General features: G+C 51.9%; 2 protein-coding genes and 2 long non-coding RNA genes across 4 annotated transcripts in view; all 4 read right to left on the bottom strand.

The window, feature by feature from the left end:
* LOC120404494 (interferon-induced very large GTPase 1-like) overlaps positions 1–12,677 on the bottom strand; it is a 14,442-nt gene extending 1,765 nt beyond the window's left edge. The window contains exons 1-7 of the mRNA XM_039537184.1: positions 12,551–12,677; positions 11,405–11,694; positions 9,391–9,597; positions 9,109–9,348; positions 8,500–8,565; positions 4,666–4,836; positions 1–3,683 (exon numbers count right to left, since the gene is read on the bottom strand). The exon at positions 1–3,683 is cut by the window's left edge and continues 1,765 nt beyond it. Of these exons, the coding sequence (XP_039393118.1) occupies positions 1–3,683; positions 4,666–4,836; positions 8,500–8,565; positions 9,109–9,348; positions 9,391–9,597; positions 11,405–11,675 (4,638 nt within the window). The 5' untranslated portion in view covers positions 11,676–11,694; positions 12,551–12,677. The remainder of the gene's footprint in view (positions 3,684–4,665; positions 4,837–8,499; positions 8,566–9,108; positions 9,349–9,390; positions 9,598–11,404; positions 11,695–12,550) is intronic.
* Positions 12,678–21,775: 9,098 nt separating this feature from the next.
* On the bottom strand, positions 21,776–32,407 carry LOC120404493 (up-regulator of cell proliferation-like). Its single transcript, XM_039537183.1, has 6 exons — positions 32,282–32,407; positions 31,266–31,555; positions 30,370–30,756; positions 29,773–29,838; positions 27,972–28,139; positions 21,776–26,659 (listed from the first exon to the last, which is right to left on the bottom strand). Exons 3-6 carry the CDS (start codon positions 30,542–30,544, stop codon positions 21,939–21,941), a joined length of 5,130 nt encoding a protein of 1,709 aa, XP_039393117.1. The 5' UTR covers positions 30,545–30,756; positions 31,266–31,555; positions 32,282–32,407; the 3' UTR covers positions 21,776–21,938.
* A 10,927-nt stretch (positions 32,408–43,334) lies between these two features.
* Positions 43,335–44,017, bottom strand: LOC120404899. The gene is made up of 3 exons (XR_005598240.1): positions 43,944–44,017; positions 43,777–43,849; positions 43,335–43,387 (listed from the first exon to the last, which is right to left on the bottom strand). It is a non-coding gene; the product is annotated as an uncharacterized LOC120404899 (long non-coding RNA).
* Positions 44,018–69,723: 25,706 nt separating this feature from the next.
* LOC120402863 overlaps positions 69,724–69,769 on the bottom strand; it is a 4,991-nt gene continuing 4,945 nt past the window's right edge. The window contains exon 3 of the long non-coding RNA XR_005597332.1: positions 69,724–69,769. This exon is cut by the window's right edge and continues 150 nt beyond it. This is a non-coding gene — a long non-coding RNA (uncharacterized LOC120402863).

Below are 69,769 nucleotides of genomic sequence, written 5' to 3'. Positions count from 1 at the left end.
ATCCTTCTCATAGTAAAGGTCTCTGAAGGTGGAGAAATACTGAGGTCTCAGCTCCTCCAGGCGACGCTGAGGGTCGTTCTTCTGGAGAAAGGCTTCGTGCATCTTCTGGAAAGCGCTGGCTGCTTCTCCCAGGATGTGAAGCTTTAAATCAACTTCAAAAGAAACACTGGTGCAGATCTTCCCAGTGACTTTCTCCTGGAGCCTCTGGTTGATCATCCACAGCAATTCCCTGCAGTAGGTTTGGTCATAATCCCCTTGGGAGTGGACCTTCTGCCCAACATACCTCCTACACTCCTTCATCAGGGACTTTGTGAACTCTTCCAATTCACGTGAACATTGCTGCGTTATAAACTCCACAGCTGCTTTGTACCAACCCAAGTCCAGATACTCCTTCTTCATGCAGAACGGTTTGGTTTGATAGGTCAACAAGTTCTGGGCTTTATGGAGCATCTGCTTGACCAAACTCCCTCTGTTCTCCAGGTCCTTGCACAGCTGGTAGTGGATGTCTTTATGAATTTGGCGTAGGGGTAAGCTCTCCAATGGCAGCTCCGCTAAGGTTTCCTTCCACATCTTGGCAAACTCCCTTTTCAGTTCATTGGGCTTTAGCTCCACCTCCCACTCCCTACAGTCCTGCAAGAGCCCATCCACCTTCCCTTCAATGACTTTCATGTACCCAGCCTGCAGATGGTCTATCTTGCTCCGACCTTTCTGGATACGAATGGCCTCTTCAGACTTGCAGAGCAGATGGCTCTCCAGTTCGTGTCGGAGAAATGTCACGCTTCGGTGAAAGTCTTCTCTGTATTTCTCTACCAGGTGTAGATTTCCAGCTCCACTCTCAAAGTAGCTCTGTAGACTCTGCAGTATCTTCTGCTCCCCACTGTGCAGCATTTGGTGAACTTCCAGCCTTAGTTTCTCAAAGGTGCCTGGACCCAGATCATCTGGGTATTGGTTCTGGATGGTGGTTTCTGTTTTGGACATCCAGAGATGTATTTTCTTGCGGAAATCCCACTCCCACTCTGTGTACATCACAGACAGCTGGGTATAGGCCTCAGCCACCAGGCTGTTTCTGAAACTGAAGATGAAGTTCTCATGTTTCACGGCATTCCAGAGGCTCCTCACCCATTTGATGAATTGGGGAATGTCCTTGGGGGCTCTGCGAGGGGATCGGTGTCTCATAAATTCCAACAGGTATTTCTTCAGTTCACACACGCTCTCGCTGTATCCCATATTCACTGGCGCCATGGGAGGGACTCCATGCCACAGCCCAGGGATGTACCAACTGTGCTTCTCCGGATCATAGTCCATGATGTCGGAAAATTTCATCTCCCTGCTTTGTTTTTCCAACCTCGCTGCAGCTTTGGTCATTTCATCCAGCTGCTCCAGGAGGTGTTTCCTGTCCCTCATGTTTTGTTCATGCGCAGACACATCACTGACATTCTGATGCACAAACTGGCAGTTGGGTTTGTGCCCGATTTCCTCCATTCTGAGAAATGCATGGACCACAATTTGCAGAACATCCTTCATTTCGGTGGCGTTCTCCATGGCCATGTTAACGATGGTTATGTCACTCAGTCCAATCACCAGTGTGGCCAGCTCATTGTCGTGTTCATAACTGTCCTCCAGCTTGGCCAGTTCAGGGGCTTTCAGTCCTTCTGTGTCTATCACCAGGATGAAGTCACAGCCCAGCTCCTGCTGAAAGTTCTCTGCCACTTTAATGAGGGACATGAAGGCTCCTCGCGTACATCGGCCACTGCTCACTGCAAACTGCAGGCCAAACATGGTGTTGAGAAGGGTGGATTTCCCAGTGCTCTGCACTCCCAGCACTGTTATAACCAGCATTCTGGACCTTCCCCCCAGCTTGGCATGGAGCTCAGTCAGAACATCTGTCACCCACTGCAGTGGGATGTTGGAGGCATCCCCATCGATCAGCTCCATGGGAAACCCTTCCAGCATCAGGTCAGCTGCTATGCCTGGGAGACAAACAAATTGTCTTTGGATCTTCCCCAAGTTCCCTTCTTTCACCATCGAGCATTCAGCCTCGTAAAATTGCCCCAACTCGCGCATGAAATGCTCCACCCCTAAGGAGCTGGCAGAGATTAGTTCATCTAGTTCTGCCAGCTGTTGTGCGTCATCCCCTAGAGTGCGACATTTCTCTTTATATTCAGCCCGGAGCCTAGAGAGGTTCCCTCTGGCAATGTGATCCAGGTGGATCTTCATCCATTTCAGGAAGTGATGCTTCTCAGCTGGACACAGTTGTCCTATCCCACTAATAAATTTAACCATCCCACTGGTGAGGTCACACTGGTTCTGCTGCCTGCGTAGCTCCAACCACCTTTCTCTCAGCTGGGATCTATAGTCTTCCGGAGAGACGTCCCGTTGGCCTTTCATCCGGCACATCTCTTTCTCCACTTTAGCCAAGTTCTTCCACAGATCCCCTTGGAGCCTCAGCATTTCCCTCTTGTACTTTGCCACGTCTTGTATTTCAGAGGTGATTTCTTGAACGTGCTCCAATGCGGTCCGACATTCTCCACCGTCCTCCTCCACCTGGATCCCTAGCTCCCGCGCCGTCACAGCCATGTGTTGGATGCTTGTGCTCTTGGGAGAGGAGCTCATGATGCCCTGTAGGGTGGATCGCAGCTTTTTCACCAGCTCTGCACTGTTGTTGCTCTGCTCTTTCACCAGAAGTTGTGATTTTTTCATATCCAGCAGTGGGGCTAATATATTGAGGAATCCCAGCGTTTTCTTGGCTTTCCCAGCCTGACTGTTCAGGATGAAGTAGTATTTAGTGGCTGATCCTTGCAGAGATGATAAAAGAGCATATTCTCTCTCACTGATGCTCTCAGTAACTATGAACACTGCTGAGGAGATCTCTGTTAAAAAGCTGAACTGTGGCCAGTGTGACTCAATGTCTCCGCGCAGGTTTGTAACTGTGATGGGCTCTGGGAAAAGATCCAAATTCTCCCTCCCAGCAGGGAAATACCAGGAAATCTCGACCAGCCCATCTGCGATTTCCCGAGGGACATTCCCAGACTCCATGTCCTGATGGATAAAGAAATTGTGGTGCTGCTGGGAGGGGCTGAGAACCTCATTGAGGAGTTTGGACTTGGAGAAGCTGCAGCTCCCCAGCCGCACAAAGGAAACGGTTGGCATTGCTGTGAGCACCAGGCTCTCCTCTCTGAACCCTCTGCTCTCTGCCAGGGAGTGCGGCCTCCACTTCCTCACAATGTCCCTCATGGCCCACAGCAGTAGGGTGCACTTGGGGGTGTCGAGGGCAGGTAGCAGCAGAGGGAGGGCAAACTGGCATGTGGACATTTTGAACAGGATCTCCTGCTGCAGGAAACTGTCTGAGCAAAGCAGCACGGCACAGAGAACATCGAGTGGGTGCAGATAAGCCCTAGACTTGTCTTCCCTTAGAGAAAACACATCCCCACTCACCCCACCCTCCTCATCCTCACTTGTGTCCTCATCAGATGCCCCTTGGCAAAGGCTTGTGCTTCTGGCTGTCCCGTTCAGAGCCATGAGCTTTCTCAGGAAGTGCCAAGGCAAATCTCCCAAGACGTAAGGAGTCCAGTCCTTCAGGCTCTCCGGGCTGATTTCCAGGAGATCCCTCAGCCTCAGTTTCCCATTTCTGAACTTCTTGAGTCTCAGCTTGGACAAGACGGTCTTCACAGCTCCTCTTCTCCCTGCAGATGTAATAGAAGGTGTCACCACCCGGGATGGCGTCACAGCTCAGGGCCAGCTGCACCTTGGCCTCCTCTCAGTCTCACTTTTCCCAAGATTTAGGCCTCAGGCCTTCACCTCCCTGGGGTGGAATCTCCCCACGCTCCCACTCACAGACCAAGGAAATATCTACAGACCCCAGCTGTGATTTCTCTGTGCCTGAGCCTTGCGAGACGCAGCTCTAGGTGCTGAGACCAGTGTGTGAATACAGAGACGAACACCAGCCTTTTCCCAACGCCGGATCATTTAATATCAAGGGAGGGGACCAAAGTCTAAGGTTTGGACAGGAAATAGGAAGCAGGACTGACTCAGCTGTGGGCGTGGAATACACTGAGCAGCCACTGTAGTGCTTTTGCTACCGGGCTTAAACAGGGACCTGTGAGTCCTTTGTCCAATCAGCGAGCACAAGTCATTAGGGTGGGTTTATTGGCCCCAGCCGAGCTCACTGGGTTGCTAGGTGACCGTGCCCAGAGCCAGCTGGGTTCCTGACACTGGAGAGCTGCCTGTGTTTCCATTGGCCCAGAAACAATTAATTTCCTCCCGGAATTTTCTTTCATGGAGGATTTTGCAATTTGGGGGATTTGTTCCAAATCGGGGGAGAAAATCCCAAATTTAGAAATCTCAGAATCCTCCACAAAATGTACTTTCCATTCCCCGCCCAGCTCTATATATAGTATTTGTAACACAGTCCTGGCATCTTCCACATGCTTCACAGATGGACAATACACCGAGGGTGGGCTGTAGCTTGGGTGCAGGTGTACAGAGATGGAGACATTGGATGGAACAGTCACAGGAATGTGGAGAGCCCTAACTGACTCCCTCATTGGTCAACTCAGCAAGTGGCCAAGGTTGGAGTGGGTCATGGAGACCCAGCTCCTGTTTCACCACCAGGGCAGGGGGACCTGGGTTGAGAGAGGGGCAATGGGGATGTTGTTTGGACTCTACCTGCATGAACTTTGTTGGGAGAGGTCTCTGGAACCTCAGTTCCACTCCTGTCCACAGACACAGAATCTCCTGGTGTCTCGGCTCTGCTCCTCTCCACCGACGCAACTCCTGGTGTCTCAGCTCCATTCCTCTCCACTGATGAGGCAATTCCTGGTGACTCAGCTCTGCTCTCTGGCATGGAGACATCCAAGTCTGAGATCACTCCATCCAAAGATCCAGAAGAGAAGCCTGCTCAGATACCTTAGACCTTCCCACTAGCCCGTATCCCACAGTCCCATGTTAGGTGGGGTGAGGGTACAGGACTGACAGAGCATGAAGCAAGGCAGAGCCATGGAATGAGGGTTGTGTCTGCAGCCCAGACACCATGGTGATGGGAGCCCTGAACTGAAGCATTGGCATGAGAGCCAGCAAACAGCTGAAAACATGGGAGTCTGTGTGGAAATTTGTAAGGTGAATTTGGAGGAGAGGGTGAGGTGTTCTGTCATTGTTTTGGTCTTTGATTAGTTGGGTTTTTTGGGGTTTTTTTTCCTTGACAGCAGCTTAGGCAGGAAGGCTATGACAGATACAGAGGCAGCAGTGGTAGTGACCCAAGAAGTGGAAGAAATGGTGAAGATGATGGGATGTGGAAGTTGTGAGAGGTATGTTATCCTGGAGCGGGTACCCGAAGAGAGCTTCATTTGGATGAAGTGCTGCCTAACAGAGCTGATGGAAGAGAAGATCTGAGGTTTGGAGACATAGATGGATGCTATGGTGGAGTTTCAAAGGGGATTCGAGCAGATGATGGAGGGAAGGCAAGAGGAGGCTGAAAGGAAAAGTCAAGACTGGCAGGTGGAAGCTCAACTGGAGGGTAGGCTGCTGGATGAGGAAAGTGGCCACTGGAAGCTTGTGACTACAAGAGCTAGGCGGAGGAAAAGACCAGCTAGTAAAGGAGAAATAGAGCTCAGGACCAGGTTTCCTGAGTTGGAATATGAGAAGGGGCACAGCAGGCAGTAACAGAAGGTGGTAGAACAAGGATGAAGAGAAGAACTTGCTAGTCCTACATGAAGAGGGAAAGAGTCAATGGAGATAGCCAGAATTCGGAGCCCCAGGAGGATAGAGGATGACTCTCCAAAGATTGCAAGAGCGAAGAAGAGACAAGAGGACTTGCAGCTAGAAAGAACAGGAGGAAGGCCAGAGCATCACACCAACACAAGGAAGAGGCAGGTCTACTAAGAAGAACAGACAGGCCTATCAGCTGAGCTGATCCTGAGAGCAGAGGGGTGTGCGCTGTGCCAAGAGCTAAAATACAGGATGTGGACCTGAGACTGAAGAGTATCCTAATGGGAGCAGGAAAGAATCCACTGACTCTCCTTCACATGGGAATAAATGATACGGCTAGATTCTCACTGGAATGCATCAAGGGTGACTATGCCAGGCGGGGGAAGACGTGTAAAGTAATGGAGGCTCAGGTGATCATCAGCGAGATTCTACCTGTCCCTAAAGGAGGAGACCAAAGGCGGGACAAGATTATGATGAGCAACAGATGGCTCAAGCAGTGGGATGTTTGGGGTGTTTGCCCACTGGGAGGCATTCACAGACAGAGGACTGTTCTCATGGGATGGACTCGACCTGAGTAGGGAGGGAAATAGACTTCTGGGATGGAGGTTGGCACATCTGATTAAAAGACCTCTGAACTAGGAACTCGGGGGAGTTGCTAATGTAATCTCCATGTCTGATTCTAATATTGACCAGGAGGAAAATCAAGAAAGGGGAATACAGCAATGGACGAGGGAACAGCAGTGGGTAGGAGAATGGACATTAAGAGGAAAGCCAGTGCCAGTAACAATGATGCTAACAGGTAGGTGATACTGGCAGTAGAATGACTGTACCTATATCAGGTGAGGAATCTGTGCGAAGCCAAGGAATAACAACTAAAATGTGTGTACACCAATGCAAGGAGTCTGGGTAACAAAATGGAGGAACTAGAACTACTGGTGAAGGAAGTGAAAGCAGATATTATACGGATCACAGAAACATGGTAGACTAGTAGTCATGACTGGATTACGGGTACTAAAGGGTATGTGCTATCTCACAGATTTCTTCACCAAACCATCGCCGAACCTGCAAGAGATGATGCCATTTTAGATATGGCATTGGTGAATAGTCAGGCAACTCACATGACAGCTGGTTCGATCTTGGTTCGAGTTTAAACTAAATAAGCAAAAATAGGTCTGCAACTAGGGTCCTTGATTTCCAAAGGGCAAACGTTAAGAAATAAAGGGAATTAGGGAAGTGGGCTGAACCAAAGAACTCAAGGATCTGAATGTGAGGGAGGCTTGGAATTACTATCTGGAGCCTGCATCCCAAGAAAAGGGGGAAAAATTGTAGGGAAGGATTGGAGACCTAGCTAGGGGAGAAAGCATCTGACACAGGTGATTAAGAGAAAGCAGAAAGCCTACAAGGAATGGAAGAGGGGATGGATCAGCAAGGGAACAGCTTAATCAGACTAAATTGGGATGGGTTTGGATAATCACCATCCAAAAATATTAAAGGAACTGGCACATGAAATTGCAAGCACAATTGCAAGGATTTTCAATGAATCTGTAAACTCAGAAGTCGTACCCTATGACTGGGGAATTGCTAAGGTAGTACCTAAGGGAAAAATCGTGATCTAGGAAACTGTCAGTTAAACAAAACTTGTATGCAGGGTCTGGAACAAAATTTGAAAAAAAGCTGTTAAGGACAGAGATGTAAATGGTAATTGGGTTAAAATATACCATGGTTTTACAAAAGGTAGCACGTGCCAGACCAACCCGATCTCTTTATTTCAGATAACTGATTATCTAGACAAAGGAAATGCACTAGATCTAATCTACCTGGAATTCAGTAAGGCATTTGATACAGTTTCACGTGGGAAATTATTAGTTAAATTAGAGAAGATGGGGATTGATTTGAGAATTTAAAGTCTGATGAGGAACTGGTTAAAGGGGAGACTACAACAGGTGGTACTGAAAGACAAATTGTTGGGCTGGAGGGAGGTTACTAGTGAAGTTCCTCAAGGATCGGTCTTGGGACCAATCTTATTAAACATTTTTATTAATGACCTTGGCAAAAGAGTGCTAATAAAATTTGGGCCTGACACAAAGTTGGGAGGTATTGCCAATCCGGGGGAGTACCAGAATATCATATAAGAAGATCTGGATGATGTTGAAAACTGGAAGCACGGAATTTTTTCCCAGGGTCAGATTGGCAGAGACCCTGTTGTTTTGTTTTTTTTTGCCTTTCTCTGCAGCTTGGAGCACAGATCACTTGCTGGTTTAAACTAGTGCAAATGGTGGATTTTCTGTAACGTGAAGTCTTTAAATCATGATTTGAGGATGTCAGTAACTCAGGCAGAAGTTAAGGGTCTATTACAGGAGTGGGTGGGTGGGTTTCTGTGGCTTGCAGTTTGCAGGAGATGAGACCTGATGATCTGATGATCCCTTCTGGCCTTAAAGTCTATGAGACACGTACAGCTAATTTCATTCTATTCATCACGGATCAAACCTCTAACCCTCTGTGGAACTGAACCAAACCAGGCCCAAATCCTTCCCAGAGGATCCCTCCAATCTTGCTTCCCAAATCTGTTCTCCTGAAATTCCATCCACCAAACCGCAGTAAGACTAGGACCCAGGAGCCCAGACTCTCAGTGTCCCCCTCCCCAACACTACAGACTCCCTTGCCTTAGGTGGGACTAGAACCCTGGAATCCTGATTCCCAGTCCCCGACTGCTGTATCCTACTAGACCATAGTTTTTCCCTTCCATCCTTGAAGAGCTTCCAAGAGGTCTCAGTGGGATCTGAGGATAGACCCTACCTTCAATAGTCCCTTTTCCTGCAGCGGTTTTTCCTTCTTCTCCATGGCTGGGGATATTTCCAGACCCTACAAAGCAAAACAAGTGAAAGTTTCTTAGCCTCACGTAGGAGCCTATAGAACTGGGCCATAGACTTTGTCTAGCCTAGGGCTTCAAGGGGCAGCCTTAGATTCTTGCTTCATCTCAGGAACCCCTTTGAGAACTGCAGGCTCCCTGGAGTTCTAGCTTAGCCCCTGCTGGAATGATAGAGGAGGAGCCAAGCTTGTAGCGGAGCCACGGAAATTGATCTCAAGGTTTTAAGCAATGTGAAGTGGCTTCTGGTTGAGTTGACCTGGTTCAATGGAGCTAATTAGCGGAAGCACCTTTTTCCATCTCAGGATGTTCACAGGCAATCATTTCCCTTTGAGTTCACGCAACCTTCTGCTCTTGCAAGGGGTCCAAACACACAGGAACTAGACCCTTCCTGCATCTGAAATCTAGCACGGCTTTCCCCCGTCCCTCTCCATCCAGCCCCGAGGAGAAGCCCCAGAGATTCTGTTCCCAGTGCAGGACAACCACAAACACTTCTTAAGCATTGCCCTGCAGGGCAAGTCTAGAGACCTGTCCTGTACCTTCGAAATCTGCTCTCTCTGAGGACACAGCAGCTGCATCCTTCTCTGAGGATCTGGCACCTCCTGGACTCTCTGGATCATTCTTTGAGGGTAAAGCAGTTCCTGGATTTTCAGGTTCATCCTTTATTGGGGTTGTTGCAGAATTTGGTGTCACCACTCCCTTCCCTGAGGACAACATGGTTTCTGGCTTCTCAGGTTCTTCCAACTTCTCTGGATCATTCTTCTCTGAGGACGTGGCATCTTCTGAGTTCTGTGGATCAATCTCCCCTGACAATGGGCTACCATCTGGATTTCCTAGATCATTCTCCTCATGAGGTGGAGTGGTTTCTGGATTTTCTAGATCATTCTTCTCTAGGGATGTGGCACCTCCTGGGTTCTCTAGCTCATTTGTGCCCAAGGTTACAGCAGCTTCTGGGTTTTCTGCTTCGTTCTTCTCGGAGAATGCGCCACCTTCCAGACTCTCTGCATCATTTGTCTGAGTTACGCACCCTGCAAAGGGACAACAAATAGACACCTCATCAGTGCTTTACAGATTTCTTTGCAATTCCAGGAACTTCTTCGGACAAGAGAGAAGAGCGATGTGTCTCCATGGCCCGCTAAAGCCCTTGGCCACTCCCCAGAGGCTGCCGGCTGCTGCCCTGCATGTTAGTTAGATCAGCAGTGAAGGAAAAGGTTAAAATAGTGAGAGAAATCCTGTGGTCTACGGCAAAAGGGCATTACATTGGAGGCTGTTTGTGGGACTGTGACAAGTTTTTTAGGGCCAGGGTCAGAACGGGGATTTGGGGCTAAATCCTCAGGTTTCAAGTACGGCTGTCAATTAATCGCAGTTAACGCATGCGATTAACTCAAAAAATGAATTGTGATTAGTTGCACTTATAACAATAGGATACCAACTGAAATGTATTAAATATTTTTGGATGTTTTTCTACATTTTCAATATTGATTTCAATTACAACACAGAATACGAAGTGCACAGTGCTCACTTTTATATTATTATTTTTTATTACAAATATATGCACTTTAAAAATGATAAATAAAAGAAACAGTATTTTTGAATTCACCTCCTACAAGTAGAAGTGCAAACTCTTTATTGTGAAAGTGTAACTTACAAATGGAGATTTTTTTTTTTTGATTACATAACTGCACTCAAAACCAAAACAGTGTCAAACTTTAGAGCCTACAAGTCCACTCGGTTCTACTTCTTATTCTGACAATCACTACCTCTGGAATGGTAGTTGAAGCATGAAAGGACATATGAATCTTTAGCTCATCTAGCACGTAAATATCTTGCAATGCCAGCTACAATAGTGCCATGTGAATACCTGTTCTCACTTTCAGGTGACATTGTAAACAAGAAGCAGGCAGCATTATCGCCTGCAAATTGTAACCAACCTTGTTTATCAGAGTAATTGGCTGAACAAGAAGTAGGACTGAGTGGACTCATAGGCTTTAAAGTTTTACATTGTTTTATTTTTGAATGCAGGTTTTTTTGTACATAATTCTACATTTGTAAGTTCAACTTTCATGGTAAAGAGATTGCACTACAGTACTTGTATTTTTCAATTCACCTCATACAATTTTTTTTGTTTTTTACAGTGCAAATATTTGTAATAAAAATAAATATAAAGTGAGCACTGTAGACTTTATATTCTTTGTTGTAAAGGAAAGTAGTTTATTTGACAATGTAGTAAATGTCCAAATATATTTAAAATAAATGGTATTCTATTGTTAACAGCACGATTAATCACGTGATTAATTGCGACTAAGTTTTTTAATTGCGATTAATTTTTTAAATTGCTCGACAGCCCTCATTTCAAGGAATGTTACAGACATGCTGAGGTTGATCTGTTAGGAAAGCCCCAGGCGGCTAAGCGGAAAAAAAAATAAAAAAGATAAAGCCGATCGGCTGCAGTTCGGCAGCACCTCAATCGCGCCGCTTCTTTCTTCTGTGGCAATTCGGCAGCGGGTTCTTCGCTCCCTCTCTTCCTTTTTGGCGGCACTTCGGTGGCAGCTCAAAGAGGAAGAGAGGGACTTAGGGACCCGCCGCCGAATTGCTGCCGAAGACCCTGACGTGCCACCCCTTTCCATCGGCCGCCCCAAGCACCTGCTTCCTTCGCTGGTGCCTGGAGCCAGCTCTGCCCAGGAGACCTGACTCCTAGCCCCTGCCCCCTGCTCTAACCATTGGCCCAACCTGTCACCAATATGCAGCTACGTCGCTATATCTCCTGGCTACATTTTACATCTCTTCTATGGAATCCTGCCAAGAAGTGAAATGACTCAGAAAGCCCCAACTCACGGCGTCCCGGGGGCTGTAAATCCGGCGGGAAGTCTGGGAAGAGGCTCTGCAGACACTCCAGGAACTGCTCACAGCCGCGCTCCCCCTTCCTCTGGATCTTTATCAGCAGCCTTCGGATCCTCTCCCTGGGCTCCGCGAGCTTCTCCAAGGCCTCGTACTCCTCCTCGGTGACTATCCCCAGCGAGGCCACTTCGTCCAAGACAGGGTCGGGGGTTGTGAGAAGAAGGGCGATGAGTCGCTCCCGGCCCTGGCGGATCGTCTCAAAGGCCATTAGGACCAGGTCCCCGGGGCTGGGCAAGGGATTTGGAGAGAAACAACTTCAGATTGTGTTTGTAACTCCCGAAAAATCACACACAACTCATCCACTGCAGCACAGCGCCCCCTAGCACCGCACACGGGTATTGGGACCAGCCCTGGCTGCCAGGGGAGAGCGCCCCCTGCTGAGCCCTGCTCCCTGCAACACAGCGCCCCCTAGTGCCGCACTGGGGCATTGGGGCCAGCCCTGGCTGCCAGGGGAGAGCGCCCCCTACTGAGCCCTGCTCCCTGCAGCACAGCGCCCCCTAGTGCCGCACTGGGGCACTGGGGCCAGAGCTGACCACCAGGGGAGAGCGCCCCCTACTGAGCCCTGCTCCCTGCAGCACAGCGCCCCCTAGTGCTGCACTGGGGCATTGGGACCAGCCCTGGCTGCCAGGGGAGAGCGCCCCCTGCTGATCCCCTGCCCCACTCCCTGCAGCACAGCGCCCCCTAGCGCCGCACTGGGGCATTGGGGCCAGCCCTGGCTGCCAGGGGAGAGCGCCCCCTGCTGAGCCCTGCTCCCTGCAGCACAGCGCCCCCTAGCGCCGCACTGGGGCATTGGGGCCAGCCCTGGCTGCCAGGGGAGAGCGCCCCCTGCTGAGCCCTGCAGCACCGCGCCCCCTAGCGCCGCACTGGGGCATTGGGCCAGCCCTGGCTGCTAAGGGACAGCGCCTCTGTCCATAGGATAACATGGGGGTGAGGCTGGGGCGGGTCCCAGGCAGGAGGCTGGTTTTTCAGATGATCCCTGCTGGGCACCCTCCCCAGCCCACTCCCGGATCCCACCACCCCCTCCCTGGCCCCCTCCAGCCCCAGGGCCCCGCACCCCAGCGGGCACTGCTGGAACGAACTCACGGCTCAGGGGAAGAAGTGGCCCCTTCTCTCCCGCAGCCGGCTTGTGTCAGGCTCTGTTTAGACGGCCGGGTACCAAGGAAACGAAACTGAAAGCGGAGCTGAGCGCAGGCTGGAGCCGCTGACTGGTCCTGCCTTTCCCCCTGGGCTTCCCTTCCTCCAGCCGCTGCCAGCCTCCTCCCCCATGGGCTGAGCCCTCCTGCAGGGTGGGGTCCCCTCTCTGGATGGCCCTAGCGTGACCAGGTGTCCTGGTTTTATAGGGACACTCCAGATTTTTGTGTCTCTTTCTTATATAGGCTCCTATTACCCCCCACCTCCTGTCCGGATTTTTCACATTTGCTGCCTGGTCACCCTAGATGGCCCCCTCCAGCCTGGGTGTCCTGGTGGAACAGCTGCTTCAGCCAGGTGCAGTTCCCCAGCTCAGGGCAGGTGGACCCACCCGTGGGAATCCTCTGCCCCAGGCTACACAGGTGTGTGTGTGTTGGGGGGAGAGCAGGTGGGCTGGGGCAGAGGTTCTCAACCTTTTGTTGTTGATGGTGGGCTCCTTGTCCAGTGCAGTGTCAATCAGCCACCCCCAGCCGAGAAACCGATTGACAAAAGTAGATGTGGGTTTCATAGAAACACTGACCCTTAGTGATGCTTTAAGACACAGACTAGAACAGCACTTACACGGGTCAGGGATATGGAGGTGCCTGCTTCTTACAGCAGAGCGTCTCTACCCTTGGTGTGATGGGTGACAAGCAAACGTGTAAATCGTTCTCCACTTCCAGGCGGGGACCTGAACTTTCTCTTCACAGCTGCCACGGCAGAGAACGATGCTTCACCCATCTATGAATCTGTGTTGTTGGGAGAGGTAGCGACCTGTTCCGGGCTTCTGTAACCGTAACCGGGTCCGCCACAGCAACTGTTGGCCCAAACTGGCAAGGTGTCTGTCCCTGAAACGTAATTGGCGGTGTGCGGGCACGGGCTAGTTGCAGCTATTTCGCAGACTCCCTGTGCAGTCTCTAAGGGCCCCCTGGGCTCCGCAGACCCCAGTTTGAGAACGCCCATCTAGTGCCCTGGGGTCTGTTCAGCGCCGGGCATGATGGGCACCTGATCTCGGTCGGGGTCTGTGCAGCACTCGACTGGAGGGGACCCTGATCCTGGCTGGGGTCTCCATGCTGCCCCGATTGAAAAAATGAATAACCCTAATGATTCCAAGCATCCTCATTGGGCTGCAGAGTTAAACTGTGGGGTTGAATCCCCACTTCTTCCCTGCAGCAGTTCCCATTTCCCCTCCCCTGGTGCTTCCACTCCCACCCCCACTAGCATGATCAGCTGGGCAAGAGTGACAATTGCTATGGTTACATGTCATCATTAGACTCCAGAGTCAATGTAGGCTGACACTATACATAGGAACACTCCTCACTTCCCTGTGTCAGCTCCCAGTTGCCTCCACCACACATGGGCTCCACTCCCACCCCTCTGCTGAGCCCATCAGCAATGACAGAGTGAAAACTGATATTTTAAAGGGTTGTCATTAGGCTTCAGAATCAACAGGAGTTAAATTATAGACATGAATCCTTGTTCAGTGTCTCCACAGCAACTTCCAACTACCCCTCCCTGCATTTGTGTCACCCCCATGCCTTTCTCCTGCCTCATCAACCAAAATGATCAGCAATTCAATTTACACCGATGTGCCTGGTGACATACTTAGTTTCAAGTGTGAACAATCCAATGGAGAGAAATGTGGCCAGGTCTCTGCTCAGAGCTATTATGTCAGGCTCTCTGCAGACTCAGGCACCTGTCATACTGGTTGGATGGTTTTCTTTGCCACCTTCCAGTGAGGGCTAGAGAATTAATTTGGGAAATGAAGGCTGAGGTGCTGCAGAATCTAATTATGCCACACTGTCCTCAAAGAAACATCAGCCAGGCTGGGTGTTGGAGAGCAGGGGAGTTCTCTTGTGCTTATGGCCTGGGGAGGGATCCCAGGACTCCTAGGTTCAACTCCCAACAACCTGTGTGACCACTGGCAAGTCATTGAATCATGCTGTGCCTCAGTTTCCCCTCCCTAACCTGGATCTGTCTTGTCTATTTAGATTGTGAGTTATGCGGGTGAGGGCCTGGCTCCTACAGAGCTCAGGGCCCCCATTGTGTGTGTGCTGATCTCAGTGACCCCGGGGTAAATCCAGAGTGACCCCACTGATGCCAGTGGAATCAGGGCTGGGTTCTGAGCTCAGCGACCCCAACAAACTGTGTCTTTCTTGCCAGCAGCGACTGAGGAATTTGCCCTCTATGTGCAATCGCCGAGCTGTGAGTCAGAAATCCTGCGCTTGCCCTTCTGCCTGCTTCTCCGCTGTCTGGCATTGCGATGCCCCGTCCCCTCCTGACGTCACAGGTGGGAGCGCTGTGTAGGGAAACCGAAGTGTGAATTGGAAATGTGTTATTCTCCCTTCACCCGCTGGCCCTCTCTCACCCTGTGCTGGCTCATTACAGCATCTCAAGTCACAGGCGCCAACTTTCCTTGGCGCCGGTGGGTGCTCACCCCCGCCCCCTGCTCCTGGCCCGGCCCCAACTCCACCTTTCCATGCCAGAGTTTGGTCCTGGCAGGCACCACCAGTATCGGAGACCTCCTGGACAATGACCAGGGGGATGGATGGATCCTCTGGCACTCGGCCGGCACATGGGGCTCTCCACCCATTATACCTCCTGGCACGTACTCCAGGAAGTGAGGGCAGCCTTGTCACATCTTGAGTTTTCCTTGAGTGGGTCCTGTGGGAGGGTGCTCCCCGCTCACCCCAGACCTAGTTATTGGGCTCCTGCCTTGCGAGAACCCCCTGTCATGCGATCTGGCTTTGCAACCTGCAGCCGGTTTGTTTCCGAACCGCGTCTAGGACACACCTATTGACGTTTGTGCTCCATACCTTTCATTTCCTCACACTCGTGTCCCAGCCTGATACCAAGTGGTGTGACCTCCTACCAACTGTGGACGGTGAGGAACCCGAGTGCGCCTGTAACGAGAGGCCGGGCCTCGACGTGACTCACAGCCTTTCTGTGTATGGATCTAGCCCAACCTGCAGCCGTCTTGTATGTTCAGCCACCATAAATTGGAAACAAAAACTACAGAGTCAGGAGGATTCGGTTTTGATGTAGGTGGACAGATAGAAAATATGAATAAATATACATGGAGGTATGTCTAGCTCATAGAGCTGGAAGGGGCCTTGGGTCACTGAGTCCAGTCCCCTGCCTTCACTAGCAGGACCAAATACCATCCCTGCCACTTTTGTTTTGTGTTTCTACAGATTCCTAAGGGGCCCCCTCAAAGATTGAACTCACTACTCTGTATTTAGCAGGCCAATGCTCAAACCACTGAGCTATCAGCTGCAGCATTACTAGATCCATATTCACCAAGTCAGGAGACTGGACAAGCTAACCGTGCATGTCTGCAGCTTCTTCCTGATCATAAAAAGTACGAGGTTTCGCCGTGGCCAGCGTACCCCACTAACGAAGCACAAAGACACGTGGACCTTGAGAACTTTCATTAACTCTGAAAAGCTAAGGAGTGGGCTGTGCTAGGCCTGTGAACCCCTGCAGAGTATAAATAATTGGTTGGAGTTTCTTGCCTAGCTGTGCTGTAAGTAAAAGAGTTGGTTAAGGCAAAGATAAGAGAAAGCCTCATTTTAACTATATAATGAGTCTCACGGAGTGTGGGGGAGTCAGGGCCCTGCACCTCCCACTTCCTGCGATTCATCGTGACTCTCAGCCAGCCGGTAAAACAGAAGGTTTATTAGACAACAGGAACAGAGTCTCAAACAGAGCTTGTAGGTACAGTCAGGTCCATCTGGGGGGGGTGGGGAGCCCAGATCCAGATCCAGGTTCTGGGCCTCCTCCCCATCTCCCCAGCCAGCTCTAAACTGAGCCCCCCCTCCGGCCCCTCCTCTGGCCTTTGTCTCTTTCCGGGGCCAGGAGGCACCTGATCTCTTTGTTCTCCAACACCTTCAATTGGCACTTCATAGGGGATGGGCCCTGGCCATCGGTTGCCAGGAGACAGGGTATCGACCATTCTCTGTGCAGAGGGCATCACACTGGCCCTCTAGGGCTCTGCAACAATCACACCCCCTAATCCCACTTCAGAAATGCATTGGGGAAACTGAGGCACCTACACAGTATTCAGAGAAAACAAGAACATTCCCACTTCCTCACAATGAGGGTCAGAAAACAAACTCACTGGAACATAACTCCGGGATACAGCTCAAGACCAAAGGTGCTAGAACTTTTTAACCCCTGCACGACCGGACTGTGTAGAAGCCTAGACCACGGGACCCTGAGTGGTCATCGGGAGACAACTGTCTGCTTTATTGGGAGTGGTGGGCATACGATGCTTTGGGTGAGGGCTCTGTTGATTTGTTGCTAATAGTTAATAAATACTTGTACATGCTTAAGGATATTGACGGTGTGAGGGCTCTTCCACTGGGAAACGGCTTCGCAGACCTGTAGATCCCTGAGTCCACCAGGAATGGGTGTTTGCCCTGAGCCCAAGGACGGGTAGAGCCCTGAGCCCACGGAGGGGTAAAGTTGGGTCCCAGGAGGTCGTTTGGATCAAATTGCTCGCGTCTCACCCAGTGAAGAATAACAAAATACCCGAAGACGCGGAGTGACTGAAGGGCTCCCAGCAGCCAAAATACCGCCGAAGACCCGGACCGCTGCCGGGTGAGTACAAGCACCGCAGCTCCACCGCTTTGCCCCAGGCCCCCCGAATCCTCTGGGCGGCCCTGACGAACCATGCGATAAAGGCAGCCTAGGGACAGCTGCCAGTCATTTGTCAAGTTAACTGTTAGTCCAGGAAATGAAACTGGAGGCTTCTCAATTGCAGCGAGGGGTGGTTAAAGATCATTTGGCATTACAGGGCTTGGCGTTGGAAGCAGAGTTAACAGACCACCTTAAGAGACAGAAGCTGGGACTTGGTCGCAAGGGAGTGGAGAAAAAAAGAGTTTCAAAGTGAAAAATGGAGAATCAGCGGGCTGAGATCTAGAATTAATGCGTTGACAGGTGGAGTTGCCCAGAAACAGTTAACTGCAGCCTGAACGTCAATCCTGTCATCCATTTAGGGTGACCAGACAGCAAGTGAGAGAAATCGGGCTGGGGGTGGGGGGTAATAGGAGCCTATATAAGAAAAAGCCCCAAATATCGGGACTGTCCCTATAAAATCGGGACATCTGGTCACCCTACATCCATTGACATACAAACCAAAGCAACAGCCGCGGGGGGAACAAATTCAGGGTTTGCAAGAGCCAGTGACAACCCTCACTTTCTTCCCAGACCCTGGATAAAAACTAGGGGTAAACCCAGGGAGCCCCATTCTTCCTTCAGAGCTAACTATAACTTCTTCTTCTTCCCTCCCACACCTTGGCTCGCTCATATCCTGGGGCCAACCGGACTCCAACGACGGGCAAAGAACTACAGATGGGACCATCACGGTGCTGTTACACCGACTGAATAAACCTTCCTCTGTTACACGTGTTTCCTGCAGAACCCCGTGGATTTGGTAGTAACCAAACGAGATCTGCTTGGGTCTGTATTGAATTTTCTTTTATAGCATCTCGCTTGGCAGACCAGAGAGAGACCTTCTGTTTTCTACTTAGGATAACTGGACAAGCAGAATGATGGTCCATTCCCCCCTGTGGCTGGCTGATACTTGTAAGTTATTATTTTTAAAGTCTCTGTGTTGTAATATTTTATTTAAGTTGGAACGATTGTCTTTTTTTTATCTTTGAAAAGACAAAAAATGGGAGGTTTGTTTCGGGTTTGTTTTTCTTTAGGTCAGACTGTGCTGGACTTTCAGATTTAAGAAAATAAATTTCAAAGAAAAAGCAGTGGCTGCTTTTTTTAAAAAAAACATAACTACGTGGGAGATGGCCTGTAGGGGTGAAGGGAGGGTTGTGGGTAAATATAGGGCTGAATCCTGATCTCGGTGACCCCGGTGTAAATCTGGAGTGACCCGGATTCAAGTCACTAGAAGCGGGCCAATGAATTCCATCATGGAGTGTTTTAGCTAGAAATTACTATCCCAAATTGTTTGGGAATGTGTGTGAACTGTCTGGGGAAGGGGACATGAGGGGACATGACCCCTCCGGTGGGTGTTGGTTCCAATCTGGCCCCAGGGCAGGGGGCTGGCTGGCTGGCTTGGGAGGGGCAGGGAATGGGATAGGGCCCTTTCCCCTGTAGAGGGCGCCGGCTCCTTGTACTTAGAATTCCCCCCCCCACCCTTGTCCTCCACATCCAAGACTTCCCGCATTTCCAGCCAATTGGCAGGGGGCTCCCCTACCCACAATGCTTTGCAGCCAGCCTACAGTGTGAGTAGTTCAGTCAATGTCCCCGGGCCCTGCATGTCAAAGCGATGACTGGCCAGGGGTGCAGTAGAACAAGGCCAGCGTAAGATCCTTTGCTCCCCTGCAGGGCTAATTACCCAGGTGCTGAGGATGTGAATGGCTGGGAGGGGCAGTGGGGGGCAGGGGTTTGAGGCTGGGAGCCAGGACTCCTGGGTTCTCTCTCCAGCCCTGGGAGGAGAGTGGGGGCTAATGGGTTGGAGCAGAAGGGGCTGGCTCAGTGCCAGGGCTCTGGGATTCTGTCCTTGGCTCTGGGATTTGGGCTAATGCATTAGAGCTGGGGGCTTAGAAGCCAGATCTCCTGGGTTCTAGCTTGGGCTCTGGGACGGGAGTGGGGGCTGGTGGTTAGAACAGGGGGTGCTGGGAGCCAGGACTCCTGGATTCTATCTCTTGCTCTGCCACAGATGCCGTGTGTGATCAGACAGGGCACTGCATCTCTCTGGGCCTCAGTTTCCCCATGTATAAAATGGAGACGATAGAACTTTGTCTGTTTAGACTGTGAGCTGGTTGGGGCAGGGTCTGGTTTCCTGATGCACCTGTGCAGCACTAGGCATAACTGGAGCCCTGATCACCCCTCCCCTCCGTCAATCATCCTTAGGCAGAGCCCACCCCAGTGCTGAAAACAGGGGGAGCCCTGGCCATCTGTGTGTGTGTGGGTCTCTTCACCCCATGGGGACCCCTCTGAGTTGACCCCAGGTTGCCTGATGCACCCCCCTTTACAGAGTCCCAGCACCCCAAGGAGTGAGGCTGGGTGTGTGTTGGGGGGCTGAGATCCAAGACCCAGCTACCCTCTGGATCTGCCAAGGCAGGGTCTACTTCTCCACTGGGGTTGTGCCCCTGTGACAATGGTAGGGGGAGAGCTCAGCTGGGGCCTCTGCAACCCCGTGCCAGGGGCTCTGTGTCCCCACCATTCCTCCTCACCATTCTATTTCTTTCTCTCTGGAAGATCAGTCATTCAGGTGCCAACATTTTCAGGGTATTTGAGGCAGGAGCAGAGCCCTAGTTTCAGGAAAATAACCACCCAAAACCAAATATCAATGGTGCACTCGCTCACCGTGACAAAACACTGTTTTTTGGAGAGGGTTGTATCTCAAGATCGCTTTGGTCAACTGACCTCACATTTGGACCATTCATCCCACACCATTCCCCCACGAGACACAGCAAATTTCAAAGCAATCTGATTAAAGGTGAGGATTTTAGAGCACTTTGAAGAGTGGCCCTTCAAACAGAAAGCTGTTCTCCAACTTAACCATAGGAGAGCTGGCACTGCACTATAATATTTGGGGGACTGAGCATCGTTGAGATGGGGGAGGAGGGTGGTGTTAGGCTGGAAGTGGTTATTTTCTGCCATCAACTGGTTCTTTGATCTACAGACAATTCCAGAGATGGTTGAAGTGGATGGCTCTGCTGACCAGAAGCCAGGGACTCTGTATCTCCCATTTCCCCCTTCCAGGTTTTCCAATTTTCCCCCACACCAGTAGGGTTCTGCCCATCAATGCCTGGGACATTCCTGGAAATGTAGGAATTGATCAGAGGGGGTGTTCAAAAGATATCGCGTTACCTCCCAACATCCAGCCAGCCAGGCCTGAGGGTGAGTTTAGAGCCTCACTGCATTCAGCCAACAACGTTACCTCCTGCCAGAGACAGATGCCCTGGTCCACCCTGCACCCAGAGCTGGATACACCAGGGAAACCTTTACTGATACCCACCACCATTCCAGCTTGGTTGTTTGACCACCAGCCAATGACCCACCTAGGGTGACCAGACAGCAAGTGTGAAAAATCGGGATGGGGTGGAGGGTAATAGGAGCCTATATAAGAAAAAGACCCAAAAATCGGGACTGTCCCTATAAAATCGGGACATCTGGTCACCCTAGACCCACCCAACGCAACTCAACAGAGAGCCAACAGCCATAAGGAGGAGCAAACTGGATGCCGCCCCTGGATCCACCAACCCAACAGCTCAGGACCTTGGGGCCACTTGCCGATTTCGCTGCCCCCCATGCACAAGCGGGAGGATCTGGATTTCGGCAGGAAGTGGCTCATGGCCCAGCAGGGGGCAACGTGGGTGTGGGATTCTTTAGATTTGTCCCACAAGGCACCTAGGGATATATAATAAATGACCCACCTACCATCAGGGAAAGGACCGTAGCCAAGTATAGAATATAGTACTTTGAGCTGATGTAAATGGGACTGGGGCCAGGTTGAATAATCAAAAATACAGAGAAACCGGAGAATGGGAAAGTGCGAGGCTGCAGCGCCATCTAGCGGCCACAGGAGAGATTGCCCCCTTCTGGACCTGTGCGCACTGGTTCTCTGGTTAACATGGAGAGCCGGATAATGGCGGGTCGGATAAACAGGGTTCTACTGTATAGGCAGGGCTGCTAGCACCCCCAGGAGTTCAGGTTGCTGGACACTTCCATTTATAAAGCCCTATTTTCAGCTGGGGACTTGGTGATGTAGCAAAGGAGAAGCTGGTAGTGGGGAGACTGGGGATGGTGTGGGGACATGTTGGAAGGGACGGGTCAAAGGGGGTCAAGATGGGGGGAAGGGAAATGGACAGATCGGTCTATGACAGGACGGCCAGAGCAAACTCCGCTCCGAACCAGGGACAGAAACCAGCAGTCCTGGGTCCCACCATTCCTCTACTTCAGGAAATATCTATGAAATCCACTGGCAAAATGTGTCCCTCGCTCCCCCGCTGCTGGCCAGTCCCCAGGGAGGATAACAACTTACTAGTGCTATCAGTTACTTGGTTAGCTTAACTGGTGGAGGTGTGTGCGGGGGATTGAAATGTTCAAGACCTGCTGGGGAGCTATGGAGGCGTCAATATGATGCCACACAATGGAATTGCTTTGTTTTTCCATTTATTTTTTTTAAACCTAGGCAATTACATACAAAGAACTACAATAAAGGAGCCTTCAGGTGGCAAATTCAAGCCCTGGGAAGTTACAAAATGTCAGGGTTAAGGCTGATGGTGCCCTGTTGTGAAGTTAAAGACTGTATCATAATGCAGAGAGCCAGCCTCTATTCCATGTTAAAGGCCTCTCGGATGCTCTGCAGAGCCTGCTCCTTGGTTATTTTCTTCCATTCTATGGGGAGATCGGCAGGCTCCGCATTGTACTCTTTGGCAAAGTGGGGATTGAACTTTGTGAATATGAACTTCCAATAATCGGAGGCGCTGATGCTGGGGTCCGGTTGGATGCGCCAGGTGGGGTAGAATTGGCGATAATCTTTGTAGGGATGCCACTGGAAGGCTGTGTGCAGATTTCTAAAGACCATTGAAGAAACCACGTCAGAGGAGCATAAAGAATATGTAAGTCTCTTGCTTATCTCATCCTTGCATCTCCCCAGCCCTTGAGGCCGATGCACTGATGCAAAATGCTCCTTGTGGTCGCTGCCTCCTGCTTCACAGGGGACTTTACAGAACGGACACTGCTTCCCACAGCCGAACACACGCTTGAAGATCTCATCCTGGGGCTTGAACTGGAGCCGTGTGAAGACCATTTCCCCGCTCAGCTCTTCCCACTCTGAGAGGATGCCATCTTCCACCTGGGCAAGGAAGGTCTGGATGTCGACTGAGAACTGCCTGACGCTGGCTGTGTTCTTGAAGAGGATCACCTCCAAATTGTCCTTGGAGAGGACCAGCTCCTTGCACATCGCTTGGCAGAAATGGTCCAGGAATTCAGAGACGGTGAGGGCATCTTTGTGCTCAGAACTCTCCAGAGCATCCCGGATTTTCTTCATTATTGTGGCTAGGACTGCTTTCTCCAGTTCCCTCAAGCCCCCAGTCTCTCTGTAGTGATCAAACAGGCGTGTCTGGATCCAGGATTTGACAAACTCCTCATAGTTACTAATGTATTTCACATAGTTATTGAAGTCCATCTCCTCTAGCAGCTTCTTCTGCACGGTGAACTGGAAGAAGCTCCGGCTGCTGTATTCGATGGACTCTCCACTGCTGAGAAAGTCGTCCACTATCTCAATCCCGAGTCTTTTCTTCATATATTCCCACAGGGCGGGTTTCAGACACCGGTCACAGAAATCAAAAGCTCTCTTCTGGCAGGCATCCTTCTCATAGTAAAGGTCTCTGAAGGTGGAGAAATACTGAGGTCTCAGCTCCTCCACGCGACGCTGAGAGTCGTTCTTCTTGAGAAAGTCTTCGTGCATCTTCTGGAAAGCGCTGGCCGCCTCCCCCAGGATGTGAAGCTTCAAGTCGACTTCGAAAGAAGCACTGGTGCACATCTTCCCAGTGACTTTCTGCTGGAGCCCCTCATTGATCATCCACAGCAATTCCCTGCAGTAGGTTTGGTCATAATCCCCTTGGGAGTGGACCTTCTGCCCAATGTACCTCCTACACTCCTCCACCAGGGACTTTGTGAACTCTTCCAATTCACGTGAACATTGCTGCGTTATAAACTCCACAGCTGCTTTGTACCAAGCCAAGTCCAGATACTCCTTCTTCATGCAGAACGGTTTGGTCTGATAGGTCAACAAGTTCTGGGCTTTATGGAGCATCTGCTTGACCAAACTCCCTCTGTTCTCCAGGTCCTTGCACAGCTGGTAGTGGATGTCTTTATGAATTTGGCGTAGGGGTAAGCTCTCCAGTGGCAGCTCCGCTAAGGTTTCCTTCCACATCTTGGCAAACTCCCTTTTCAGTTCATTGGGCTTTAGCTCCACCTCCCTCTCCCTACAGTCCTGCAAGAGCCCATCCACCTTCCCTTCAATGACTTTCATGTACCCAGCCTGCAGATGGTCTATCTTGCTCCGACCTTTCTGGATACGAATGGCCTCTTCAGACTTGCAGAGCAGATAGCTCTCCAGTTCGTGTCGGAGAAATGTCACGCTTCGGTGAAAGTCTTCTCTGTATTTCTCTACCAGGTGTAGATTTCCAGCTCCACTCTCAAAGTAGCTCTGTAGACTCTGCAGCATCTTCTGCTCCCCACTGTGCAGCATCTGGTGAATTTCCAGCCTTAGTTTCTCAAAGGTGCCTGGACCTAGATCATCTGGGGATTGGTTCTGGATGGTGGTTTCTGTTTTGGACATCCAGAGATGCATCTCCTTGCGGAAATCCCACTCCCACTCCGCGTACATCACAGAAAGCTGGGTATAGGCCTCAGCCACCAGGCTGTTTCTGAAACTGAAGATGAAGTTCTCATGTTTCACGGCATTCCAGAGGCTCCCCACCCACTCAATGAACTGGGGAACGTTCTTGGGGGCTCTGCGAGGTGATAGATTCCTCATGAATTCAAACAGGTATTTCTTCAGTTCACACACGCTCTCGCTGTATCCCATATTCACTGGCGCCATGGGAGGGACTCCATGCCACAGCCCAGGGATGTACCAACTGTGCTTCTCCGGATCATAGTCCATGATGTCAGAAAATTTCATCTCTCTGCTTTGTTTTTCCATCCTTGCTGCAGCTTTGGTCATTTCATCCAGCTGCTCCAGTAGATGCTTCCTGTCCCTCATGTTTTGTTCATGCGCAGACACATCACTGATGTTCTGATGCACAAACTGGCAGTTGGGTTTGTGCCCGATTTCCTCCATTCTGAGAAATGCATGGACCACAATTTGAAGAATATCCTGCATTTCTGTTGCATTTTTCATGGCAACGTTAATGATAGTTATGTCACTTAACCCAACCATGAGTGTGGCCAGCTCATTGTCATGTTCATAACTATCCTCCAGCTTGGCCAGTTCAGGAGCTTTCAGTCCTTCTGTGTCTATCACCAGGATGAAATCACAGCCCAGCTCCTGCTGAAAGTTCTCTGCCACTTTAATGAGGGACATGAAGGCTCCTCGCGTACATCGGCCACTGCTCACTGCAAACTGCAGGCCGAACATGGTGTTGAGGAGGGTGGATTTCCCAGTGCTCTGCACTCCCAGCACTGTTAGAACCAGCATTCTGGACCTTCCCCCCAGCTTGGCATGGAGCTCAGTCAGAACATCTGTCACCCACTGCAGTGGGATGTTGGAGGCATCTCCATCGATCAGCTCCATGGGAAACCCTTCCAGCATCAGGTCAGCTGCTATGCCTGGGAGATGGATGAATTGTCTTTGGATGTTCCCCAAGTTCCCTTCTTTCACCATTGAGCATTCAGCCTCGTAAAACTGCCCCAACTCACGCATGAAATGCTCTACCCCTAAGGAGCTGGCAGAGATTATTTTGTCCAGTTCTGCCAGCTGTTGTGCGTCATCTCCTAGAGCGCAACATTTCTCTTTATACTCAGCCCGGAGTCTAGAGAGGTTCCCCCTGGCGATGTGATCCAGGTGGAACTTCATCCATTTCAGGAAGTGATGCTTCTCAGCTGGACACAGTTGTCCTATCCCACTAATAAATTTAACCATCCCACTGGTGAGGTCACACTGGTTCTGCTGCCTGCGTAGCTCCAACCACCTTTCTCTCAGCTGGGATCTATAATCTTCCGGAGGGACATCTCGTTGGCCTTTCATCCGGCACAGCTCTTTCTCCACTTTAGCCAAGTTCTTCCACAGATCCCCTTGGAGCCTCAGCATTTCCCTCTTGTACTTTGCCACGTCCTGTATTTCAGCAGTGATTTCTTGAACATGCTCCAAGGCGGTCCAACATTCTCCATCATCTTCATCCACCTGGATCCCTAGCTCCCGCGCCGTCACAGCCATGTGTTGGATGCTTGTGCTCTTGGGAGAGGAGCTCATGATGCCCTGTAAGGTGGATCGCAGCTTTTTCACCAGCTCTGCACTGTTGTTGCTCTGCTCTTTCACCAGAAGTTGTGATTTTTTCATATCCAGCAGTGGGGCTAATTTATTGAGGAGTCCCAGTGTTTCCTTGGCTTTCCCAGCCTGACTGTTAAGGATGAAGTAGTATTTAGTGGCTGATCCCTGCAGAGATGATAACAGCGCATATTCTCTCTCACTGATGCTCTCAGTAACTATGAACACTGCTGAGGAGACCTCTGTTAAAAAACTGAACTGCAGCCAGTGCGACTCAATGTCTCCGCGCAGGTTTGTAACTGTGATGGGCTCTGGGAAAAGATCCAAATTCTCCCTCCCAGCAGGGAAATACCAGGAAATCTCAACCAGCCCATCTGCGATTTCCCGAGGGACATTCCCAGACTCCATGTCCCGATGGATGAAGAAATCCTGATGTTGCTGGGAGGGGCTGAGAACCTCATTGAGGAGTTTGGACTTGGAGAAGCTGCAGCTCCCCAGCCGCACAAAGGAAATGGTTGGCATTGCTGTGAGCACCAGGCTCTCCTCTCTGAACCCTCTGCTCTCTGCCAGGGAGTGCGGCCTCCACTTCCTCACAATGTCCCTCATGGCCCACAGCAGTAGGGTGCACTTGGGGGTGTCGAGGGCGGGTAGCAGCAGAGGGAGGGCAAACTGGCACATGGACATTTTGGACAGGATCTCCTGCTGCAGGAAACTGTCTGAGCAAAGCAGCACGGCGCAGAGAACATCGAGGGGGTGCAGATAAGCCCTAGACTTGTCTTCCCTTAGAGAAAACACATCCCCACTCACCCCACCCTCCTCATCTTCACTTGTGTCCTCATCAGATGTCCCCTGCCCAAGGCTTGTGCTTCTGGCTGTCCCGTTCAGAGCCATGAGCTTTCTCAGGAAGTGCCAAGGCAAATCTCCCAAGACGTAAGGAGTCCAGTCCTTCAGGCTCTCCGGGCTGATTTCCAGGAGATCCCTCAGCCTCAGTTTCCCATTTCTGAACTTTCTGAGCCTCAGCTTCGACAAGACAGTTTTTAGGGCTCCTCTTCTCCCTGCAAACGGAAACAAAGGCATCACCACCCAGGATGGCGTCACAGCTCAGGGCCACAGCTGCACCTTGGCCTCCTCTTGATTTCTCGGTTCCCAAGATTTACGCCTGAAGCCTTCACCTCCCCGGCTCGTTTAATCTCAACTAAGGGGACTAATCCAGCTAACCCTTCACACCAGTCTGTCTCCGCTAATGCTTAGGGAGGCTTAGCTTTATCTAGGCTCCTTCGCTCCTGAGGCTGGGTGTCCCACCCTGAGGCGTAGGTGGTGTGACCTGGTCCTCGGGGCAGGAGTTTGGCCTATCAGTCACAGCAGATCCAGAGACCAGAGGCATGGTTGGGATTAGGGCCAGCCAGGGATTAGAGCCAGGGTTCAGAGGCAGGCAGGGTGTAGGGCTAGAGTGGAGCCGCTAAGGGGTGGAGAAAGGGCTGGTCAGGGAGTAGGTCTTGCACAGCTGTGAATGATTGAGCAACTGCTCTGTGCCTCAGTTTCCCCATCTGCTGCTGCTGTTGCTACCGGGCTTAAACAGGGACTTGTGGGCCCTTCCATCCTGTCAGGGAGCACAGTCACTCAGCCTTGTCTACACTACGGTGGTACGTCGACCTAAGTTACGCCACTCCAGTTATGTGAATAATGTAACTGAAGTCGACGTAGCTTAGGTCAACTTACCGCGGTGTCTGCACCCTACCGCCCTGTGCCGACGGGAGATGCTTTCCCGCCGACTTCCCTTACTCTTCTCGGGGAGCTGGAGTACTGACCAGAGAGCGCTCTGCAATCGATTTAGCGGGTCTTCATCGACACGGCTGCATCGATCGTTGCAGTGCCGATTTACCGGTAAGTGTAGACACGGCCTCAGTGTGGGTTTATTGGGCCCAGCCAAGGTCACTGGGTTGCTAGGCAATTGTGCCAGAGCCGGCTGGGTTCCTGACACTGCGGGCTGTCTGCATTTCCATCGGCTCAGAAACAATTCATTTTCCCCCAGAATTTTCTTTTATGGAGGATTTGGGAATTTGAGGGAAGAAAAACCCAAAATTTCAAAATCTCAGAAACCGCCACAAAAGGGACTTTCCATTCTCCACACAGCTCTACATGTAGTATTTCTGTAAAACAATCTTGGCATCTTCCACATACTTCACAGATGGACAATATGCAGGGGACAGTCAGGAACTCGGGCGTGGTTAGGGTACAGAGATTGAGATGTTGGATGGAAGAACCACAGGAGTGTGGAGGGCCCTTACTGACTTCCTCATTGGCCAACTCAGGGCAGGGGGACTTGGGTTGGGAGAAGGACTGCAGGGGATGTTCTCAGGACTCTACCTCCATGAACTTTGATGGGAGACGTCTCTGGAGCCTCATCTCCGCTCCTGTCCAGTGACGCAGAATGTCCTGGTGTCTCAGCTCCGCATCTCTCCACCGACATGGCAACTCCTGGTGTTTCGGCTTTGCTCTCCGACATGGAGACATCTGAGTCTGGAGTCACTCCATCTAAAGATCCAGAAGAGAAGCCTGCTCAGTGGTCCTAGCCCAGTGTTTCTCAACTTTTGCAGGCTACTGGACCCCTTTCAAGAGTCTGATTTGTCTTGCATACCATAGGTTTCACCTCATTTAAAAATACAAAAGAGTGTCACAAAACACCTCCAGGCAGCAGGGCTGAAGCATGTAACTTCGCTTTGTGGGGCTCCTGTGGTGTGGGGCCCCAGGCAATTGCCTTGCACAGCAGGCAGCAACAGACAGTGGGAGAACAAGCAAGAAGAAAAGAACTTGCAAGTCCTACAAGAAAACGGGAAGAGTCAATGGAGATAGCCGGAGTTTGGAGCCCAGGAGGATTGAGCATGATGCACAGAATATTGCAAGAGAGAACAAGAGACAAGAGGACTTGCAGCCAGAAAGAACAGATGGGAAAGGCTGGAGAATCACCTAAACAACAGGAAGAGGCAGGTCTACGTGACTGGTAACTCCCTTCTAAGAACAGACAGGACTGTCACCTGAGCTGATCCTGAGAGCAGAGGGGTGTGCTGTCTGTTGGGAGATCAGCCTCAGGCCCACATCCTGTATCTTAAGAGTATCCTAATGGGAGCAGGAAAGAATCCACTGACTGTCCTTCACGTGGGAACAAATGACACCGTGGCGGGATTCTCGTTGGAACACATCAAGGGAGACAGCGCCAGGCTGGGGAAGACGTGTAAAGAAATGGAGGCTCAGGTAATTTTCAATGGGATTCTACCTTTCCCTAGAGGAGGACGCCAAAGGCAAGGCAAGATTATGATGAGCAACAGATAGAGAGCGTTGGGAGGTTTGCCAACTAGGAGGCATTCACGGACAGAGGGCTGTTCTCCTGGGATAGACTCGACCTGAGTAGGGAGGGAAACAGACTTCTGAGATGGCGTTTGCCACAACTGATTAAAAGATTTACACTAGGAACTCGGGGGAGATGCTCACGTAATGTCCATGCCTGATTCTAATACTGATTAGGAGGAAAAATCAAGAAAGAGGAAGACAGCAATGGTGAGAACACTGTTGCAATTCTGGTCTCCCACATTTAAGGAAGATGAATTCAAACTGGAACAGGTGCAGAGAAGGGCTACTATGGTGATCAGAGGTATGGAAAACCTACCTTATGAGAGGAGACTCAAAGAGCTTGGCTTGTTTAGCCTAACCAAAAGACGGCCGAGGGGAGATATGATTGCTCTCTATAAATACATCAGAGGGAGGGAGAGAAATTATTTAAGATAAGCACCAATGTTCACAAGAACAAAGGGATATAAACTGTCCATCAACAAGTTTAGGCTTGAACTTAGATGCAGGCTTCAAACCATCAGAGGAGTGAAAGTCTGGAACAGTCTTCCAAGCGGAGCAGTGGGGGTAAAAAAAATTGACTGGCTTCAAGACTGAGCTTGAAAAGTTTATGGAGGGGATGGTCTGATGGGACTGCCTACGATGTCACGTAGCCCAAATGTAGCAAATATCCCCAATGGCTGCAGATGGGACACTAGATGGGGAGAGCTCTTTCCCAGGTGTCTGCCTGGTGGGTCTTGCCCATATGCTCAGGGTCTAACTGATCCCCCCTATTTGGGGTCAGGGAGGAATTTTCCCCAGGTCAGATTGGCAGAGACCCTACCTTCAACATTCCCTTTTATTGCAGCAGTCCTTCCCTCTTCTCCACAGCTGGGGATATTTCCAGATCCTACAAAGCAAAACATGTGTAAGTCATTTAGGCTCACATCAGTGGAAGTTAGGAGCCTACAGATCTGGGCCATAGACTTTGTCTAGCCTAGGGGGGTTTCCAGAGGTGGCCTTTGATTCTTGCTCCATCTCACGAACCCCTTCGAGAACTCCAGACTACCCAGAGTCCTACCTTAGCCCCTGCTAAAATAATAGAGGAGGAACCAAGCTTGTAGCTGGAGCTGCTGAAATTGAACTCAAGGTACTAAGCTGTGTGAGGTGGGGTTTGTGGTTGAGTTAACCTCCTCTCCTCCCCCCGGATGTCCATGAGCAATTGTTTCCTTACATGCACAAGCATGTTCTGTTCTTGCAAGGGGTCCAAACACACAGGAACTAGACCCTTCCTACATCTGAAATCTAGCACCGCTTTCCCCCGTCCCTCTCCATCCGGACCTGAGGAGAACCCGCCTGGGATCCTGTGCCCAGTGCAGGACAGCCATAAATACTTCATAAGCATTGCCCTACAGGGCAAGTCAGGAGACCCGTCCCGTACCTTCAAAATCTGCTCTCTCTGAGGACACAGCAGTTGCATCTTTCTCAGGGGATCTGGCACCTTCTGGACTCCCTGGATCATTCTTTGAGGGTAAAGCAGTTTCTGGGTGTTCTAGTCTGTTCTTCACCGGGAACGTGGCAGAATTTGGTGTCGTCGGTCCCTTCCCTGAGCACATAGCATCTTCCGGGTTCGTTGGATCAATGTCCCCTGAGGATGGGAGACCGTCTCGATACCCTAGATCATTCACCCCATGCACTACAGAGCTTTCTGGATTCTCCAGCTCATTCTTCCCCGAGGCTACAGCAGCTTCTAGATTTTCTTGTCCGTTCTTCTCGGAGGACGTGCCACCTTCTGGATTCTCTGCATCATTTCTCTGAGTTACGTACCCTACAAAGGGAAAACAGATGCCTCCTCAGCACCTTACAGATTTCTTCACAATTCCGGGCACTTCCTTGGCTGAGAGAGAAGGGGAGGGAGTGTCTCTGTGGCCCGTTCACGGCTGTTCTCCTGAGGCTGCCGGCCCTGCTTTTTTAGTTAGCTCAGCAGTGAGGGAAAAGGTTAAACACAGAGAGATAAATCCTGTGGCCTATGACAAAAGGGTGTTACTTGGGAGAGGAGGTGGTGATGAGTTTTTTAGGGGAGTGGGGGGTCAGGTCTGGGGCTAAATCCTCAGGTTTCAAGGAATGTTAGACATGCTGAGGTCGATCTGTTTGGAAAGCCGCACTGAGTGCCAGGGATAGAACCCAGGAGTCCTGACACCCAGACCCCCCTGCTCTAACCATTAGTCCAACCCATCACCAATAGGCAGCCACGTCACAATATCGCCTGGCTACATTTTACATCTCTTCTATGGAATCCTGCCAAGAAGTGAAATGGCTCAGAAAGCCCCAACTCACGGTGTCCCGGGGGCTGTAAATCCGGCGGGAAGTCTGGGAAGAGGCTCTGCAGACACTCCAGGAACTGCTCACAGCCGCACTCCCCCTTCCTCTGGATCTTTATCAGCAGCCTTCAGATCCTCTCCCTGGGCTCCGCGAGCTTCTCCAAGGCCTCGTACTCCTCCTCGGTGACTATCCCTAGCGAGGCCACTTCGTCCAAGACGGGGTCGGGGGTTGCGAGAAGGAGGGCGATGAGTCGCTCCCGGCCCTGGCGGATCGTCTCAAAGGCCATTGGGCCCAGGTCCCTGGGGCTGGGCAAGGGATTTGGAGAGAAACAAATTCAGATTGTGTTTGTAACTCCCGAAAAATCACACACAACTCAGCCACTGCAGCACAGCGCCCCCTAGCACCGCACGCGGGTATTGGGGCCAGCCCTGGCTGCCAGGGGAGAGCGCCCCCTGCTGAGCCCTGCTCCCTGCAGCACAGCACCCCCTAGCGCCGCACTGGGGCCAGCCCTGGCTGCCAGGGGAGAGCGCCCCCTGCCCCACACCCTGCAGCACAGCGCCCCCTAGCGTCAGACTGGGGCATTGGGACCAGCCCTGGCTGCCAGGGGAGAGCGCCCCCTGCTGAGCCCAGATCCCTGCAGCTCAGCGCCCCCTAGTGCCGCACTGAGGCCAGTCTTGGCTGCCAGGGGAGGGCCCCCTCTCTCGACCCCCCCCAGCGCATGCCCCCTAGCTCTGCACTGGGGCCAGCTCTGACTCCCAGGGGAAGCGCGCCCCCTACTAAGCCCCCACCACCTGCAGCACAGCGCCCCCTAGCGCCGCACGGGGGTGCCCCTGTCCATAGGGTAAGGGGGGGGCAGGTTGAGGAGGGTCCCATGCAGGAATAGGCTGGTTTGGGGCTTTTCCAAGACGCTCCCCCGGGTTCCCTGGCCCCGCTCCAGCCCCAGAGCCCGCACCCCAGCGGGGCACTGCTGGCGGCATCTCCCAGCCCAAGGGGAAGCCCGGCCCCGCCTCTCCCGCAGCGGCCCGGCGCACCCGCCCGGCGAGCTCGCTTTGTTTAGACCGCGCCGAGGAAACGAAAGTGAAACCGGAACTGGGCGCAGGCCGGGGCCGCTGATTTGTCCGGCTCCTCCGGCCACCGCCCTGAGCGGAGCCCTCCCCCCTGCAGCAGGGCGGGGGGGGGGTCCCCTCTCTGGCGGAGTTTAACCCTGCAGTGGGGTTGGGATCCTGTGGGCCCCGCAGGACCAGCTGGCCTATTGGCAGGAGCAAGCGGAGTCAGTGTATCGTGTTGATCAGGTGGAGGAAAAACCCACCCAGACTGTGGGAATTGGCTGGGAGATACTAAATCCTGGTTTACCAAAAGTAGCCCATCTTTCCATGTGTTAGTCTATTTACACCCCCGCCTGCTGTCATTTCACTCCAAGCGGCTGATGAAGTGGGTTCAAACTCAGGAAAGCTCATGCCCAATAAATGTGTTAGTCTCTACGATCCCACAGGGACCCCCTCATTGTTTTACCTAGTTGGGAAGTTGCTACTTAGTGTCTTTGAGCTTGGCTTTCCCATGCATGTTTCTCTCTCTCACTCCAGATTAGGGTGACCAGTCAGCAAATGCGAAAAATCAGGAGGGGGGTGGGTTATGGGAGCCTATATAAGAAAAAGACCCCAGAATCGGGGCTGTCCTTACAAAATCGGGACATCTGGTCACCTACTCCGGATCTGCGGTTTGCGTGCTCAAGTCAGATCAGAGGATCATACTCCCAGATTTTGTTGCTCCAGGACAGGTGTAAAAACAACGAGGAGTCCTGTGGCACCTTAGAGATTAACACATTTATTTGGGCATAAGCTTTGGTGGGTTATAACTCACTTCATCAGAGGCACAGGTGTGGCAGTTTGCACACAACGCTGTGAGCGGTTTTTCCACCCAATGGTTTTCAAAAAGCATGAATGACCCCGACATACGCATAACTGGACTGGGAGGTTTCAAAGGCCTAAAAATGGTGCTGAAGCAGGTTAAAAATAATCCAGTTTTTTTAAAAAACAACTTACTTTTTATAACTATTAAAAAACCATCTGCACCTTTTACGGCAAAATTGTGGTGCAATTTGGGTCACATTCCGTGTGAGCTACACGTGACAGCTGTGTGTCACAAACAGAATTTCAGCAACGTAAAGCAAGTTTTCCCCTTTTTAAAAAATAAAGCGTTTAATACTTACATTTAAGCAAGGGATAGAAAAGAGATTTGATTTCTATTCCAACAGGACTTTTTTACATGATTTAAGCAAGATTTGTTTTATTCTTTTAGTGGTAAAAATTGTGTCTGAATCATGTTTATAATATATTAACTCTTTCTTTCTTTCTTTCTTTCTTTCTTTCTTTCTTTTTCAGAAGGGGAAAATCTGTCTCCCTTGCAGGATTTGCCCGATGTCAGGTTTTTGCGGGTGAGAGCAGGATACAAGTGCAAGGAACACTTGGGAGTGCAATTGGGTTGCCAGCTCGGTCAGACCATTACCGCAAATAGTGTCCGGTCTGAGCTGGCAACCCTCGAGTGGGAGTGGGTATTGCAGGGAGGGATTTAAAAAATAGTCCTGCTCAGGGCTTTAGTGAGGTCCCCTCCAGCCTGGTAGAACAGCTGCTTCAGCCAAACACCCGTTCCTGGGCTCAGGACAGGGGGAGCCAGAGGAATCCTCTGCCCTGGGCTATGGGGTGGAGCAGAGAAGATGAGCTAGTGCCCTGATCTTGCTGCAGGCGTCTGTACAGTGCCTGGCCTGGCGGGGACCCTGATCGTGGCTGGGGTCTCCATGCTGCCCTAATTAAAAAAATTACGGCAGTCATGATTTCAAGCATCCTCCTTAGGCTGCAGAATTAAATTGGGTTGAATTATGGGGCTGAATCTGCCCCACCCCGTCCCTGTAGCAGCTCCCAGTTCCCCTCCCCCAGTGGGTCCACTTCCACCCCCACTAACATGATCAGACGGGGAATAGTGACAACTGTTATTGTTACATGTCATCATTAGACTCCAGAGTCAGCAGTGGGGGATATGATAGATATGACACTTCCCTGTGTCAGCTCCCAGTTGCCACCCACCCCACATGGGCACCACTCCCCACCCTGTTCTCCCACCCATCTGCTGAAACCACCAGCAATGAGAGGGTAAAAACTAACATTTAAAGGGTTATCATTAGGCTTCAGAATCAACAGGAGTTAAACTAAAGACATGAATCCTTTTTTGGTCTCTCCATGTCCACTCCCAATTGTCCCACCCCACATGGGTATCACCCCCATCCCCTTCTCTTGCCTCATCCACCCAAGCAATCAGTAGGTCAAGGTACACTGATGTGCCAGCAAGTGACATCATTAGTTTCAAGTGTGAACGAACCCATGGAGCAAATGCAGCCAGTTCTCGCTGCTCAGAGCTGTTGTGTCAGGCTCTCTGCAGATGCTGGTGCTTGTCACACCGGTTAGATGGCTTTCTTTGCAGCCATGAGGACTAGAGAATTAATTTGTGAAATGAAGGCTGAGGTGCTACAGAATCTGTGGGGTTTCTTTCTTTCTTTCTTTCTTTCTTTCTCACATAGTGGCAGAATGAAGATAGGATGAGTTAAAGTTCTATCAAGATGGTTCGTATTAGCAGGGTTCTGGAGTCCCAGGCTGGCAGGGAAAACAGGCCCAGAGGCAGTCTCAGCACATCAGGTGGCAGGCCTAAGGGGGTCTCTGTGACACAATCTGTCACACAAACCACACCTATTGGTGGAGTTTGCATCTGTATATTCACACAGGCCGGCTCCAGACCAACAGGACGCAATCTCAGAGGCAGCCACCAGATGGCACCCAGCAGCATCAAATCACACACCTAGTTATAGCCTCAGGGCCCTGTGTTAGGCCTGACCTGGAACTGCGCAGCATCAGCTCAGAGATTTAAACCCCTTGAACCAAACCAGGGCAAACTGTGTGTGGACAGGGCTCAAAATTGTCAAACGTGCCCCACAGGCCTGAGCGTCAAAGGGATTTAGGCACTTAATGGTGCAGCTTTGCTCCTTATGGGGTATTCAAAGGTAGCTGTGCAGATTAAGTGCCTAATTCCCATTGACTCTCTTATACTTAGGTTCGAAAGTGCCAGCTTTTATAGGTGCCTAGGAGCTTTTCAAAATCCTGCTTGGCACCTTCCTGCACCCATAGGTGCCCAACTCCCTTTGACTATCTGGCCCCATGTGTCTGTATTATGACTTAGGCTCCAAAATCAGTTCAGGGCTGCAAGGCTGAGCAGAGCAATACCTAGAATACCTTTAAAATCTGGGTTGTTGCCTTTAGCACGTGTTAAACTGGTCAACTCCCCCTCCACCCACCCACACACCCTCTCTCTCTCTCTCCAATCTACTAGACACACCACTCCCCTCCCAAAGGTGGAGCTAGAACCCAGGAGTCCTGGCTCTGAGCCCCAACCCCCGCTCTAATACACTGGACCCCACTCCCCTCCCAGAGCAGGGAACTTCTTATAGATCCTTAATATGACAACGTGTAGTGTGACCGCCCCTCACGCCACCCGAGTCACTCTGCCCTCGGGCCCGTCATTCCAGCGGGTATTTCCCGCCCATCGCCGCTGCAGGAGGTGGAGGTGCTCGCTGTAGGCTCCATCAGCTGCAACAGTCTCTTCCGTGAAGCATTAAAAGAGCCTGCGAGTTACAGCCCCGTCACAGAGGACATGATGTGGGCCGGGTCCATGCACGGCTGTAAAGGCTTTGCTTGGGTGAGGTTCTCAGAAGGAGACCTGGAGACCCCCTCTCTGTGTGGGGTGCTGCAGGGACCCCCCACCTTATTGCTCCTGGCCCATTGTCCCTGTTGACTTGGTGTTGGGTGTCAATGGGACCATCGGGGCCCCATGGCTCAGCTCCTCCCCCTCCCTTTCCCCCCAATCCTCCCACCCACTGGTGGCCCCACCAATCAGTTCCTCCCCACCTTCCCAGCACCTCCTGCCCACCACAATCAGCTGTTCAGTGTCATGAAGAAGATGCAGGGGCGAGGGGGAGCAGGAAGAGGCAAGGGAGGGGGCAGAGTGCGGTGGGAAGAGGAAGAGGTGGGGCAGGCATGGGGGGCTTGGGGAAAGGGGCAGAGTGGGGGTGGAGCCTGGGGTGGAAGGGGGGGTCAAGCACACCCCCCCCAGCAACTCAGGAAGTTATCACCTCTGAGTGGGACCCACCAAACCGTGGTCCTGGATGGAGGGGCTGAGCTCTGAGTTCATTCCCCAGCGTTCAGACATGACACCTCTTAGCGTGAGGCTGCGCCATAGAGTATAAAGTCAGCAGGATCCATCAGCCCATCCAGTCTGACCTCCTGGATACCCTGGACCATAACTGGACTCGGTTACGCCTTCACTGAGCCCAGGGACTTGCGTCTGGGTAAAGCATCTCCCAGAAAGGCAGCCAGTGGGGATGTGAAGCCATCGAGAGATAGAGAACCCACCACTGCCCTTATGGAGCCCGGACCCCACCCCCAAAACCCTATTTCTGTCCCTGTCTCTAGGGTGACAGTGGGAGACCCCGGTGTGTGAAAAGGATGGGACCTGGTATCTTGCTGGGATTGTGAGCTGGTCACTGAGGACATCATAAAATACTTTTGCTGGACGTTCGCAAGGTCTCCTTAATTTGTTTCTTAAGAGCCAGAACAATAACACATAAGAACCCAAAACTCAGAGGGAGAGAACGCAGGCTACTGCCTATAACAGAGAGGCACAACTCACTGGGGACCTGCTGACTGGCTGCTGCTACGCCCCAATTGTGTGCTGCCCTACCGAGCTCCCCAGCATGCAAGCACGCCCAGGAACCCTGCCCAACATTTAAAGTCACAGTATTCAATTTTAACAACCACAAATGCACCAGAGCATCAACATTTCCTGTTTTACAAAGCCTCTCCTTTTTTGGAACCCTTGTTTCTAAACATGCCATGCAGGATTTGAATCAAATTTCAGTGACTAATTACCATGCGGGTGGAATCACCATTACTGTGTATTCTGGGTAGTTATGTTGTTGGCTTCTTTAGGAAATGTGTGAAAAGAGGAGCACTGGGAAAGCCTCCCCCCCCCACAAACACACACACATCACACATTTGCTGCCCACTGGTGCTGCCTGAGCAGTAGCCTTGTCCAAAGAACTGTTGTCCTGGCACCCTCAATTCAGTCTTATTGCGCATTTGCAGGATGATGCAGACTTTAATGACATGATCCCATAGTATTTTTTTCCCACAGGACCCCTTCCTTATTCAGTGCACAGTGGTTTCTGCTCTGGGGCTGGGTATTGAAGGAGTCTGTTGCCTGTAGGATCCCTGCCTCATTTCTTGCAGAGTTAACATTGCACAGGCAATGCTCATTCTGGTATTTCCTAACTTGAGAGTGCTTCACTTTGCAGCCTTTTAGTCCTCTGTGCATTTCCTAATGTTTATAGCTTGCTTTACTGAGGAGAACAGTCTCCATAACAAAGGGCTTGGTTATTTTTGTGTGTGTGCGATGTCTCCATTATTTATCTGGTCAGTGTCACTAGTGTACACTTTACAAGACAGATAAAGTAAGGACACTCCCTGATACAAAGCCTCTATGATCTAAGGAAGACTGACACATACAAAGAAAGCAGGAGATGTAAGAACTAGGACGTTCTTTCTTTCTTCTGATGAATAGTCATTTATTATGAATTACACTGGTCTGCAATTTTTGAGAAGTCGTCAGCTTCAGAGATAAAATGGGGTATTTATTATGTATTTTGATGTGCTGAATTCAAATATGACAATTAAAACAACTGATTGGCTACTGTTTCTTAGATATTTAATTTTTTACATTTTATGTCTATGTATATTGTGTAGATAGTAGAGTTTTAATCATAAATTGTAAACCTAGGTCTTCTCATGTGTTTATGGTTGCTTTACATGATAATTTTTCACCTGTCCTGTTTATGTAACACTTTAAAAATCAGCAAAAGGATTATCTAACTAAAATTTATTATGAAACAAAAGGCAAAAAACTATTATGTACATAGTTTAGTCCTATTCGGTGTCTACTCAGCGCTTCTTGGCATCTCTTGTCACTGTCCAGCAATAGTCTGCAAGCATTGATGGGCTCCATTTGCCCTGATAGCATTTCTCCATTGTTGCAATGTCATGGTGAAATCTCTCGCCGTGCTCATCGCTCACTGCTCCGCAGTTCGGTGGAAAAAAATCTAGATGAGAGTGCAAAAAATGTATCTTTAGTGACATGTTGCAACCAAGGCTTTTGTATGCCTTGAGGAGGTTTTCCACCAACAACCTGTAGTTGTCTGCCTTCTTGTTTCCGAGAAAATTTATTGCCACTAATTGGAAGGCTTTCCATGCCGTCTTTTCCTTGCCACGCAGTGCATGGTCAAATGCATCATCTCAAAGAAGTTCACGAATCTGAGGACCAACAAAGACACCTTCCTTTATCTTAGCTTCACTTAACCTTGGAAATTGTCCACGGAGGTACTTGAAAGCTGCTTGTGTTTTGTCAATGGCCTTGACAAAGTTCTTCATCAGACCCAGCTTGATGTGTAAGGGTGGTAACAAAATCTTCCTTGATTCAACAAGTGGTGGGTGCTGAACACTTTTCCTCCCAGGCTCCAGTGACTGTTGGAGTGGCCAATCTTTCTTGATGTAGTAGGAATCTCTAGCACAACTATCCCATTCGCAGAGAAAACAGCAGTACTTTGTGTATCCAGTCTGCAGACCAAGCAAGAGAGCAACAACCTTCAAAACGCCACAAAGCTGCCACTGACGTTGGTCATAGTTTATGCACCTCAAAAGTTGTTTCACGTTGTCATAGGTTTCCTTCATATGGACTGCATGACCAACTGGAATTGATGGCAAAACATTGCCATTATGCAGTAAAACAGCTTTAAGACTCGTCTTCGATGAATCAATGAACAGCCTCCACTCATCTGGATCGTGAACGATGTTGAGGGCTGCCATCACACCATCGATGTTGTTGCAGGCTACAAGATCACCTTCCATGAAGAAGAATGGGACAAGATCCTTTTGACGGTCACGGAACATGGAAACCCTAACATCACCTGCCAGGAGATTCCACTGCTGTAGTCTGGAGCCCAACAGCTCTGCCTTACTCTTGGGTAGTTCCAAATCCCTGACAAGGTCATTCAGTTCACCTTGTGTTATGAGGTGTGGTTCAGAGGAGGAGGATGGGAGAAAATGTGGGTCCTGTGACATTGATGGTTCAGGACCAGAAGTTTCATCCTCTTCCTCATCTGACTCAAGTGAGAATGATTCTGGTGCATCAGGAACCGGCAGTCCTTCTCCGTGGGGTACTGGGCGTATAGCTGATGGAATGTTTGGATAATGCACAGTCCACTTTTTCTTCTTTGACACACCTTTCCCAACTGGAGGCACCATGCAGAAGTAACAATTGCTGGTATGATCTGTTGGCTCTCTCCAAATCACTGGCACTGCAAAAAGCATAGATTTCCTTTTCCTGTTCAACCACTGGCGAAGATTTGTTGCACAAGTGTTGCAGCATATATGTGGGGCCCACCTCTTGTCCTGATCTCCAGTTTTGCAGCCAAAATAAAGGTGATAGACTTTCTTAACCATAGTAGTTATACTGCTCTTTTGTGATGCAAAAGTCACTTCACCACAAACATAGCAGAAGTTATCTGCACTGTTCACACAAGTACGAGGCATCTCTGCTCACTTTGGCTAAACAGAAATGTGTCCCTCTGCAAAATCAAACACTGACAAATAAGAGAGCACGACACTGTATGATTTCTAGAGCTGATATAGGGCAATTTGTTCAGCAGAGTGATGTAAGCTTCATTATGATTGCATCATCCATGACTTCTAGGAATAACAAGATGCAATGCATATCATGTATGACGCAATACCAGCTTCAGATTGCATCATTCATTGTTTTGCCTAAAAAGCAAGTACTGTCCAAACCACATGCAGCTGATCTGAAGTGCCGCGCAGTGCTAGGTTTTGGGTAGCAAGCCCCCTCACAATGGCAAAGAGCCTTTTCAGAACTCTGATGCCATCTTCCCTTGATGCTCATCATCTCTGGTGGCCTTTAACCTTAGGCTCATCTCAAGCTCTTTCCACCTCTGGATGCTCTCTGCTGATTTGCTGCCTTCTCGTGGCATGCCCCATTTCTAGCCAGATTTGTCCAGTCCTTTGTTCCTGTAGAACTCAGTGTGGCTGGAACATTAGACTGGAAGAGTTTGCAACAAAAACAGTGTGCAGCATTCTGGGGTTTTGAGTACTGTGGCAGAGCTCTGCCCTTGCTCCCGTGGGTCCTGCGCTTCTAGGCGGTTTATGCTGCCTCAGTGGTTCACTGTGACCCTCCACGTAGCCCTTCTCTCTCCAGGGTTAGGGTTACAGTCTACTGAGCCCTTTTCATCATAGGCTGCAAGGAGCTTGGTGAGAGAACTCCCACAGTCTCTGTTCAGCCTCCCGTCCTGACAGGGACCTGACTTCCCCTCCCAGGAGCTGTTCCTGTAGTGGTGGGTTGGGGGAACCCGGGCCCGCCCTCTACTCCAGGTTCCAGCCCAGGGACCCTAATGGTAGCAGTTGTTGGCAGCCAGCTTTTCACTGCCAGAGTTGCTACATTTCCATGGGCCACTTCCCCACAGCTCTCCTGCTTCTCCCGTCTTCACCCTTAGCTTAGGGCTCCTTTAACGATGATTTGAGGGTGTCTTCAGTAACCAGCCCTTCAGCCGCACTTCCTCTCCTCTGGCTCCCTGACTCCCCTGCCTGACTGGAGTGAGCCCTTTTTATAGTATCAGCAGGGCCTTAATTAGAGTCAGGTGGTCACATTAGCTTAATGGCCTCACCTGACTCATTACAGGTTAATTAGAGACAGGTGTTCTCATTAGCCTGGAGCAGCCCCTGCTCTGGTCAGTCAGGGAACAGAAAACTGTTAATCCAGTGGCCAGTATATCTGCCTTCTGCTATTCCGCTTTACCAAACTGGCCTGGGTCTATCACAGTACGTAAGCCATGGCCTCTCCGCTTTGTCACCATTGGGGATTTCACACCAGGAATGTGGTGGATGGAAACTTCTATTTTCATTGTCTTTGGGGAACATGAAGTTTTTCACTCGCTGTGGCCCAGGCAGTACGAGGAAGTCCCTCAGGCTACTGCTCAAGTGGGTCCACAGTCCTGGATCATCTAGATTTCAGGAACTGAACTCAGCAGCAGCTGTTTCTTGTGCCTCCACCACACTCTTCTCTGATCTACACTTTTCTTCAGGAATGTACATGGTTACATCCATCTGAGATGGAGATATGGATGCTGCAGTAGCTGTCAGGTCACCTGCACTCTGACTACCTGGAAGATCAGGCATCTCCTCACCACTCACATCCTCACTGGGGCCGGAAGGCTCAGCGTGAACATGTGTGTCTCTGTATCTCAGGAGAGCTCCTTCCTGCTTAGACAGAAAAGCTTCCTTTGCTTTCTTGCTTTTTCTGAATGCTGCCCCAGAGGGGCGTTTTCTTCTTTCACTCATGACTGCTGTTCTGTGCCAGCTAGAGTGACAAATAAGCAGGCTGGTAGCGGGGTCTGAGCGAGGGAAGAGATCAGCGTCTTAAGGGCCTACTCGGCTCCTACTACTTCAGTTGACTGCCTGTTCTCCTCAAGCGGGTTCAGGGAAGCAGCAGGAAATAGGAAGCTCCCTGACAAGCTGGTGTTAGTCCAGACTCCTGGGGGTGCTCAAGAGGTACATTAGAGGCTCCTCCTCCTCTCTCTCCCTGCAGCTCCTGTTGCTTTCTGTTATTCCCTCTCCCCGTTTCTCCTGCCTGTCTGTTATGTCTCTTGTGCCCCCTTCCTCCAGCACAGCACTCCACAAGCTCTGTGCATCTCCAGCAGAGAGAAAACATATGCACCAGCACCAGACACAATTTTCTACGCTCTGGGTCCTAGTGGCGCCCGCCCACAGTCTGGCACCTGCGGCAGCCGCCTCAGTTCGCCTCATGGTAAGGCCAGCCCTGTCCTGTGGGCACGGAGAACCTAGCTCCCACTGAGGTCAGCCAGGGAGGCTGGATGTGCACATTGCAGGAAATAGACGGTCAGGGCAGCATAATCCAGTGAAAAAAATGCGACTTGCTAATTGCAACCCAGGCTCTCCCTGTGTGGCTCTTCGTCCTGCCTCTGTTGGCTGGAGCATGAGCAGAGCTTTCTGAGACAGCTGCTGTGGCTGTGGCCAGCCAGCGAAGCGCGTTTCCCATCGTCTCTCTTCTGGCTGTGGATGTTTGACTGCAGCAGCCCCGCAGAGGTCCCGGCCTCGCTCTCTAATGTCCATTCTCCTCTTGCTTTCACGGCGATTCTTGGACCATTCAGTAGCCGCAGGAAAACATCCCAGTTGTGGACACAGGCACCAGCACCGATTCCCCAAGCCAGAGTCCCCTTTGCAATCCAGGGAACCAGCCTGGGTTGTCTGGAGTGCAGGGTGTGGCCCACGGTGACTGCAGACCCTGCCCCTGCTGCACAGCGACTCCTGGGACCCTCTAGCCCATCAGCACTCGGCTCTCCCACATTCTGCTGAGCGGCTGAGATCTGGGGGAACAGAAACCCTTTGTTAGAGACGGAAAATCTCCTCCCAGGAACACTCTGTCAATGGCTGCCAGAGGCCGTCCCTGTGAAACCCCAAATGTGCAGCCCCTCGGATTCTCAACAGGGGAGATCTCAGCTCATTCACTTGTCACCCGTGGCCGCAGTCTCTGACAGGGGGAATGTAGAAGGTATTTTTTTGCCAATGGTCCCTTCTGCAGCACCCATAATGGGAGGAGGTTTGGCCTTGTGATGTGAGGCCTGGGTCTGAGAATCAGGGCTCCTGGGTTCTGGGGCTCTGGAATGGAGTGTGGTCTAGTGGGTGGAGCTGGATTTGTTGACAGTGAATGAGAGGGGCTTGTGCTGAAGGACCCTGGGTCAATCCCCACCAATTCCTGTGATGTCTACATGTGGCCACGATTTTACTTACCTCTCAATGTAGGTTATTTAGCCCATTCCTGGACACGTGTGTTACATCTGCTGCTGGCCACCCCTGAGATGTAGGTCCTTCATCCACACAAGGACATGGCACATCAAGGTCAATCCAGCAGCTCCCATCCGGTCTTCACCTCCGCAATGGAGGGCGAGCTCTAACCTGACCAGAGAAAGACAGGGTGGTGTCCTTCAGGGGAATCTGCTGGAGCTCCTGCATCCCCTGCTCCACCTCACACCCCAACACGCTAAGGGTTTTCCAAAGATACCACTAATCTCGGATAAACAAAGCAGCTGAGAAGAGGTCAGTGTGGGTTGATTTACTGAGCAGACTGGTTCTAATGGAAGAACAGATTTCTCCCCTGCTCTGGGGAGATTCCCATAGGAAAAGTCTCTGATGGTTGGGGTGGGGGCAATGCAAACCCTCAGCCCCTTGAATGGCAGGAAATCAGGACTCAGGGAGTTAAGGGGTGTCTCTGTCCTGCTGGAGGGAGCAGATCTGGAGAGCAGGAAGAGCACTAGTGGCATTGTAGGAAAGCCAGTGACTTCTACCTGTGAAGGTGGCTGAAGCTTCTGGCAGACACTAGAGTCCCGGATCCTTACACCTCCTTTGGGGATCCTTTCCCTAGGAATAAAATAAGGACACCACACAGAGAATGACATTTGAATCCCAGGTCTGGGATCCAGGGAAAAGGGATGATCTCAGCCAGGCTACGTACCAGGAACCTGATTTTGGTCCCAAGAGCCACAATTACCCAGAGGAGGTTTTCTTCCCCATTTGCTTTCAGGTTATTTACTCACAGTATTCATTTGTCTGCTTTGCCGGGTCTCCACTCTCTGCAGCTGTTCATTGGTTTTAGTAACAGTCTTTCACTTTTTGCTTCTGTTTCCTCTTCTTACAGGGTAGCATCTGCTTAGCACTTTTTAAAAAAATAAAACAATTCAAAACAAAATCCTGATCCTACATGGAAGAGGAAGGTTCCTGAGAATTTGGCTGCAGAACTTTAGTGTCTGCATATTTCAGTCCCTATTATTTATTCAGGTGCAGGTCTGATGCCATCTGCACCCCGAAGAATGCCCATATGATGCACGGGGGGCCCTTAGAATACCTGTTAAAAGAGAAGAAGAGAGTAGATTAAAAGGTGGGGAAATCAACCAATGCATCAGCCCTTCTCTGCATCACTGAAGCACCAGGCATGGGAGCGAAACAGGTTACAAATCCCCATGGTTCTTTCCCACTAGACAGACGTCCAGAAAGAAAAAGGCCTTCAGCCAATTATTTCCTTACACTCGGAAGGGGTGAAATTCAGCCCTGTGCAGACAGCCAGGGCAAGGTCTGTGCATCACAGCGGGGTTAAGTGGCACTTCACTGCCCAGGTGCTCGGAGACTTCGGTGGCACAGGTGTCCTCCTGGATTGGAACAGCCAGTTGGAATCCTGTGAGGTACAGAGCAGAGAGAGGTTTGGGCCACAACGTTCACCTCAGAGGCTGAGCTTCTGCAGACTTTTGGGATGTTCCCATCTGAGGAGGAGGATTTTGGCCAGCCCCAGCTCAGAGCTTTCAATCACTTCAACCAGTGATTCTCTGGCACAGTTGATCTAAAGCAGCTGAACTTTTCAGGCCTTGCCCCCATCTCCGACCCCCCTCCCACCTCGCATTGCCCTCTAACAGCCCTCTCCCTTATCTCGATCCCTGCCAAGCCCAAATACAGAGCCTAGCCCACGCTCCTCCTCTCAGACCCGCTCCTCACACGACCCTCCCCTACCTTTGAGAGGCTGATCCCGGTGCCCTTTACCGAGCTCCTGGAGAAATCATGGCTCCTCAGGACAACCTGGGGTGGTTCCAACCTCTGTGTGGGGTGCGTGGTTTTCCGTCTAAGCTTCACTGAGAGCCAGCATGTCTCGATTTCACAGGACGAGTGAAGTCTAGGAAGCGCTGCACTTCTTGAGGATTTCCAACTTCGCCCCATTTATCAATGGCTTCCACCTTATTTGGATCAATCATAACATCTTCTGGGGAGAGGATGTACGCCCAAAACTCTGTGGAGAGTTGGCTGGAGGTTCCGCTTTTCCAATTCTGCGTTGAGACCATGCAGCTGAAACCTCTCCAGGTTCGGATGTGCTGCGCGTGCTGCCCTGGGTTCTCCAAAAAGAGACGTATGTCACCCCAATAGATGACACAGTCCCCAAATACATCACTGATTAAGTGTTTCAAGGTCAGGGAACCGTTAGTTAGCTCAATTAGCATATCAGACCGTTAAAATGTCCATCGTGTGTTTTGAAATCTGTCTTCCATTTGTCCCTTGCCCAAACGAGCCTTAGATTGGAAATTTGTCCCTTTACCCAGCTCCTGGAGAAATCATGGCTCCTCAGGACAACCTGGGAGTGGGTGGTTCCAACCTCTGTGTGGGGTGCGTGGTTTTCCGTCTAAGCTTCACTGAGAGCCAGCATGTCTCGATTTCACAGGATGAGTGAAGTCTAGGAAGCGCTGCACTTCTTGAGGACTTCCAACTTCGCCCCATTTATCAATGGCTTCCACCTTATTTGGATCAATCATAACATCTTCTGGGGAGAGGATGTACCCCCAAAACTCTGTGGAGAGTTGGCTGGAGGTTCCGCTTTTCCAATTCTGCGTTGAAACCATGCAGCCGAAACCTCTCCAGGTTCGGATGTGCTGCGCGTGCTGCCCTGGGTTCTCCAAAAGAGACGTATGTCACCCCAATAGATGACACAGTCCCCAAATACATCACTGATTAAGTGTTTCAAGGTCAGGGACCGTTAGTTAGCTCAATTAGCATATCAGACTGTTAAAATGTCCATCGTGTGTTTTGAAATCTGTCTTCCATTTGTCCCTTGCCCAAACGAGCCTTAGATTGGAAATTTGTCCCTTTACCCAGCTCCTGGAGAAATCATGGCTCCTCAGGACAACCTGGGAGTGGGTGGTTCCAACCTCTGTGTGGGGTGCGTGGTTTTCCATCTAAGCTTCACTGAGAGCCAGCATGTCTCGATTTCACAGGATGAGTGAAGTCTAGGAAGCGCTGCACTTCTTGAGGACTTCCAACTTCGCCCCATTTATCAATGGCTTCCACCTTATTTGGATCAATCATAACATCTTCTGGGGAGAGGATGTACCCCCAAAACTCTGTGGAGAGTTGGCTGGAGGTTCCGCTTTTCCAATTCTGCGTTGAAATCATGCAGCCGAAACCTCTCCAGGTTCGGATGTGCTGCGCGTTCTGCTCTGGGTTCTCCAAAAAGAGACGTATGAAACCCCAATAGATGACACTGTCCCCAAATACATCACTGATTAAGTGTTTCAAGGTCAGGGAACCGTTAGTTAGCTCAAATAGCATATCAGACCACTAAAATGTCCATCGTGTGTTTTGAAATCTGTCTTCCATTTGTCCCTTGCCCAAACGAGCCTTAGATTGGAAATTTGTCCCTTTACCCAGCTCCTGGAGAAATCATGGCTCCTCAGGACAACCTGGGAGTGGGTGGTTCCAACCTCTGTGTGGGGTGCGTGGTTTTCCGTCTAAGCTTCACTGAGAGCCAGCATGTCTCGATTTCACAGGATGAGTGAAGTCTAGGAAGCGCTGCACTTCTTGAGGACTTCCAACGCCCCATTTATCAATGGCTTTCACCTTATTTGGATCAATCATAACATCTTCTGGGGAGAGGATGTACCCCCAAAACTCTGTGGAGAGTTGGCTGGAGGGTCCGCTTTTCCAATTCTGCGTTGAAACCATGCAGCCGAAACCTCTCCAGGTTCGGATGTGCTGCGCGTGCTGCCCTGGGTTCTCCAAAAAGAGACGTATGTCACCCCAATAGATGACACAGTCCCCAAATACATCACTGATTAAGTGTTTCAAGGTCAGGGGACCGTTAGTTAGCTCAATTAGCATATCAGACTGTTAAAATGTCCATCGTGTGTTTTGAAATCTGTCTTCCATTTGTCCCTTGCCCAAACAGGCCTTAGATTGGAAATTTGTCCCTTTACCCAGCTCCTGGAGAAATCATGGCTCCTCAGGACAACCTGGGAGTGGGTGGTTCCAACCTCTGTGTGGGGTGCGTGGTTTTCCATCTAAGCTTCACTGAGAGCCAGCATGTCTCGATTTCACTGGATGAGTGAAGTCTAGGAAGCGCTGCACTTCTTGAGGACTTCCAACTTCGCCCCATTTATCAATGGCTTCCACCTTATTTGGATCAATCATAACATCTTCTGGGAGAGGATGTACCCCAAAACTCTGTGGAGAGTTGGCTGGAGGTTCCGCTTTTCCAATTCTGCGTTGAGACCATGCAGCTGAAACCTCTCCAGGTTCGGATGTGCTGCGCGTGCTGCCCTGGGTTCTCCAAAAAGAGACGTATGTCACCCCAATAGATGACACAGTCCCCAAATACATCACTGATTAAGTGTTTCAAGGTCAGGGAACCGTTAGTTAGCTCAATTAGCATATCAGACCGTTAAAATGTCCATCGTGTGTTTTGAAATCTGTCTTCCATTTGTCCCTTGCCCAAACGAGCCTTAGATTGGAAATTTGTCCCTTTACCCAGCTCCTGGAGAAATCATGGCTCCTCAGGACAACCTGGGAGTGGGTGGTTCCAACCTCTGTGTGGGGTGCGTGGTTTTCCGTCTAAGCTTCACTGAGAGCCAGCATGTCTCGATTTCACAGGATGAGTGAAGTCTAGGAAGCGCTGCACTTCTTGAGGACTTCCAACTTCGTCCCATTTATCAATGGCTTCCACCTTATTTGGATCAATCATAACATCTTCTGGGGAGAGGATGTACCCCCAAAACTCTGTGGAGAGTTGGCTGGAGGTTCCGCTTTTCCAATTCTGCGTTGAAACCATGCAGCCGAAACCTCTCCAGGTTCGGATGTGCTGCGCGTGCTGCCCTGGGTTCTCCAAAAAGAGACGTATGTCACCCCAATAGATGACACAGTCCCCAAATACATCACTGATTAAGTGTTTCAAGGTCAGGGGACCGTTAGTTAGCTCAATTAGCATATCAGACTGTTAAAATGTCCATCGTGTGTTTTGAAATCTGTCTTCCATTTGTCCCTTGCCCAAACGAGCCTTAGATTGGAAATTTGTCCCTTTACCCAGCTCCTGGAGAAATCATGGCTCCTCAGGACAACCTGGGAGTGGGTGGTTCCAACCTCTGTGTGGGGTGCGTGGTTTTCCGTCTAAGCTTCACTGAGAGCCAGCATGTCTCGATTTCACAGGATGAGTGAAGTCTAGGAAGCGCTGCACTTCTTGAGGACTTCCAACTTCGCCCCATTTATCAATGGCTTCCACCTTATTTGGATCAATCATAACATCTTCTGGGGAGAGGATGTACCCCCAAAACTCTGTGGAGAGTTGGCTGGAGGTTCCGCTTTTCCAATTCTGCGTTGAAACCATGCAGCCGAAACCTCTCCAGGTTCGGATGTGCTGCACGTGCTGCCCTGGGTTCTCCAAAAAGAGACGTATGTCACCCCAATAGATGACACAGTCCCCAAATACATCACTGATTAAGTGTTTCAAGGTCAGGGGACCGTTAGTTAGCTCAATTAGCATATCAGACTGTTAAAATGTCCATCGTGTGTTTTGAAATCTGTCTTCCATTTGTCCCTTGCCCAAACGAGCCTTAGATTGGAAATTTGTCCCTTTACCCAGCTCCTGGAGAAATCATGGCTCCTCAGGACAACCTGGCAGTGGATGGTTCCAACCTCTGTGTGGGGTGCGTGGTTTTCCATCTAAGCTTCACTGAGAGCCAGCATGTCTCGATTTCACAGGATGAGTGAAATCTAGGAAGCGCTGCACTTCTTGAGGACTTCCAACTTCGCCCCATTTATCAATGGCTTCCACCTTATTTGGATCAATCATAACATCTTCTGGGGAGAGGATGTACCCCCAAAACTCTGTGGAGAGTTGGCTGGAGGTTCCGCTTTTCCAATTCTGCGTTGAAACCATGCAGCCGAAACCTCTCCAGGTTCGGATGTGCTGCGCGTGCTGCCCTGGGTTCTCCAAAAAGAGACGTATGTCACCCCAATAGATGACACAGTCCCCAAATACATCACTGATTAAGTGTTTCAATGTCAGGGGACCGTTAGTTAGCTCAATTAGCATATCAGACTGTTAAAATGTCCATCGTGTGTTTTGAAATCTGTCTTCCATTTGTCCCTTGCCCAAACGAGCCTTAGATTGGAAATTTGTCCCTTTACCCAGCTCCTGGAGAAATCATGGCTCCTCAGGACAACCTGGGAGTGGGTGGTTCCAACCTCTGTGTGGGGTGCGTGGTTTTCCATCTAAGCTTCACTGAGAGCCAGCATGTCTCGATTTCACTGGATGAGTGAAGTCTAGGAAGCGCTGCACTTCTTGAGGACTTCCAACTTCGCCCCATTTATCAATGGCTTCCACCTTATTTGGATCAATCATAACATCTTCTGGGGAGAGGATGTACCTCCAAAACTCTGTGGAGAGTTGGCTGGAGGTTCCGCTTTTCCAATTCTGCGTTGAAATCATGCAGCCGAAACCTCTCCAGGTTCGGATGTGCTGCGCGTTCTGCTCTGGGTTCTCCAAAAAGAGACGTATGAAACCCCAATAGATGACACTGTCTCCAAATACATCACTGATTAAGTGTTTCAAGGTCAGGGAACCGTTAGTTAGCTCAAATAGCATATCAGACCACTAAAATGTCCATCGTGTGTTTTGAAATCTGTCTTCCATTTGTCCCTTGCCCAAACGAGCCTTAGATTGGAAATTTGTCCCTTTACCCAGCTCCTGGAGAAATCATGGCTCCTCAGGACAACCTGGGAGTGGGTGGTTCCAACCTCTGTGTGGGGTGCGTGGTTTTCCGTCTAAGCTTCACTGAGAGCCAGCATGTCTCGATTTCACAGGATGAGTGAAATCTAGGAAGCGCTGCACTTCTTGAGGACTTCCAACTTCGCCCCATTTATCAATGGCTTCCACCTTATTTGGATCAATCATAACATCTTCTGGGGAGAGGATGTACCCCCAAAACTCTGTGGAAAGTTGGCTGGAGGTTCCGCTTTTCCAATTCTGCGTTGAAACCATGCAGCCGAAACCTCTCCAGGTTCGGATGTGCTGCGCGTGCTGCCCTGGGTTCTCCAAAAAGAGACGTATGTCACCCCAATAGATGACACAGTCCCCAAATACATCACTGATTAAGTGTTTCAAGGTCAGGGGACCGTTAGTTAGCTCAATTAGCATATCAGACTGTTAAAATGTCCATCGTGTGTTTTGAAATCTGTCTTCCATTTGTCCCTTGCCCAAACGAGCCTTAGATTGGAAATTTGTCCCTTTACCCAGCTCCTGGAGAAATCATGGCTCCTCAGGACAACCTGGGAGTGGGTGGTTCCAACCTCTGTGTGGGGTGCGTGGTTTTCCATCTAAGCTTCACTGAGAGCCAGCATGTCTCGATTTCACTGGATGAGTGAAGTCTAGGAAGCGCTGCACTTCTTGAGGACTTCCAACTTCGCCCCATTTATCAATGGCTTCCACCTTATTTGGATCAATCATAACATCTTCTGGGGAGAGGATGTACGCCCAAAACTCTGTGGAGAGTTGGCTGGAGGTTCCGCTTTTCCAATTCTGCGTTGAGACCATGCAGCTGAAACCTCTCCAGGTTCGGATGTGCTGCGCGTGCTGCCCTGGGTTCTCCAAAAAGAGACGTATGTCACCCCAATAGATGACACAGTCCCCAAATACATCACTGATTAAGTGTTTCAAGGTCAGGGAACCGTTAGTTAGCTCAATTAGCATATCAGACCGTTAAAATGTCCATCGTGTGTTTTGAAATCTGTCTTCCATTTGTCCCTTGCCCAAACGAGCCTTAGATTGGAAATTTGTCCCTTTACCCAGCTCCTGGAGAAATCATGGCTCCTCAGGACAACCTGGGAGTGGGTGGTTCCAACCTCTGTGTGGGGTGCGTGGTTTTCCGTCTAAGCTTCACTGAGAGCCAGCATGTCTCGATTTCACAGGATGAGTGAAGTCTAGGAAGCGCTGCACTTCTTGAGGACTTCCAACTTCGTCCCATTTATCAATGGCTTCCACCTTATTTGGATCAATCATAACATCTTCTGGGGAGAGGATGTACCCCCAAAACTCTGTGGAGAGTTGGCTGGAGGTTCCGCTTTTCCAATTCTGCGTTGAAACCATGCAGCGAAACCTCTCCAGGTTCGGATGTGCTGCACGTGCTGCCCTGGGTTCTCCAAAAAGAGACGTATGTCACCCCAATAGATGACACAGTCCCCAAATACATCACTGATTAAGTGTTTCAAGGTCAGGGGACCGTTAGTTAGCTCAATTAGCATATCAGACTGTTAAAATGTCCATCGTGTGTTTTGAAATCTGTCTTCCATTTGTCCCTTGCCCAAACGAGCCTTAGATTGGAAATTTGTCCCTTTACCCAGCTCCTGGAGAAATCATGGCTCCTCAGGACAACCTGGGAGTGGGTGGTTCCAACCTCTGTGTGGGGTGCGTGGTTTTCCGTCTAAGCTTCACTGAGAGCCAGCATGTCTCGATTTCACAGGATGAGTGAAGTCTAGGAGCTGCACTTCTTGAGGACTTCCAACTTCGCCCCATTTATCAATGGCTTCCACCTTATTTGGATCAATCATAACATCTTCTGGGGAGAGGATGTACCCCCAAAACTCTGTGGAGAGTTGGCTGGAGGTTCCGCTTTTCCAATTCTGCGTTGAAACCATGCAGCCGAAACCTCTCCAGGTTCGGATGTGCTGCGCGTGCTGCCCTGGGTTCTCCAAAAAGAGACGTATGTCACCCCAATAGATGACACAGTCCCCAAATACATCACTGATTAAGTGTTTCAAGGTCAGGGGACCGTTAGTTAGCTCAATTAGCATATCAGACTGTTAAAATGTCCATCGTGTGTTTTGAAATCTGTCTTCCATTTGTCCCTTGCCCAAACGAGCCTTAGATTGGAAATTTGTCCCTTTACCCAGCTCCTGGAGAAATCATGGCTCCTCAGGACAACCTGGCAGTGGATGGTTCCAACCTCTGTGTGGGGTGCGTGGTTTTCCATCTAAGCTTCACTGAGAGCCAGCATGTCTCGATTTCACAGGATGAGTGAAATCTAGGAAGCGCTGCACTTCTTGAGGACTTCCAACTTCGCCCCATTTATCAATGGCTTCCACCTTATTTGGCTCAATCATAACATCTTCTGGGAGAGGATGTACCCCAAAACTCTGTGGAGAGTTGGCTGGAGGTTCCGCTTTTCCAATTCTGCGTTGAAACCATGCAGCGAAACCTCTCCAGGTTCGGATGTGCTGCGCGTGCTGCCCTGGGTTCTCCAAAAAGAGACGTATGTCACCCCAATAGATGACACAGTCCCCAAATACATCACTGATTAAGTGTTTCAATGTCAGGGGACCGTTAGTTAGCTCAATTAGCATATCAGACTGTTAAAATGTCCATCGTGTGTTTTGAAATCTGTCTTCCATTTGTCCCTTGCCCAAACGAGCCTTAGATTGGAAATTTGTCCCTTTACCCAGCTCCTGGAGAAATCATGGCTCCTCAGGACAACCTGGGAGTGGGTGGTTCCAACCTCTGTGTGGGGTGCGTGGTTTTCCATCTAAGCTTCACTGAGAGCCAGCATGTCTCGATTTCACTGGATGAGTGAAGTCTAGGAAGCGCTGCACTTCTTGAGGACTTCCAACTTCGCCCCATTTATCAATGGCTTCCACCTTATTTGGATCAATCATAACATCTTCTGGGGAGAGGATGTACCCCCAAAACTCTGTGGAGAGTTGGCTGGAGGTTCCGCTTTTCCAATTCTGCGTTGAAACCATGCAGCCGAAACCTCTCCAGGTTCGGATGTGCTGCGCGTGCTGCCCTGGGTTCTCCAAAAAGAGACGTATGTCACCCCAATAGATGACACAGTCCCCAAATACATCACTGATTAAGTGTTTCAAGGTCAGGGGACCGTTAGTTAGCTCAATTAGCATATCAGACTGTTAAAATGTCCATTGTGTGTTTTGAAATCTGTCTTCCATTTGTCCCTTGCCCAAACGAGCCTTAGATTGGAAATTTGTCCCTTTACCCAGCTCCTGGAGAAATCATGGCTCCTCAGGACAACCTGGGAGTGGGTGGTTCCAACCTCTGTGTGGGGTGCGTGGTTTTCCATCTAAGCTTCACTGAGAGCCAGCATGTCTCGATTTCACAGGATGAGTGAAGTCTAGGAAGCGCTGCACTTCTTGAGGACTTCCAACTTCGCCCCATTTATCAATGGCTTCCACCTTATTTGGATCAATCATAACATCTTCTGGGGAGAGGATGTACCCCCAAAACTCTGTGGAGAGTTGGCTGGAGGTTCCGCTTTTCCAATTCTGCGTTGAAACCATGCAGCCGAAACCTCTCCAGGTTCAGATGTGCTGCGCGTGCTGCTCTGGGTTCTCCAAAAAGAGACGTATGTCACCCCAATAGATGACACTGTCCCCAAATACATCACTGATTAAGTGTTTCAAGGTCAGGGGACCGTTAGTTAGCTCAAATAGCATATCAGACCGTTAAAATGTCCATCGTGTGTTTTGAAATCTGTCTTCCATTTGTCCCTTGCCCAAATGAGCCTTAGATTGGAAATTTGTCCCTTTACCCAGCTCCTGGAGAAACCATGGCTCCTCAGGACAACCTGGGAGTGGGTGGTTCCAACCTCTGTGTGGGGTGCGTGGTTTTCCATCTAAGCTTCACTGAGAGCCAGCGTGTCTCAATTTCACAGGATGAGTGAAGTCTAAGAAGCGCTGCACTTCTTGAGGACTTCCAACTTCACCCCATTTATCAATGGCTTCCACCTTATTTGGATCAATCATAACATCTTCTGGGGAGAGGATGTATCCCCAAAACTCTGTGGAGAGTTGGCTGGAGGTTCCGCTTTTCCAATTCTGCGTTGAAACCATGCAGCCGAAACCTCTCCAGGTCCGGATGTGCTGCGCGTGCTGCTCTGGGTTCTCCAAAAAGAGACGTATGTCACCCCAATAGATGACACTGTCCCCAAATACATCACTGATTAAGTGTTTCAAGGTCAGGGGACCGTTAGTTAGCTCAAATAGCATATCAGACCGTTAAAATGTCCATCGTGTGTTTTGAAATCTGTCTTCCATTTGTCCCTGGCCCAAACGAGCCTTAGATTGGAAATTTGTCCCTTTACCCAGCTCCTGGAGAAATCATGGCTCCTCAGGACAACCTGGGAGTGGGTAGTTCCAACCTCTGTGTGGGGTGCGTGGTTTTCCATCTTAGCTTCACTGAGAGCCAGCATGTCTCGATTTCACAGGATGAGTGAAGTCTAGGAAGCGCGGCACTTCTTGAGGACTTCCAACTTCGCCCCATTTATCAATGGCTTCCACCTTATTTGGATCAATCATAACATCTTCTGGGGAGAGGATGTACCCCCAAAACTCTGTGGAGAGTTGGCTGGAGGTTCCGCTTTTCCAATTCTGCGTTGAAACCATGCAGCCGAAACCTCTCCAGGTTCAGATGTGCTGCGCGTGCTGCTCTGGGTTCTCCAAAAAGAGACGTATGTCACCCCAATAGATGACACTCTCCCCAAATACATCACTGATTAAGTGTTTCAAGGTCAGGGGACCGTTAGTTAGCTCAAATAGCATATCAGACCATTAAAATGTCCATCGTGTGTTTTGAAATCTTTCTTCCATTTGTCCCTTGCCCAAACGAGCCTTAGATTGGGAATCCTTGCAGAGGAAGTTTGATGAAACCCTTTGCAGATTTCCTGTGAGCCAAGGTGGTAGGTCAACAGGGCAGTCATAGTCCCAGTCCAGAGGTAACGAGTCCACATTTCTTTCCCCGGTATCCATGTAATCTTGCTATTTATCAGGAACGCCACCATCAATCAAACCCTAACCCCTCCCCTTGACCCACCCAAGCCCTACCCGTTGACCCCTTATTCCCTCCCACCTGTCACCGGAAGTCCCGCCCCATGGGGGGTTTTAACTCCGGGGTCAAGGTGGCCACATGACTGGAAGCAAGGTGTGTCATGTGACCCCTCTACGAACTCCTCCCACCACTCTCTACCAATCAGGATGGGTTTCATCCCAGAAGGACCACCCTGAGAGGAGATTTGACCAGTCAGGGTGAGTTCTGAGGTGGGGTGACCCATCCAGAAGTGGGTCGTGTGACCCCTCCAAGAACTCCTCCGACCGCCATCTACCAATTAGGATGGGTTTGACCTGATAGGACTACCCTAAGAGGAGATTTTGACCAATCAGGGCGAGTCCTGGGGCAGGGTGACCCATCCGGAAGTGGGCTGTATGACCCCACTAAGAACTCCTCCCAAGGCCCTCTGCCAATCAGGGTGCAGCACCATTACCCCATAAGTCCCAGCACCGGACAGATGAGGCCATCTCTTACCAAGGACCCATGGTTTAGAAATCGTGGGAAGGCTGCTGAGAGGAAACCTGGACTCCTTCACCACCCCCGTGAGAACTTCAGACTCTGTCTTCACCCCGAGGGTCTTTGACCATCCATGGAGTAAGCGCTACATCAGCGACAGTCCAGAGCAGGAGGAGGGAGCGACCAAGGGGAGCCCTTCGGCCCAGCCAGTGATGGATAAACCGGAACCCCAAACCCAACTGCTTGTGAGACAGCCCAATGAGCATGGTGGCCTCTCTTTGTCCACCCGCTTAGAGGTGGAATGCGATTGAGGCTCAGGGGTGTCACCGGTGGAGAAGGTGAACAGAAAAGACGTCACACAGGTAAATGAATGATTAAGAAGCAATCGCTTCTTAATGGGTAAGGAACCGGGGGTTGTGTAAATCTAAAAACAAGCAGTGGGCTGCTTACACTGTTTCTGTTATGAAAACCAACAGCTCAATGATGCCTTTCTAGACGGCCTAGAAACCCTGGACAGCGTTGCATCAAGCAGGGAAGATAACCGGGCCCACCTTGGTTTTGCTCAACACCGATACAAGTTGTTGGAGAGGACTCTGAGGATGATGGCCATGAGGTGTTTCAGAGGAGGCTTGGCATAGAACTAACTGAGCCAGTGCCACGTCGTGAGCGTAAAAAAGTCACGTGGACTATTGTACGTGTTGCTGTTTATGGGGAAAGCTGTTTATTTAGGGAAAGCTGATTAAACACCATTATTGCCAGAGGTTCTGCTGTGCAATGTCTGTGCCTAAGCCAAGAACATTTAGCGCAAGGGGGGACCTTGTTCAATGCTGTGCAATTGAGTGGAGCCCCTGACTGTGTTTTAAAGAAAATAACCTGCTTACAGCTGGGGTGGAAAAATTGCAGGCACCTTCTGGTTCATTTTCTTTAAAACACAGTCAGGGTCTCCACTCACTTGCACAGCATTTCTCCAGTTATGGCAATCATGTTAACAAGGACGTGTGTATCACAAATTGTGGGTTTTTTGCTATAAAACCTGTGGAAAAATCTCTATTCAGGGGGATGACAGTTTGCTGCCCCCCCCCCCCGGCATGCTCGTAATAAAGGGGCCTCGGGTGATTCTGATCCAAACACAACGCGGGGTCGTTTTTCCACGACACGGCGTGATATTGGCCGTCTAGTCTGCACAAAAAGTTACAGATCCCTGCTTAAGGAAAAGACTATTTGTAAGAAATCTAAAAGGATTCAGCTAGAAAATGGGGAGGGGACAAACACGCGATAGAAAACTTGGTAGCTGTAAATTAAAAATAAAAAACCCTATTGAAAAGGGCTTTGTGACTATCTGTGTTTCTGTTCGAAGGCCTTTGGCCCTTAAGTGAGCTAGAAGTGTTAATGAAGCGTCTTGGTTTGGTTTCAAGGAGCTGTATGTCTTTTCAATCAAAAATCAATTGTTTGTGAGAACCTAGTGCTTGTGGGTTTTGTGTGTAAAAGTGACCCATTTACAGCAAAAAGCTGAAATGTATGTTGGGGGGGGGGGGAAATCCTAAGAAATGTGCTTACAGTAAAACAAACAGGCTGTTCAGACCTGTGTTTATGTACAATAGAGTTGACTTATCCTGTTGAACTGAGTGGGTTTAACCCCCACCCCCCCTCACTGAATAGCCAAGGTGACTGCGATTACTTACCCTTGCTGCCATAGGGTTAAATTTGATGGGGGTGGGTGGGGGTGGATGGTGAGTTCTGATTAATATGAAATGAAATAAAACCTCAGGAATTCGCAGATGCCATTGGACAGTTTCAATATAACTGCTGGAGTTGGCAGAACTCAATTGGACAGTTTCAATATGACCCCAGGAGTTGGTGGAACACTATTGGACAGATTAAATATGGCCCTGGAGTTGGTTGAATGCTCTGGGTCGTTCTTTCTAGAAAACACCCCCACCCCAAACTTTAAGCATGAAAGAAACGTGTTTAAAAAAAAACAACCTCAAGCCCCAAGACATTCATTGATCTCTGCAAAGGGCCCCCCGCTTGGAAATGGGGACTGTTCAATACTCTAAGAAGGCCCCAGAGAAACATTTATTTTAACTTACAGAAAAAAAGAAAAAAGAAAAAAAAAAGCCCTGTTGTGCAGACAGCTTGGTCCCCCCACCCCAGATCACCACAGGGGGTGCTGCGGGAGGGGTGCCTAAAGTCCTTCAGGATCTATTAGTTCAGAGCTGTGGGGATTAAATTAACCTGCTAGCTACTCTGCTGAAGTCTGTTTGAACAATGGGCTAAGATGGTAAGGGGTGTTATTGAACAGTATAGGGAGGCAAACTTGGTTTGGTGTGTTTCTAAAGCTGCTGATTTGTGTGTGAGAGGGGTCTGGGCAAGGCATAGGTGTAGGGTTTTAAAAGTACTTGGTTTGTTTCAAACCAACAGGGTTTTTTTCCTGTGCAAAATGTGGTTTAAAATGGATTTTAAAAGCAGTTTGGTTTTTATTCTGCAAAATGAGATGCATTTTAAAAAATGTTTTTGAGGTTTTGTTGTTGTTTGTTTGTTTGTTGTTTTTTGGTTTATGTTTTAAGTGATAGAAATAAACTCAAAACCGGTGTTTGTCGTACAGCCTGAACTGGATGATTTGTTTTAAAGCTGTGACTTTTTAAACAGAAAACTCCCCTAATGAATATTTAGTTTTGAAGTTTACCGGACGGTTTCCTGTGTTTTATAATAATGCTGTTTGCTCCACAGTACGGTGGAAACATGAGAGATCCTTAGAGCAGAGGGAAAACAAGCTCAGAAGAAAAGGGAACGAGACAGCTGAAAGGGAAAATTCACCAGCATCAGTGACTGATGATGGATGGATGAAGCCCAGTAAATATATTTTGCTTATTGGTTGGGTTGTTCTGTGAGGTTTTGTATTTGAAGTGAATACATGGGTGTCGGTGAGAAAGAATGTAAAGTTCAGTTTTGTAAAATGGTTCCCCCCACCCCCCATAGGCCTGGGCAACTTTTCTGACAATGCTTAGTCCGCGCTACAAGGACACCTCCTCCAGAACCACCAAAGAGCCAGGAATCTGCTTGGAGACCTTTAACAACGCAAACCAGCACAAGAGTGCAGATGAAGCACCCAGGCAGTCCAAACCTCATATCCGTCAAACCCAAGGGCAAAAGAAGACTGTGGTAAACAAGAACCACAACTCCAGTTCCTCAGCGGCCACTGCCACAGCAAACCCTGAGTAAACACCCACATTCACAAACCCGGAACCTGCGCTCGAGGGGCTCTGAACATGCGCAGAACCACCCACATTCACAAACCTGGAGCTTGCACTCGAGGGGCTCTGAACATGCGCAGAACCACACACATTCACAAACCCGGAGCATGCGCTCGAGGGGCTCTGAACGTGCGCAGAACCACACACATTCACAAACCTGGAGCTTGCGCTCGAGGGGCTCTGAACGTGCGCAGAACCACACACATTCACAAACCTGGAGCTTGCGCTCGAGGGGCTCTGAACATGCGCAGAACCACACACATTCACAAACCCGGAGCATGCGCTCGAGGGGCTCTGAACGTGCACAGAACCACACACATTCACAAACCCGGAGCATGCGCTCGAGGGGCTCTGAACATGCGCAGAACCACACACATTCACAAACCCGGAGCATGCGCTCGAGGGGCTCTGAACGTGCACAGAACCACACATTCACAAACCGGGCATGCGCTCGGGGCTCTGAACATCGCAGAACCACACACATTCACAAACCGGAGCATGCGCACGAGGGGCTCTGAGCGTGCAGAACCACACACATTCACAAACCAGCATGCGCTCGAGGGGCTCTGAACGTGCACAGAACCACACACATTCACAAACCCGGAGCATGCGCTCGAGGGGCTCTGAACGTGTACAGAACCACACACATTCACAAACCTGGAGCATGCGCTCTAGGGGTTGTGAATAAAACACCAAGGACTGACAAACCATTCTCCCAAAACCATAAGCTCGTCACCGCTCCCCTATATTCTATATTTGGGAACAGTCTGATGGTTCATTCAGAAAACTGATGGACGCTGTGTCCCCGGGAGTGGGAGGGGCGCTAAAAGAGCATTCTAAAGAGAGTTGGAAAAATCTGACGCCGGAAGGACCCCCGCCGGCGACCGGGAGTGGAAGAAGCTCCTGGGCCCGGCCCTGCAACAGTTTTCAGGCCCCTCAGAGCGAGTGAAGGACCCCGCTCCAGAGGCCCCAAAAACTCTTGTGGGGGCCCTGTGCGGCCCGGGGCCAGGGCAAGTGCCGCTCTTGCCCCCTCTGGGGCCCTGCACAGCAGGGGTGAAAGTAACTTTCAGGACTTACCGGTACTGCTGGAGTCCTGAGGGGGCGTGGCCTCAACTGGAAGAGACGGGGGCCTCAAGATTTAAAGGTCCTGGAGCATCGGCTGTGGCTGGGAGCCCCAGGGCCTTTAAATCAACCCTGGGCTCCGGGGCAAATTAAAGGGCCCAGGGCTCAGGCCGCCGCGGAGCCCCGAGCCCTTTAAATTCCCCCGCAGCTCTGGCAGCCGGGTTCGGGTGTGGATTTAAAGGGACCGGAGCTCCCACGGCTGCAGGGAGCCAGAGCATTGGCCGGGCTGGGGCCGGGATTTGAAGGGCCCGGAGCTCCTGCCGCTGCAGGGAGCACAGAGCTTTTAATTCCCAGCCCCAGCCCGGCTGCGGAGCTGCGGTGGGAGGAGGAGGATTTAAAGGGCTCTGGGCGTCGCGCAGCTGGGGGAGCTCTGAGCCCTTTAAATCCTGGACCCAGCCCAGCTGCCAGTGCTGTGGGAGAAAATTAAAGGGCTCTGGGCTCCCCGCAGCTGCTGGAGCTCTGAGCCATTCAAATCCTTGCCCAGGAAGACAGTGCGGTCCAGCACGGCATATTGGCTCTTCCTGGTACGCTGTACTGGACTGTAATGGCTTATTTTCATCTCTGCTTCAGAGATCCCAAGGCTGCGGGGAGCCCAGAGCCCTTTAATTTCCCCCTGCAGCTCCGGCAGCTGGGCTGGGGCCAGGATTTAAAGGGCTCGGAGATCCCGTGGCTGCAGGAAGCCCAGAGACCTTTAAATACCCCCGCAGCTCTGGCAGCTGGGTTCAGATGTGGATTTAAAGGGACCAGAGCTCCCACGGCTGCAGGGAGCCAGAGCATTTCCGGGCTGGGGCCGGGATTTGAAGGGCCCGGAACTCCTGCCGCTGCAGGGAGCACAGAGGTTTTTAATTCCCAGCCCCAGCCTGGCTGCCGGAGCTGCGGTGGGAGGGGAGGAGGGATTTAAAGCGCTCTGGGCTCCCCGCAGCCGCCGGAGCTCTGAGCCCTTTAAATCCCCGCTGAGGAAGCTGGTGCGGTCCGGCACAGCGTACTGGCTCTTGCCGCTATGCTGTACTGGCCCGTACCGGCTTACTTTCACCTCTGGCTCAGAACTCCTATGGCTGCGGGGAGCCCAGAGCCTTTTAAATTCCCCCCGCAACTCCAGGAGCTGGGCTGGGGCCGGGAATTAAAGGGCTCAAAACTCCTGCGGTTGCTGGGAACCCAGACCCCATTAAATCTCCCCACCCGCAGCTCCAGCAGCTGGGCTGGGGCCGGGATTTAATGGGCTCACAGCAGGGGTGAAAGTAACTTCCAGGATTTACTGGTACTGCATGAATACTAAGGGGGCGTGGCCTAAACCGGAAGAGGCGGGGCCTCAAGATTTAAAGGTCCTGGAGCATCGGCTGCGGCTGGGAGCCCCAGGGCCTTTAAATCAACCCTGGGCTCAGGGGCAAATTAAAGGGCCCAGGGCTCAGGCCGCCGTAGAGCCCCAAGCCCTTTAAATTCCCACCCCCCCCCGCAGCTCCGGCAGCCGGATTGGTGTGGATTTAAAGGGCCCGAGCTCCATGACTGCAGGGAGCACCAAGCCCTTTAAATCTGGCCCCAGCCCGGCTGCCAGAGCTGCGGGGGAAAATTAAAGGGCTCTCGGCTCCCTGCAGCCGCCAGAGCTCTGAGCCATTCAAATCCCTGCTGAGGAAGCCGGAGAAGTCCGGCATGGCATATTGGCTCTTCCTGGTATGCCGTATTGGACTGTAATGGCTTATTTTCATCTCTGCTTCAGAGATCCCACGGCTACGGGGAGCCCAGAGCCCTTTAAATTCCCCCGCAGCTCTGGCAGCTGGGTTCAGATGTGGATTTAAAGGGCCTGGAGCTCCCACGGCTGCAGGGAGACAGAGCATTGCCAGGCTGGGGCTGGGAATTAAAGGGCTCAGAGCTCCGGCAGTTGCTGGGAATCCAGAGCCCATTAAATCTCGCCCTCCCACCCCCGCAGCTCCAGCAGCTGGGCTGGGGCCAGGATTTAATGGGCTCACTGCTCCCCATGGCTGCGTAGATCCCAGAGCCCTTTAATTCCCCTCCACGCAGCTCCAGCACCCAGGCTGGGGTAGGGAATTAAAGGGCTGAGAGCTCTCTGCAGTGGCAGGAGCTCCGGGCCCTTTAAATCCTGGCTCCAGCTGGGTAAGGCTCAGGCTCCCCACAGCCATGGGAGCTCCGGGCCCATTAAATCCACATCTGAACCCGGCTGCCAGAGCTGCGGGGGGAATTTAAAGGCCCTGGGGCTCCCAGCCACAGCCAATGCTCCAGGATCTTTAAGTCTTGAGAGGCCCCGCCCCTTCGGGTTGAGGTCACACCCCCTCAGGACTCCGGCAGTACCGGTAAGTCCTGGAAGTTACTTTCACCCCTGACTTAATCATTCCTTTACCTGTGTTCACCTTGTGCGCCGGTGACTCCCCCGAGCCGCAGTCGCATTCCACCTCTAAGGGGGTGAACAAAGAGAGGCCACCATGCTCGTTGGGGTGCTCGTTGGGTTTTGGGTTCGGGTTCCGGCGTATCCATCAATGGCTGGCCCAAAGGGCTCCCCTCGGTCGCTCCCTCCTCCTCCTCGGCACTGTCGCTGAAGTAGCGCTTTCTCCACAGATGGTCAAAGACCCTCGGGGCGAAGACAGAGTCTGAAGTTCTCACAGGGGTGGTGAAGGAGTCCAGGTTTCCTCTCTGCAGCCTTCCCACGATTTCTAAAACATGGGTCCTTGGCGAGAGATGGCCTTGTCCGTCCAGCGCTGGGACTTATGAGGTGATGGTGCTGCACCCTGATTGGCAGAGGGCCCTGGGAGGAGTTCTTAGTGGGGTCAAACAGCCCACTCCCGGACAGGTCACCCTCCCCCAGAACTCGCCCTGATTGGTCAGGATCCCCTCTGGGGGTGGTCCTGTCAGGACAAAACCAATCCTAATTGGTTGAGGGCAGTGAGAGGAGTTCTTAGAGGGGTCACAAGACACACATCGGGATAGGTCACCCTTCCACCCCAGAGCTTGCCCTGATTGGTCAAGTCTCCTCTTGGGGTGGTCCTTCCGGGACAAAACCTATCCTGATTGGTAGAGGGTGGTGGGAGGAGTTCTTAGAGGGGTCACATGACACACCTGGCTTCCAGTCGTGTGGCTGCCTTGACCACGAAGTAATACCCCCATGGGGCGGGACTTCCGGAGACAGGTGGGAGGGACTAAGGGGTCATGGGGCGGGGTTAGGCTTTGATTAATGGTGGGGCCTGTCTACTGCTGCCGGGTGTTGAGTGTTTGCAGGCAGAACCGGAGCCAGTGTCCATGTCCAGGCCGGAGGTCGAAGCCGGGTGGTCGGAAGTATGAGGCAAAGTCCATATCCATGCAGAGATCGAAGCCATGTAGTCAAAATTGAAGGGGTTGGGGAAGATCAGGCGGAGAAGGAGGTGGCAGGGCTGGAGCGGGTGGCTGGAGGGCCTGGAGCGAGGCTAGAGAAAGGCAAAGAGAATACTGAGCCGGGGTTCAGAACCCAAATCTGGAGCCAAGAAGGGTCACGCCAAAGTCATAGCCAGAGACCGGAGTCAAGAGTCCAGCCAGAGTCAACAGCGAGAAACTGGAGGGCAGGGCAGGGCAGGGCAGGGCAGGGGGTACATGCGGGCGGGAATGAGGATGACTTACTGGAGCCTGGAGACCCCTCATCGGGGGACTCCCTTCCTAGCAATAACAGAAGGACAGCGGGGTGACAAAGATGTCTCTGAGCCTGGGCTCCAAGCCAAGGGGAGCTCCCATCCCGGCTGTGTGCCAGGACCCCGTCCCCCTCCCTGTTCATTTCACACTCACAGACCCCCTGGCCGGAGGGGAGAACAAAGGGCAGAAGCGAAGGTGCCCCTGGGGGAAAGGCTCTAGGCCGGGACCCAGTCCACTTCCCAGATCTACACCCAGGATTGTGTGACCAGGCCCACAGCCCTTCCTCTGCGTCTCGGTTCCCACGGGCCGGATGGGGAGGCTGCTCCCCTGTCCCAGGGTGTTCGGGGGGAGTTTCATTCCCGGCTGGGAAGGGCTCAGATACCAGGTGGGTGGATTGGGCCCCGGCTGGGGGATGGTCGGACATTCGCTGCGTCAGGGGTGACAAGGGCCATGGGAGGGTCTGAGCAGTGACGACGGGGGAGGGGCCCCATGTCAGGCCACCCCTCCCAGACTGCAATGGCAATTGAGCACAACCCCTGGCTCTGCGGATGCTCTCACTTCTGGGCCAGCCCCACAGCCTGATTCTTCCCAACCAGTATCTGGCTTGGCCCCAGCCCCAGGGGTCGGGTGGGGCAGGGTGTCCAGAGAGAGGTGCTCGGCCTTGGTTTCTCTCAGTGCTGCCGGGGCTCTGGCGCTCCCCAGCCCTTCCCCAGGCACAGTGAGACAGAGCAGTACCTGCGGCAGGGGGTCCGAGCCGGTCATGCGAGGGGGGGGGGTCTTCAGTGCTGCCCCACAGAGCACAGCCCCTGCAGGGCGTCGGGCACCTGGCCCAAGACCCTGATGTTAAACAGCTGGACCTTTATGTAGGCTGCGATGTCCTCCTGTTGCAAGGGAACAAGGATCAATCAGAGACTCCGACACCCACGAGCAGAAGGGTATTAACGGCACCGGAGCCAGCAACATTTCCTCCCCATGTCTGAGGACGGATTCCCGCCCAACCCCGAGACGAAATCTTGTCTCTTCTCTAGTGACTTCCATCCTCTCCCGCCATTGTGAAACGAACTCCTGCCCCCACTCCTCTCAGTCCCCCTGAGAACTGTTCTACCTCCCAACCCACGGGAATCCAGCTCCGCTCCCCAGAGTCCCCTCAGCCACCCTCGCCCCCTCCAGCCGGGGGCTGGGAGGCTTTGGGCAGTAGTGCTGGCGGGTGAGAGGAAGTGGACACCTTTCCCCAAGGGATCCCCATGTCCTTAACGTGATGCCATGGGCAGTGGCTCTGGTGAATGGGGCACTTATGCAGCCTCTGCTGACTGACTCCTCCAGTTCTCCCAGAGCAGGTGGGGGCTGGGATAACATGATACCAGAGCTCTAGGAACCGGCCTGAGGCCCCGAGGGGGAGGAAAGGCTCACAGAAGGAACTAGGGGAGTTGGCAGCCCCTAGCATGAGCAATGGCAGCGTGTCGTGCTGATGTGACGCCTGTTAGGAAATAGCCTTGCTGGGAGCTGGGTCTGCCCTGCTTTGAGCTGCTCAGGAGAAGCTGGCACCGACCAATGGCACCTGCCTGGGTTCACCCTCTCCTTGCTCCTGGTCAGCGCATGGGGATGGGATGGGAGTGATTTTCAATGGCCTGGAGGTGAAAGGCCCTGGGGGCGTCTCCCCAGGTGACCCCTCTTTGGTTACCTCGTCCTCTAGCAGCTGGCCGGCTTCCCCCAGGATGGAGTACGTCAGCACCAGGCCAGCCTGGCTGACGCAGAGGAGGGGGTGGTGAATGGCCAGCAGGCCCGCCTGGAGGAAAGACCTTTCCTGCTCTTCTGTGAACAGCTCGCCAAAGGCCTAAAACCAAAAGAACCAGAGCCCTTACAATGGCCCAGAACCAGGCTCCAAATCCCTCGAGTGTCTTACAAGGTGGAGAAGAGTCCTGGGGCAGCCAACCTTTGGGGCCCCATGGACCAGGAACCCCCGTCAGTAGGAGGCTGCAGGCACTGAGGCCTCCAATAGCTCTTATGGAGCAGGATTCACCGCAGGTGCCATGAGATGCTGGGAATGTGTCTGCGCGCTCTGGAACCCAGCTCACACAGACAGCCCAGGACCCCTGCTGCTCCCAGCAGCGATAGCTGCTGCAGCTCACCCGCTAGAGGTTCGCGGTCTTTTAGATCTGGTTCATTCCCACACCTCACCCCACGGACATTCCCAGGAGCCTCACATACTCTGCTGGAAATAAGGAGCAGGCTCTTGCCCTGTGTCCATGACACACTCACTGCAGCGGGAGACAGCTCCACACCTGAGCTGCTGCAATGCACCAGCGCAGAGTCCTTACCTCTCCCACCCTGGCCAGATTTCTATACCCCAGACGCTCGGGGTCATGGAGCCCGTCCCGGCACCACAAGTCTGGGGCCTCGCTGGTGTTGAGCCCTGGGGGAGAAAGACACACCCATTGGGGAGGTTTGGCCTTCCGCTTTCAGTGCCTGTTTCCTTCTGGGTGCACACTGGCCAGGCTCCTCCTGGCATCCGCAGCCCAATGGAATCGCAGGGTCCATGCCAGGCGGGTTAGTACCAGAAGGGGGATTTGTTTCAGCCATCACCGTAATCATGTGACCCTTACGGTCATGGGGGTGTCTAATACTGAGAACCCCCCACACCCACTGAAGTCAAGATCTGGCCCTGGCTACCTGACTGGTGACACCCTACAAGCTTTGTGTCCGTCCCCTGTGGTGCCTGCTCCTGCCCCTGCCCTCCTGATGGGCTCTTTCCTCCATGTGTCCCAATAGCTCCGTTCCTGTCCCCTCACGAGCTGGCTGCCCGTACTGGGTGGGCTGATTTCCTGGGCTGGGGACAGAGCCGGGCTCGGAGATAAAGCAGCCAATTTCCTTGGCACTTTCACTCATCTCCCTAATTCAGAGAGGGGAGAGAAAGAGTCACCATCTAAGCTGGGGTCGGTCTCAGAGGAGGGGGCTTCTTTCTGCAGGGTCCCACTGCCCAGCAGAGGGAGTCTCAAAGGAGGGGCCTTGTTTCTATTGGGATTCCTCTTCCCCGCTACAGCGGGTCTTAGCAGAGAGGCCTTAGTTCTAGAGGCGTCCCAATGGCCAGCTGAAGCTAGTCTCCCAGAGACTCGTTTCCATGGGTCCCATTGCCCAGCTGGGTTTCTTACCCCTCTTCCGGAGCAGGAGCCAGTAAAGCCAGTAGATCCCACCCCTGGCATGCCGACTGATGTTACTGGCTGGGTGGGATATCCAGAGACCCAGCTGCAGAACGAATTCTCCTGCCTTGGAGAAGGCGGAGGAGGTCTGGTGGAAGGAGAAGGAGAGGGGAATCCATCACTATTCTCCCTTCAGCTCCCAGCGCCCCTGGACCTGAGCTCTGCTCCCACCCTCTGTAGGAGGCGCTGGGGGAGAGGAGCGAGAGCCCTCATCCTCTCTGCCCCCAAGGAGCTCGGAGCAGGGAGCAGGGCAGGGCCTCGCTGAGCACTCGCTGCCTCGCGGCTCCAGAATAACAAGGGCCCTGAGGCCAGGCATGACCCTGCCACCAAGCGGCCTATGGAACGCAGTCCCTTACGGACCCGGGGGGACCAATTAGCCAGGGGATGAGGAACTTGACTCTGCAGGACGCTGGGGTCAGAGGTCACTTACGTCAAATCCAGGCAGGAGGTGGCGAACTGGAGCAGGGCCGCGCTGGTCTGGGCGGCCCTGGCTCTCTCCTGGGGTTGTTTGCCAGGAGAGAGCGATGGATGTGCTGCAGGAGAAGGAGGCAGGGAGGGTCAGAAGGCAGGCGAACATGCTCTACAAACCAGCCTCTCCCCTCCCAAGGGGCTGAGACTTTGTGCTCAGGGTGGAGTAGCCGAGCCCTGGTGGCAGAGCTTGAAAAGGGGTTCAGTCTCTCAGGCCCCAGCCAGGCCTGGTGCTCACTGTTAGTGCTTAATGCAACCGCGCAGAGCTCCGGCTGACAGGCCCCGCTCGTCCCCCTGCACTGGCCGCGCTGGGACAGCGTGGCCGGCTGGGTCCAAGCGGGGAGGACACAATGGAAACCTGGCTCTTCTCGCCCCTCCTTTACTGCCCTCCCACAGGGCTCAGGGCAATTCCACCCCAGACCGTCCATTCTACTCACCTCCAGGAGGTGCTGCAGCTTCTCCACGGTGGGGTCTCTGTTAGCTGGCTCCTGAGGATGGTGTCCAGGCTCCTTGAATAGTGGTTGTGCAGAGCCTGCAAGAAGAGGGAGCACCCGTCAGTCATGGGACATGGGGCTACATCAGTCAGGGGACAATGAGGAGGATTCTCCAGGAGCCCTGGCAAGACTCAAAAGGCACATCCTGGCCTCTCCCATTCACATCACTCCAGGGACACTTCGCAAGAGTTCATGGCCGGATGCCTGCTGCCTCGTCAATCCTTGCTCTTCGCAGTTCTCTGTGCAGGGCCTGGTACCCAGCAGAGTATGGACCAGCCAAACTGCAATGGGTGGGAGGTAGGATCCCCGGGAGAGTCCAGGCAGGAGATCAGAGAATGAGGAGAGGAGGGAAGGCTGGGATCAGCCACGGAGGGGTAACGCAATCCCCTCTGAACCCCTGATCCATGAACAGCACGTCAGGATCAAGGCACATGCCCTGGACCCCACACCCAAACCAGCTCCAGGGCTCAGGACCTCCATGGGGTTGGACAGGGAAAGCCGCCCCCTTCCTGAAACCAGTGTCTCCCTGCGCAGACAGGGGTTGGAACTTGGACAGTGTCTGCGAGGACCTTGGCCTGTGTGGGACAAATGTCCCCACTTTGGGGTGCCAGATAACAGAGGAGATGTGTCCCCCCCATTGGGGGTGAGGGATTCTCTGGTGCAAGACCCCCCTGCCTGGGTGGGGACGGAACAAGGAGCAGGACAGACTGGGGGGCAGCGCAGCTGGGGGATTTTTGTACCTCAGCTCCGCCCTGCAGGTGCTGCTGGATCACCAAGATGATGTCTTCCTCAGGGCAGAAATCCTGCTCCTCCTGCTCCTCCTCCTCCTCCTCGCACTCCTCCTCTTCCTCCTCCTCAGGCCACGACACCTGGGCACTGGGGGTGTCTGCACCAGGGAGGGAAGGAGAAAGTTTAATCCCTTCTGCTGCTGGGGGGATGCAGTGGACAGAGAAGGCTCCATGTTTCCCCTTTCTCTGTAAGGAGCCCCGTGGCGGCGAGGGCCCCCCCCTGCGCCTCCCAGAGACGCCCTCAGCCCCATCAGCCTCAGCCCCCCCCCCAACATGATCAGGGGAGGCCGGAGCTCCCCGACTCCGCCCAGCATCCCCTGCCTTGGGGCGTGGCTGTGCCACCCCCACTGGTGTTAGGGGGGCTCATGTGGGTCAGTCCCGGCGCCTTGGCGAGCCCATGGGCACAGGGTGTTACTAGTCCCCCACCGCCCCAGTCCTCCTCCCTTTCCCCTGGGTCTCCCCTCACCTCCAAAGAAGGAGCCTCGAAACACAGGGCTCCCAGACCCCACGGAGGAGCTGCTGGCCCCGCAGGAGTACGCGGAGCTGCTGGAGTTTGTCCCGCAGTCACTCAAATCCTGCTCGCGGCTGGTGGGATGCTCCTCTATGGCCAGGGTGGGGCCGGCGGGAGGCTCCTCCGGGGCCAGGGTGGGGCCGGCGGGAGGCTCCGCAGTCGCCGGGGTGGGGCCGGCGGGAGGCTCAGCATTCGCCCGGGGGGGCCCGGCGGGAGGCTCCGCAGTCGGGCGGGTGGGGCCGGCGGAGGCTCCCCAGTCTCCGGGTGGGGCCGGCGGGAGGCTCCGCAGTCGCCGGGGTTGGGCCGGAGGAGGCTCCGCAGTCGCCGGGTTGGGGCCGGCGGGAGGCTCCCCAGTCGCCAGGGTGGGGCCGGCGGGAGGCTCCGCAGTCGCCGGGGTGGGGCCGGCGGGAGGCTCCCCAGTCGCCGGGGTGGGGCCGGCGGGAGGCTCCGCAGTCGCCGGGGTGGGGCCGGCGGGAGGCTCCGCAGTCGCCGGGGTGGGGCCGGTGGGAGGCTCCGCAGTCGCCGGGGTGGGGCCGGCGGGAGGCTCCTGCTGGGCCCTGGGGCGCAGCTCCTGGCTCCTTAGCTTCCTGCAAAGGAAGCTCCAGAGCTGCCGTCCCCGGCTCCTGCCCTCCCCTGACTCTCCGCTCAAAGGCTGAACCCGGGGCCACCTCCGTTTCGGCCCAGAAGGTGCCTCCGGGTCAGCTAGAGGAGCTGCTGTCTTCCGCCTCCTCCAGCAGGCGAAG

This window comes from Mauremys reevesii, linkage group 4, assembly GCF_016161935.1.
Source record: "Mauremys reevesii isolate NIE-2019 linkage group 4, ASM1616193v1, whole genome shotgun sequence".
NCBI lineage: Eukaryota > Metazoa > Chordata > Testudines > Geoemydidae > Mauremys > Mauremys reevesii.
This window is presented reverse-complemented; position numbering and strand designations above follow the sequence as displayed.

Coding starts and splice junctions, on each gene's coding strand:
- LOC120404493 (XM_039537183.1), bottom strand. CDS start 30,544: ATGTGCTCAGGGAAGGGACCGACGACACCAAATTCTGCCACGTTCCCG. Junction 29,839..30,369: donor AGAGAGAGCAGATTTTGAAG/GTACGGGACGGG, acceptor TTTGCTTTGTAG/GATCTGGAAATATCCCCAGC. Junction 26,660..27,971: donor TCCCATCAAAGTTCATGGAG/GTAGAGTCCTGA, acceptor TTCCGTTTGCAG/GGAGAAGAGGAGCCCTAAAA.